At 33.0% G+C, this 72,089-nt stretch overlaps 3 protein-coding genes across 4 annotated transcripts; 1 reads left to right on the top strand and 2 right to left on the bottom strand.

The window, feature by feature from the left end:
• Positions 1-8,260: 8,260 nt before the first annotated feature.
• LOC134710521 (uncharacterized) lies at positions 8,261-8,923 on the bottom strand. Its single transcript, XM_063570892.1, has one exon. It carries the CDS (start codon positions 8,921-8,923, stop codon positions 8,261-8,263), a length of 663 nt encoding a protein of 220 aa, XP_063426962.1.
• A 1,756-nt stretch (positions 8,924-10,679) lies between these two features.
• Positions 10,680-11,213, bottom strand: LOC134710522 (craniofacial development protein 2-like). The gene has a single exon (XM_063570893.1). The coding sequence runs from the start codon at positions 11,211-11,213 to the stop codon at positions 10,680-10,682; it is 534 nt and encodes a 177-aa protein (XP_063426963.1).
• A 10,403-nt stretch (positions 11,214-21,616) lies between these two features.
• Positions 21,617-42,732, top strand: LOC134710334 (cyclic AMP-dependent transcription factor ATF-3-like). 2 transcript variants are annotated; one of them, XM_063570663.1, is made up of 5 exons: positions 21,617-21,778; positions 23,132-23,305; positions 25,146-25,423; positions 37,527-37,634; positions 41,684-42,732. In XM_063570663.1, exons 2-5 carry the CDS (start codon positions 23,134-23,136, stop codon positions 41,807-41,809), a joined length of 684 nt encoding a protein of 227 aa, XP_063426733.1. In that variant the 5' UTR covers positions 21,617-21,778; positions 23,132-23,133; the 3' UTR covers positions 41,810-42,732. The 2 variants fall into 2 exon arrangements, with proteins under 2 accessions (XP_063426733.1, XP_063426732.1); XM_063570662.1 differs by lacking the exon at positions 21,617-21,778 and adding an exon at positions 21,852-21,921.
• Positions 42,733-72,089: the final 29,357 nt, after the last annotated feature.

The following is a 72,089-nucleotide window of genomic DNA, read 5'->3' on the forward strand; positions in this document are numbered from 1 at the left end:
GGATGAAATAAACCATTTCTAGGGGTCATTTTAAACTAGCAGTGAGATGTGAGTTTTCAGTTCATGTTGTAGACCTCAATGTGAATTTTGTATGCATTTTAATATTTCCCACAATGATCCACAAGGGGGGCGGGGGAGGGGTAATGACAGATTTGAATAGATGTACCATAATATAGGGTAATTACTGAAAAACCACAATTCCTGAAAAACTAATTATATTCACTTCAGTACTATGATCATTTGCCAAAATTGGATTTTTTATATTTTGTAGATATATGATCAGGGTTTAAGAAAAATCATATGGCATTCAAATATTTTTCCCACTTTAGAAAATATACACTTTTAAAAATTTCACCTTTTTGGCTATTTCGTAAAACTTCGTATATAGACCTGGGGTGGTGTTCTCGAAGCTATCTTTGGATTAGGACGTGTCCTAAGTCTATCTTATGACAAGTCTTTGTCCTAAGTCGTGTTCTCGAAGCTCTCTTAACTTATGATATATCTCATTTTTCGTTCTAACTTTAGGACACCCAACAAGGTGTCTTAAGAGCATCCTATCTTCATCCTAGTGTAATAAAGTTTGGATTTCGCTTTTTGCTCATTATTTTACGTGAAAATGAACATGAAATGAAACGCACCATCGGTTATTAACTCGTACACAAAGAAAAGGTGCATGATTTTAAACTTTGAACTTCGTGTTTCACGATACGAATATACTAAAAATTTAATTCTCTTTTCAAAACAAATTGTTTTTATATATAATTACATTGGTAATTATGCAATTTATTCTGTACATGTTATTATAAAATTCGTAAACAATTTTATTAAATGTTTTCGTCATTAATAAATGTTTTATCAACAAATATCTTTAAAGATTTAAAATTTCGACTTAGGATATGTTTAGGACGTCCTAACATAAGATTCGTCTGAGATAGCTTCGAGACACAACTTAAGAGTGTCCTAAGTTGATCTTAAGGTTCCACTAAAGTCAAAATATAGGACACTTCATAAACATCTAAACTTTGCCTGTATTTTTCAACCTATAAGGAATAAAGTCATTAACTATGAGAACATATGTTCATTTAAATATACTTTACATATACACATTGTGTAAATTGTATATAAACTTGAAATTGTTATGTTGTGGCCAAACCGGTTCTTGGGGTGAAGACTAAATTTTCAAAAAAATCTGCAGGCCTGCAAGACGACTTAATTTGCTTAAAATTGGTATGGACGAATACTGTTACATGTAATGCAGGGCAAGCGGATGCTGATTTTTTATAAAATGTATTGATTTTCGAATTTCAGTTAATTTCATGTATCTAAGTGAACGAATATCGAAGGTACAATACAGAAATTGGACAAATATGCCATTAAAACATATGTATGTGACAAATCAGCATCCGCTTGCCCTGCATTACATGTAACAGTATTCGTCCATACCAATTTTAAGCAAATTAAGTCGTCTTGCAGGCCTGCAGATTTTTTTGAAAATTTAGTGTTCACCCCAAGAACCGGTTTGGCCACAATATAACAATTTCAAGTTTATTTACAATTTACACAATGTGTATATGTAAAGTATGTTTAAATGAACACATGTTCTCATAGTTTATGACTTTATTCATTATAGGTTGAAAAATACAGGCAAAGTTTAGATTTTTATGAAGTGTCCTATATTTTGACTTTAGTGAAACCTTAAGTCCGTCCTAAAATTGGTCTTATCTATGACTTAGGATGAATCTTAGGATACTTTCGAGAACACCACCCCAGGGGCCTGTTTATCGAAGCTCTCTTAGGATTAGGACGTGTCCTAAGACCAACTTAGGACACATCTTAGTCCTAAATGGGTTTATCAAACATGTCGCAACTTAGGAAAATCCTAGGAATTGTCCTAACTTTGGGATACCAATTTAGGTGTCTTAAGATGGTCTTAGGATGGTCCTTACTTTAGGATACATTCAAATTTAGTCTTTTGTTCATTCATTTTCACGCGTATTATTTTTAAAGCAGTAATAAAAATAGTTGAAATTCTCCGTAATGATATGAATAATGCACGAGATTTGCCTTTGAACTGTTAAATAATGTGACATTTCGAATTCAACTCACTCAAAAACATGTTATGATTTTTACGTACTATAGTATTATATATCTTGTTTACAGTTAGTTTGTTATTTTTTTATTTTTTGTGTCATGTTTTGTTTCACACAGTTTAAATGTACAATTATTTTACAAAAAATATTTATTACCTTTAATTTAAAACTACATGATATAAGTTATTAGATTCTAATTAACCATATTTGAAATAAAATTATTGATAAAATACATCTTTGACATCATAATTAGTTTTTTTTCATATTTCGTTTGTATTTTCTTTTCCGCTAATACTTAGGACATCAGTTAGGACGTCCTAGCTAAGATATTCCAAAGATAGCTTCGATGTGCATGCTGAGACGTGTCGTAAGTCGGTCCTAACTTTATCCTAACTTCAGTCCTAAGAAATTCTTAGGACCGATCTTAGGACAGTTTCGATAAACAGGCCCCTGGGGTGGTGTTCTCGAAGCTATCTTAGGATTAGGACGTGTCTTAAGTCTATCTTATGACAAGTCTTTGTCATAAGTCGTGTTCTCGAAGCTCTCTTAACTTATGATTTATCTCATTTTTCGTCCTAACTTTAGGACACCCAACAAGGTGTCCTAAGAGCATCCTATCTTCATCCTAGTGTAATTACGTTTGGATTTCGCTTTTTGCTCATTATTTTACGTGAAAATGAACATGAAATGAAACGCACCATCGGTTATTAAGGTTCATCATAACCTTTTGGCTAAAATGGCCGTATTTACACCCCAAATTTTACTCTGAGTACAGACTAACCTATACACCTGCAACAGTTTTAAGGGATGGCAGGAAATAGATATATAAATTTTAAATGCATTTTATGTTTCAGAAAATTATTAACTTTTCTAGATTTTGCTATCCATTTTTTTTCGTTTCTGCAGAAGGTGCAAAAAATTTCTATTAAAGTAGTGAAAACGATTGAGAAGCTCCCCTCATATAATCAATGTTTTGAGTAGTTTTGATTTAAATGGACAACAGACACCTGTAAACAATAGGTGATTTAACAGGTTTAAACTGTGTAACTGAGTGGACCGTATCAAATGAAACTCGAGTGTTTGTTTATTTTGCTATCTTCTGCAGACTGGAAAAAAAATGCACATCAAAATGCAGGTAAGTTTTTCTTATTCTGAAACGTAGACTTCATATAACTTTTATATATCTAGTTCCTGCCATGCCTTAAAACTTTCCTGAATGTACCAGTTTGTCTGTACTCATAGTAATTTTTGAGGTGTAAACACGGCCATATTTTTCAATTCCTTATGATGAACCTTAACTCGTATATAAAGAAAAGGTGCATGATTTTAATCTTTGAACTTCGTGTTTCACGATACGATTATACTAAAAATTTAATTCTCTTTTCAAAACAAATTGTTTTCCAGTTTAAATAACAATCTTTTTTTTTTTATATAATTACATTGGTAATTATGCAATTTGTTCTGTACATGTTATTATAAAATTCGTAAACAATTTTATTAAATATTTTTGGCTTTAATAAATGTTTTATCAACAAATATCTTAAACGATTTAAAATTTCGACTTAGGATATGTTTAGGACGTCCTAACATAAGATTCGTCTGAGATAGCTTCGAGACACAACTTAAGAGTGTCCTAAGTTGATCTTAAGTCCGTCCTAAAATTGGTCTTATTTATGACATAGGACGAATCTTAGGATACTTTCGAGAACACCACCCCAGAATTCGCAAATATAGGATTTTTTTTTACCTCAGGTATTAACATAGTTTGACAGTTTAAATACAGTATTACAACATTATCTTACCAATTAAACAGTTACATGATGATAAACACTGATATTTGTCAGCTAAAATTGCTGAAATTGACTAATTTTCTGCGTTATTTTGACCAAAAACGGTTATTTGTAGATGGCGCTTCATACAGAGACAACCATTAAATATTTTTTTTAAATATTTTGCACAAAGAGTAATTGTCATGAAGGTATCATGTATGCAAAATTTCAGGTCAACATGATAACATTTGCATTTGGAGCCTATTGCATGGTTTTCTGGTAGACTTGGCTCTATAAGTGTATAATATATCTTATTGAATTAATAATTAAGATATCTTATAAAGTATATAAGCTATCTTTTAAAGTTGATAAGATATCTTATAAGGAGTAGATTGTATAAAATATCTTGTATATTATATGAGATATCTTGTATATCATATTAGATATCTCATATATTATATATGAGAGAGAGATTTTATATATCATTTGAAATATCTGATATATTATATGAGCTATCTTGAAGTTAAAATAAATAGTAAAACGGCTTGCCATATATACTCATTGAATCTATTATCAGTAATAGACAGTACATCATCTATATATCGGAAAGCGATATTAAAAGAGTTAAAAAAAATCTTTTCTCCTGTCTGTACAAATCCATAAGAATACGAAAACAAATAGAATTGCCATTGCGAGCAAAGGCGGATGTCATACTGTTGTCAAGTTGCCAGACGACCTTGTCATTGCTAGGTTACCGTCAGCAATTTTGAAATAAAATGTATACTAAAAAAAACACAACTACCTACTGCTAAATACATGTAGTTCTGAGGATCATACAAATTGTTGACACCTTCTTTGTATATTGAATATCATGGTTGTATGCTCAGGAATACTAGAATTATATACAAAAAACATAAAAAAAAATACTGTTGACCAGTGTTTATAGTAAACGAGACCATCTTGGACCATCCCCTTATTAAAAAGCACAACTTTATATAATGGTTTACATTATGCCATAATTCCATAAAGATGAATTTGTCTATCCTTTTCCGAGAACTTGTCGGGACAATAAAAATATGGGGAAAAAGAAAAGAAAAAAAACCCCAATAACAGTATGCCCCCTCGCCCTTTGAAAGGGATAACATAGAACTCCCTATATCAGATGCAAGGTTATTAAACAATCGGGGATCCTATAGACAGACCCGGGGATCCTATTGAACGCACTATAGAATATGCGCGATTATTAAACAAAAGGGGATCATATAGACCGCCAAGGTATAAACAATAAGGGATTCTATAGACAGACCCGGGGATCCTATAGAACGCACTATAGAATATGCGCGATTTTAAACAAAAGAAGATCCTACAGACCGCCCAGGGGATCGTATAGAACAACCTGTTATAGATACATGATGAACAACCAACAGGGGATCCTATAGAGACAGCCCAGGGAATCGTATAGAACAACCTGTTTTAGATACATTATGAACAAACAACAGGGGATCCTATAGACAGTCCCGGGGATCCTTTAGAACGCCCTATAGCAGATACACAATTATTAAACCACAAGGGATCCCGAAGAACGCCTATGGGAGCATATATATAACGCCCTCTTATAAATACATGATGAACAACCAACAGGGGATCCTATAGACAGCCCAGGGGATCCTATAGAACAACCTGTTATATATTCATGATTAACAACCAACAGGTGATCCTATAGACCGCCCCGGGCAACCTATAGAACGCCCTATAGCAGATACACGATTATAACACAACAGGTGATCATATAGACCCAACATGGAATCCCATAGAACGCTCTTTAGTAGATAAATCTAGTGAATATATGATAACCAAACAATGGGATCCCATATACCGCCCAGGGAATCCTATAGAACGCCCTATACAGATACACAACTATTAAACCACAGGGTATCATATCGACCGCCCATGAGAGCATATATATAACGCCCTCTAATAGATACATGATGAAAAAACTACAGGGCTCCTATAGACCGAACCTGGGATTTTATGGAACACCCTCTAGAAGAAACATGATGAACAAACAACAGAGGATCCTATGGACCGACCCAGTGATCCCAAAGAATGCCTATAGCAGATGCGCGATTATTAAACAATACGAAGTACTATAGACCGCCCAGGGGATCCTATAGAACAAACTTTTATAGATTCATGATTAACAACCAACAGGGGATCCTATAGACCGCCCCGGGGAACCTATAGAACGCTCTATAGCAAATACATAATTATAACACAACAGGTGATCCTATAGACCCAACATGGGTCCCATAGAACGCTCTCTAGTAGATAAATCTAGTGAATACATGATAACCAAACAATGGGATCCTATAGAACGCATTATACAGATACACAACTATTAAACCACAGGGGATCATATCAACCGCCCATGGGAGCATATATATATATATAACGCCCTCTAATAGATACATGATAAACAAACAACAGGGCTCCTATATAGACCGACCCTGGGATTTTATAAAACACCCTCTGAAAGAAACATGTTAAACAAACAAAAGGGATCATATTCACCGACCTGGGGATCCTATAGAACAACCTGTTATAGATACATGATGCACAAACAACAGGGGATCCTATAGATCGCCCCAAGGATCCAATAGAACGCCATATATCAGATACACAATTATTAAACCACAAGGGATCTTATAGAACGCCCTCTAATAGATACACGATGAACAAACAACAGGGCTCCTATAGACCGACCCTGGGATTTTATGGAACACCTTCTAGAAGAAACATGTTGACGAAAAGAATTCTCTATAGCATATGCACGATTATTACACCGCAGGTGATCCTATAGACCCAACAAGGGTTTCCATAGAACGCTCTCTAGTAGATACATCTAGTAGATATATGATAATCAAACAACGGGATTGATTCTATATAGAACGCCCTATAGCAGATACACAACTGTTAAACCACAGGTGATCCTATAGACCACCCAGGGGATCATATATAACGCCCTCTAATAGATATATGATAAACATACAACAGGGCTCCTGAAGACCGACCCTTGGATGTTATAGAACACCCTCTCGAAGAAACATGTTGAACACACAACAGGGGATCCTATGGAACGACCCGGGGATCCCATTCATTCATTCATTCATATCTTTATTTCCTCTATTAAGAGATTCAATTAACAAAAGTTTTCAAAACATGATAATAACACAATATAATATTACAGTATGTACAATAACAAAATAAAGTTCTGTTCTTATATATATGATCTGATAATGAACCAGAATACTCAATTTTAGGCTTATTAATTAAATGCAATTGCAACATGTCTCATAGCACTAAAGAACTTGTCAAAAAAGCCCAAAAAGCTTTATTTGGGTTGAAAGCTTACACAAAGTCTTTGAATAATTTACCAGTCAAAGTTGCATGCCACCTCTTTGATTCCCTCATTAAACCAATAATGATATACAACTCCGAAGTTACATATTTAGACACATATGATATATCTCTTTTTAGAGTAAAAAACAGAGCTTTAAATTCTGGAAAAGCAGTAGATATTTTCAGTTTTGCAGAAAAAAGTCCAATTTGCAGTTTTGTAAATTAATTTTACTAGGAACTAGAAAGAATGCATCTAATCTTGCAACTAGAGCTGAATTGGGGAGACTTCCTATAGAATTTAATATTAAAACACAAACTTTATTACATTTAAAGCGATTTGAATGCTGTAAGTTAAATCCTCTTTTGAAAGAAGCTTTCATGCTTAGTAAAAACTTAGACTCAGAAGGAGTATACTCCTGGTTTACCTATGTTAAAAATATTTTAAGTGAACTTAATTTAGATATAGCACAAATTCAACAAAATACTAGTTCAGACAAAAAAATAAATAATTCATTTGAAGTTTATATAAAAAACAAGCTCTAAAAACTACTTTGACAATTTGATACATGATAAGATGCAAAACATCGATGAAAAAAGTAAAATTTATTTATATAAGAATCTTAAACAAAAATTATGTTTTGAAGACTATTTAAGAACATCAAACTTTAATCATAGAAAATTAATAACAAAACTAAGAATTATATATAGTGACCATAATTTAAATATAGAAAAAGGCAGACATACTATAACATTCCTAGAGAGCAGAGATTATGCCTTAAACGTAAAACATTAGAAAACGAAAAACATTTTATATTACATTGTAAATTAAATATGGAACTAAGAAATAACTTTTTTAACAATTTGTATTTTATTTTTTCTGTTAAAGATTTATCTGATCAAGAAAAGTTGATTTTTATACTCAATCCATCAACACCATCACAAGTAAATAAATTGACATCAAAAGGTCATTAGCACTGAGGACAGGACTTGACTTAACTTGACTTAATCCACTTCGTCCCAAGGGGGACATAGGGCGACTACAGTTTCTCTCCATTTCTTCCTGTCCATGGCTATTCGTTTTGTTTCTTTCCTGGTCATCCCAATTTTACTCAGCCGGGTTGTTAGTCCCCTGCGCCAGGTGTTTTTTGGCCTTCCCCTTTTTCGATGTCCTTGGGGGTTCCATTCTAGGGCTTGCTTGGTAATGTGCGTGTCTTTCTTTCTTAGGGTATGCCCGATCCACTTCCACTTTCTTGCTCTTATGGTCTGGGTTGTTGGCTGTTGTTTGGTTCTTCTCCATAGCTCATTGTTGGATATTTTGTTTGGCCATCTGATGTTGAGGATGTTTCTCAAACATTTATTGACAAAAGTCTGGATAGATTTGATGGATGCAGCTGTTTCTCTCCAGGTTTCTGATCCGTATAAGAGTACAGATTTGACATTGGTGGTAAATATCCTTAACTTAGTGCTAGTTCTTAAAGCATTACTCCTCCAAACAGGTTTAAGCATGGAAAATACCTGTTGTGCTTTCTTTTTTCTTGCCGATATGTCTTCGTCTGTGCCTCCTGTTGTACTGACAATACTTCCCAGATAGGTGAATTGTTGAACATCTTCAACAGTAGAGTCGCCGATCTTAAGACAATCTTGCTGGTTTGTATTTAGCCTCATTTATTTAGTTTTCTGTGCGTTGATGTATAGGCCTGTTTGTTTTGCTACTGTTTCAAGACTTTTGGTCTGATGTTGTGCATCTTGAAAGCGATGGGATAGTGCACAGATGTCATCAGCAAATTCGAGATCTTCAAGTCGTGTTGTGAGGGTCCATCCAATGCCTTTTGGATCTTTGTAGGCTGATTTACCAACCCAGTTAACTACTATTAGGAAAAAGAGAGGAGAGAGAAGACAACCTTGACGTACCCCAGTTGTAACAGGGAATGATTCGGTCATAGTTCCACCATGTATAACTCGACAGGAAAATTGGTCGTAAAGCAGTTTTATCATTTTGATGAACTTTTGCGGGATTCCATAGTGTGCCAGAATGTCCCATAAAACCTGATGGTCAATGCTATCAAAAGCTCTCTGGAAATCTACAAAATTTAGGTAAAGTGTCGTCTGCCATTCTATTGTCTGTTCGATACTAGTAATAATTCTCAATGTGGCTATTTGGTCTACACATGATCTTTCTTGTCTAAAGCCAGCTTGTTCATCTATAAGTATCTTGTCCACTTCATTTTTCATTCTGCTAAGGATGGTGCTGCAGAGCAGTTTACTAGGTACGGACAATAAAATGATACCTCTCCAGTTTTTGCAAAGTGACTTGTAACCTTTCTTAGGGATTTTTACCAAAAGTCCTTTACTCCAATCATCTGGTATTTCTTCTTCTTCCCATATCTTATTTAGAAGTTGTAACAGGCTAAGGACAGGTGTATCATCCAAGACTTTTATAGCTTCTGGTGGTATGTTATCAATGCCGCCTGCTTTTCCATTTTTTAGACTTTTGATAGCTTTGTTGATTTCAGTTTTTGTTATTTTGCTGGTTTTGATGTTTAATATTGGACCATTTTGTAATTCAGGTGGATCTGTAGGTGGGGGCCTGTTGAGAACCTGCTCGAAATGTTCTTTCCACCTTTCAAGTTTATCTTCCAGTTTAGTGAGGTATTTTTGTTTTTATCTTTGATAGGTGTATCTGAAGTTGGTGGTTTACCGCTTAATTGCTTTGTAATGTTGTATAGGGTTTTGGTGTCTCCCTTGCTACAGGCGGCTTCTGCTTCTTTGGCTAGTTGTTCTACAAAGTTCCTTTTATCTTGTTTGCAACTTTTCTTCACCTCTTTATCTTTATTGTTGTACTGTTCTTGTGTCTGCTTTTTCTGCTGTCTAGTTATAGCAGTTAGAACTTTTTCTTTCACTTGTCTTCTTTCGTTGACAATTTTCCAGGTATTTTCTGACATCCATTGCTTGCGGTTTTGTTGGAGATAGCCGACAGTTTCTTCACATGCTAGAACAATAGAATCTCTGGTCATTTCCCATGCTGTGTTGATGCTAGTTTCTTCATCATGTAGATTTTCAAGTACACCAAATTTGTTTTGCAGCAGAATGTGGTAGTCTTGAACAGCTTTAGGGTCTTTGAAAAGATCAACATTAAATTTCTTCCTCCTGGATTTTGCTTTTTTTGTTGAAAGTAGTTTTAGTTGTATCTTTGCAATGATTAGGTGGTGATCTGATGCTATATCTGCTCCTCTCTTGTTTCGTACATCTTGTAGAGATGACCTCCATCTTTGGGATATAGCAATATGGTCTATCTGATTTTCTGTCACTCCAATCGGCGAAACCCAAGTAACTTTGTGGCAGTTTTTATAGGGGAAGAGTGTACCACCTATTACTAGACTGTTTACAGCACAAAAATCAGCAAAGATTTCACCGTTCTCGTTCATTTCACCGATTCCATTTGGTCCCATTTCTCTATCTCTCCTTTCCTGTCCTTACCCACTTTTGCATTGAGGTCTCCTAGTAGCATGAGGATGTCTCGTTTAGGCACAGAATTTGCAGTGGTCTGCAGAGAGTTGTAAAAGTCATCTTTCTCTTCTTCGTCTGCATTATTTGTTGGTGAGTAAACCTGGATTATGGTTGTTTTCTGAAATTTTGTGTCAAACCTGGCAGTGATTATTCTAGAAGACACATGATTCCATTCTAAGAGAGACTGCTTTGCCTTTTTAGTAAGCATACATCCAACACCTTTGTCATGAGTGTCAGTGGCGTTTTTGTTACCAGAGTGGATGATGGTATGACCAGTGTTTAACGTTGTCATGCCAGATGTATTCCATCTTACTTCACTGAGTCCTAAAATTTCAATACTGTATCTGTCCATTTCTTTGGCTGTCTGCAAGCTCTTTCCACTTTGATACAGTGTTCGTACATTCCAAGTCCCAATTTTAGTTGGATACTTAGGTGATAACAACTTCATCGGCCTTCGCGTCATATGTTGTCCTCGTGGTTTTGATTTTGTGGTTACCTCTATCTCAAGCCGTTGACGAGTAAGAGGGTTTTCTTCTGTAGTCGTTTCTGTAACGTAATATTTTTTACAAGTTAGGGGTGTTGGCCCTAAGCTAAACTTTCTACGTGAAGGGGCAGGTTGTTCTGTAGGGGTTTTCCATCCCTTAGACGATTGCTGTTGCTAACGAGTTCCATCTACCCGGATTTTCTGTTTGGATTAACTTCCATAGCCTTCGACTATTCCCAAGTTACCCACAAGGCAGTGGGGCATTTAACCCATAGCTGGGGCAAGGTTGATGAGAGCCAGGGCGTGTCCACACGCCGGTGGGCCTGCACTCTGCATCTCTAAGGCCCTTGCTGCTCTGAGATCCCTTGCAAATTAGCCTGAGATACTGGACCCCAGTATCCGTGTATTACCGCGAGGAGAAATTGCAAGTCTTGATGGTGTAGAGGCTTTGTACCAGCAGGAGAGGCTGACGCACTCGGCTCTCTTTTCGTCCACAAAGTGGACTAGCTAATGGTGGATGTTAAGTCTATGACCACACCACACTAGACGCATATCACCATCCTATGTACAAACACACCAATACACTGAGGACAGGGACACTGGAATATTTACTGTAAATGAATGATTGTGTATATATGTGTGAAATATAGTTATATTGTTTATAATATTTTGTATGTCAAAAACTTAATGTTTAAAGTTTATATGACAATAAATATTTGAATTTGAATTTGAATTTATAATTTGTGTCTATTCGTGCAAATAATGGAACAGTAAATGGGGAAGAATAAAAAGAAAGAAATAGACTACAATATACTCCGCTTTGAGTGAAAGCCAATTTCTATTGATTTCCGCAAATCTTTTATTTCGAAAAGTGTCAAGCTATAAATATCCAGCAATTCTCATCCTGCAATTGCGTTATATATATATATAGATTCTTACATTGATACCAGTGGATTATTGGATTTATCCAATCGAGATAGTTAAATTATCAATTTTAAAGTTCGAGCCGCCTCGGCGAGTACTTTAAAATTTATAATTTAACTATCGAGATTGGATAAATCCGATAATCCACGAGTAACTATGTAAGAATCTGTTTCTCTAATGATTAAAAAGACATTTTCTTTTTTTGTTTACCGAAAATCCCCTTCGAGTGCCTTTCACATTGCACGAAGTTGTCAATTTCATTAACACCTGTTATCATATTTTGGTTCATCCAGTCAGCCAAAAAGGTCATGACCCTTAAAATCATCCAATGATCTACTGAGATCACCAGCAACCACACGTTGATTAAATTTTTTTATACAATGGGTTCGAAAAGGGATAAATTTCCATAGAATTAGAGAAATATATATATCTTTATTCTGACAAACCTTCGTAAATACAATGGTATACAGAAGTTACATGTTATAAATAACACAGTTATAAATTAGAGAAAACATAATATTTACACTATTTACAAATACATGTATAAGTTGAGTTTAGCCAGGAGAACACACACATGAATTAATATGCCTTATAAATGTACATAGCTTTTTTAAATATGATTGTTTTTTCATATTCATTATTTCCTTAAATTTAATTATATTTGGATAATCAATATACTTTTTAGCGATATACTTTTGTCTTTCTATAGCCATAAATTTACACTTCATTACATAGTGGAATTCATCTCCAAGATCTTTTAAGTCACATAGTTCGCATATTCTTTTATCTCTCTGAATTTTTTTCCATCTTCCACTTTCTATAGGTAATCTGTGGTTAATGAGTCTAAATTGACACAAAGTATAAATATCACGGGGTTCCAAAATGTCTAAATACTTTTCGAATCCGAAAAGTTCCTTAAAAGGGCGATAATTTAATGTTTTTGAGCTCGTTTGAATATCTGAGTACCATGTTTGTTTAAATTGATCTTGGAGAGATGTTCTTACAACAGTCTTTAACCAAATTTCATTTACACAAGTTTGAGATAACCATACATAAGATAAACCAGTTTCATTAAGGATAAATTCTATACATTTCATCCAATAAAGTTTAACATTATTTCCATGATATAAACTAAACATTAATTTGTATGCAATTGCTGATAATTTACTGGGTTTGCTAAAAATCAGTTTCGCCCAGTATGAAATCATGCGAACCTTGATATCTAAACTAATAGGATAACGTCCTAATTCTCCATATATAACACAATTCGGGGTAGAAGATTTAAGATGTAGTAGAAGTTTACAAAATTTCAAATGAACCCTTTCTAATATATCATTATTTCCAAATCCCCAAATTTCACAGCCAAAAAAAAAAAAAGTTCGAAAAAAATACTTGGATGACAATTTTATTTTTATTTAAAATCATGGTTTTTGAATTGTTTTGTTTAAAAAAATAGATAAAAATAAATATAAAGTTTTTTTATATCCAATTCGCATTTCTAACTTTAGTTTTCAAATTCCTATCTCATCTTCACAAATTTATAACTAGCATTTACAATTAGAAAAATCGTGAAGATTCACATAGAGTTATATATTTTAACAGTCTCAGATATGATTCGTATTTATGTATGTTTAACAATTTCTTGTGAAAGCTTTCTTAAAGGCCCAAAATTTCGTTCGAAACACGTAAAAAAACAGATTCTATAAAATAAACATTGGGGTACCCACTTTCCGACTCCGGCATTGTTTTTGTAATTTTTTATATTTTTTATTGCTAGGGATTAGAAACTCGGCTCTAATAGACGGGTACTGGATAACACTACAACGGGAGGGTACAGATTTTTTTGGGTAAGCGTTCTTATAGGCCGAACATTTCGGCCGAGACTAGGAATTAAAGCCAAATCGTCTCAGGGGACACTAACTTTCAAACCAATTGTCTATGTAGTTCTTTATGTCTAGGGATTTTAGACTTTTATTCAATGCTTTTATTATATATAGTAAGACATCGGGATAGTGAAGAATTTCTGGGGTAAATTATCATAAAGGCCCAAAATTTCGTTTAAAACACGGAAATAATGCTCTGAGGGATACGATTGCCATAGTTTTCATTGACACATGTATAGCAGTTCTGCCAAATTTTCATTAAGCAAATGCGGGAGATTTGGCCAAAATTGAAAAGATCAAAGAGGAAAAAAATAGATCCAAGGATACTGCCGCAAAAAAGCATGAACATGCATGAGTCTCAAGCATTTTTGGCAACCCTGGTACAGCTGGATAGTATTATTTTCAAAATTAATTCAACTGCACATGCAAAATGTAATAATCTGAATAGTCATTCAACTTTAAAAACAGCCAATCCCGGTTACAAGTGTATGAGCCATGTACTTATTGTGTTTTATCGGATTATAATTATCCCGTACCATAGTAAACTCGTACCACTAAAAAAAAACTTGTACCAATGCAAACTCGTACCACTGCTAACTCGTACCAACTTATTTAAATGCATTTAAATGGTGTTTAATGATGAATATATATGATATACGTTACTTTCACTCAATACCTCTTAAGTCTGTAAAATGTATATAATTTGAAAGTACAATGAACAATTTGTAGCTAATGTTCCTTGTCTATTGGATAAAAAATACTGTGGCAGATGTAGATTATTAAAGTATTAACTGAGTTTCACCCGAAGAAAATATTAATTTTTCATGAATAAATCTTAGCAGTTAGTCAAAATGATTGCCAAAATTATTTTTACTGTTTATAAATAACAATGAAATGTAACTGAATTTTCCCGCCAAAAAAGCACTTGGCTTTCAACAATTGTAAACATAGCATTCAATTTGTGATTATGGGCTTTTTATCTGCTCGTGTGAATAGAGAACTGAGGCAATAGCGCCGCTGACTGACCTAAGAGGGGCCGCTCCAGTCATGCTTCAATGATTCCCTTTATAAACAACCAAATTTTTCCGAAGAAAATGGGGGGGGGGGGGGGGGGGGGGGGCTGGATCCGCCTATGTTTTTAGTTTGAAAGATCAGTTAAAACAATAATGCTTAAAGAACATTCTTTATTTTTGTTTTCATTAACATCCAGTATAAAATTCAAGTAATTCAACTTTATTTTTATTAAGTTTACAAACAAAAACCCATAAAACATCATATTTTTTAATATAGTTTTAAAAGTTCGAGTTTACAGTTGTTCGAGTTAGTTCTGAATGGTACGACTTCCCAGTGGTACAAGTTCACTTTTTAGGTACAAGTTACCGTGGTACGAGTTAACTTGCTTCCGTATCTTATCACCGTCATTCAAGGAGGAACCCTAAACTGGACCACTGTTGTGTTCACTGACCTTCGGTGCGAAGCTATATATAGAACGGCGGACAAGTTTAGGAGGAACCCCATTTCTTACTCTTCCTTTGGGTCAGAGGGCATGACTCCTTTCGGAAGGGAGACAACTCGAAACGATAATATGGAAGACTCCATTTCGGCTGAAGGGGTGTTATATGTAACTTTTACGATATATGGAATTCATTCATTTTAATTTAAATTATGCATATTATTTAAAATTATGCAACAACGATAACCCTCAATAGCAAACAGACATTAAAAGAATCCAATGAGTTTCAAATTAATCAACGAAGCGGGAAATCCATAGCAACCACTCAATCTGTTACCCCTTGAAATCAGGAAAACTATACGCATGCGCATTAATACATAAACAAATAGCCTGGGGTCCTGGCTACTGATTAGCTCCGCTACATGTTATCGACGCAGTATGATTGGGCCAGGTTTTCCAGGCTAATAAACAAACCGCTACTTGCGATTTGGAACAAGAACGTTTATGAAATGATATGATGAATGGTTCTCCATTTCTATATGAGAGTACAGTATTAATTATCAGTTTCATAACGGTAAAATATAGAAATACTCCACTTCAGTTCTTATGACAGAAATAGAATTATCGATCGGAATTCAGAGGAACTCTCGCAAGTGTTCAAAACTGGGCAATTCCCTCTGACGTGTTTCTAAATTTATAAAAACACTGATTTAAATTATAAATACTGTTTAATTCTGATTTTCCGTGTTGTTGAAAACACGCATATGAGTCAAAGCAAATATCACACATGAAGATTATGAGAAGAACATTACAGGAAAGTTGTTTATGTTCAATCCTATTGCTTGCTTTTACCTTAAAAAGCAAGACAATCATAAGAATCTGAGATGTTGCTGAATGTTAAGAATAAAACGAATGACGTGAGGGAATGTATCATGAGTCAACGGTAAAAGTATACAGATTGCTTGAAAGCAATCGTATTCCCACTTTCCGACCCTTTTGTTTCGGTAGTTCTTTATGACTAAGGAGTATAGACTGTGCGCATATAAATAGCCATTGGATAGTACCAGGAGGGTAAAGAATTTCTAGGGTAAGCATTCTTAAAGGCCAACAATTTCGGCCGAAGCATGGTAGATCATGGTATTAAAGTCAAAATCTATAAAATACGCTCTGGGTCACCAACTTTCAAACCAGTCTGGAAAGTTCTTAGTGGCTAGAGAATAGAGAGTCTGCTTCACTGAATAGGTATTATATAGTACTATATCGGGAGTGTAAATTATTTCTGGGTAAGCTTTGTTAAAGGCAAAACATATCGTTCGAAACACGGAATTTAAGCCAAATTCGAAAAATACGCGCTAGAGTCACCCCTTTCCAGCCAATTGTCTTGGTAGTTCTTAATGGCTAGGTATTATGAATAGCTATTCTATATTAAAACCTCGTGTTGGTAAATTATTTCGTGGGTAAGTTTTTGTTAAAGACCCAAAATATCGTTCGAAACACGGAATTAAAGGCATATTCAATAAAATACGCTGTAGTGTCACCCACTTTCCAACCAATTTTCTAGATATTTCTTAATGACTAGTGTTATAGTATATTTTTCCGTGTTACGGACGACATTTTCGGCCTTTAAGAACGCTTACCCAAGAAATTCTTTACTGAGGGTAAAGAATTTCTGGGGTAAGCGTTCTTAAAGGCCGAAAATGTCGTCCGTAACATAGTGCTGTCCAATAGCTATTCAAAACAGTAGCGTCTATAATGCCTAGCCATAAAGAACTACCGAGACAACGGGTCGGAAAGTGGGCGCCCCCAATGCGTATTTTATCGAATTATGGCTTATTTCCATTTTTCGGACGCAATTTTCGTCCTCAAGGAATGCTTACCCCAGAAATTATTTGCCCCCTCGTACTACCCAATCTATACTATTAAACGAGAAGACCTCATTTTGGGTGTCGCTTCTTAGTTTAATCATTTCAAGGCGCTTCTCTTCTTTCCACAGTAAATTAATCATCATGCCTCTGTGTCCTAGGGGTACAGTGCATAATCGCATTTGTCATCCATTCATATGATTATTCGGATTGAGTTATTTTGGGTGAAAAACGAGAAAAAAGACGACCGGATATGTTTCTGTCATTGGACGAAATTTTAAGTCAGATTAGACTTCCGGATTGCGTTTTTCTGTATACTTTAAACATACATCAATACTACGAATACAGTGTATTTTCTGTCTTATATCCGTCATTGGACGAAATTTAAGTCAATTAGAACCTCGGTTTGCGTTTTTCTTTTTACTTTGAAACAAATACATATACTACGAATAAAGTGTATTTTTCTGTCTGATATAATTTTCAAGTTTACTATCCGCGGCAGTCACAGGGTTTATTTAATAGAGAGGGTCTGAATACTCAATCAATGATCGCTACATGTGGATCAATTATTAAACTGAGAATTGACTATAAAAAGAAAATACACTTTCGGGTCGTCTGGAACGGGTGTTTTTAAGATCGAAATTTCAGGATTGACCATTTCGGGATCCGGGATTTATTTTTTTGAATTTCGGGATGTCGAGATATTTAATTTGTATAATAAATTCAGAACCTCAGGATTTTATGTTTTTAAGCCCGGGATATTGGGATCAGGGTCCCTCCGCAGTGGCGGATCCAGAAATATTCATACGCAGGGGCCCGCTCCGGTCATGCTTCAGTGATTCCCTATAATTGTTTTCCAGAAAAGGGGGGCCTTAAATCCGCCCAGTCCCGACCCCCCTTTTAATGAAAGTTCATTATATACATTCTAAATTCTTTTTATATTATTATAATTCTTTAATGTATCAATATGGTTACTACTCGCTGTCGTTTTTCTTCAGGTGCAATAATTTAGTAAAAATAAGTACATGATATCAAACATGTTGTTTTAAAAATGAGTTATTAAATTTATTATTTTAGATAGCTGACTGGAGACCATTTAGTTTAATATGAGACCTCTAAATCAATGTTGGAGTTTATAAAACTTAATCTTTTTTTTTCATAGTATATTTTTTATTAATTTTTCTGAGTTTACATTTGAAGCATTTTGAAAATAGTCATACTTTTGATCTGAGCTAACTATTTGAAACATCATTCCAGTCAGCTAAGAGGTATTTTGAAAAATTAATTCTGTTTTGTCTTTATGTTTGTGCATGTGTTGCTTTGTTTGAATGTAATATATTGTACCTTGTTTTGTGGAGAGGGCTTACATAGGCTATGCCTGTTGCCCAATCTAATTCAATTTATTTGAATAAAATATTGTTTAAACTAAACTAATTATATACAGATAAGCGCTAAAATTATTCATGTGTCATTAAAATTAATAGAGAACAAACAAAAAAAAGGATTTTTTTGTGGAAAAAGGAGGAGCTAGGCTCGAAAAACAATTATCCTGTCCCAAATTACCTATGACTTTTGATACCTTTTCTGAAATTCTCAAGTCACTAAATGTTTTACAAAAAAAGAAGATGTGGTATGAATGCCAATGAGACAGCTCTCCACAAGAGACCAAAATGACACCGATATTAACATTTTAAGGTCACCCTACGGCCTTCAACAATAAGCAAAAGCCGAAACTGCATAGTCTGATATAAAAGGCCCCGAAATGACAATGTTAAACAATTCAAATGAGAAAACTAACAGCCTTTATATGTACAAAAAATGAACGAAAAACAAATATCACTGAACCACTGAATTACAGGATCCTGACTGGAATGTTCATAATACATGTACACTAAATGTATGCTAATAATGAAATTAATAGAAAACAAACTAGAGGCTCTAAAGAGCCTGTGTCGCTCACCTTGGTCTATGTGAATATTAAACAAAGGACGCAGATAGATTCATGACAAAATTGTGTTTTGGTGATGGTGATGTGTTTGTACATCTTACTCTACTGAACATTCTTGCTGCTTACAATTATCTCTATCTATAATGAACTGAGCCAAGTAGTTTCAGTGGAAAATGTCAGTAAAAACTTACAAATTTTATGAAAATTGTTTAAAATTGACTATAAAGGACAATAACTCCTTAGGGGTCAATTGACCATTTTGGTCATGTTGACTTATTTGTAAATCTTACTTTGCTGAACATTATTGCTGTTTACAGTTTATCTCTATCTATAATTATATTCAAGATAATAACCAAAAACAGCAAAATTTCCTTAAAAATACCAATTCAGGGGCAGCAACACAACAATAGGTTCTCTGATTCATCTGAATTTCAGGGCACATAGATCTTGACCTGGTGAACAATTTTATCCCTGTCAGATTTGCTCTAAATGCTTTGGTTTTTGAGTTATAAGCCAAAAGCTGCATTTTACCCCTATGTTCTATTTTTAGCCATGGCAGCCACCTTGGTTTGTTTGGCAGATCACGCCACACATTTTTTAAACAAGATACCCCAAAGATAATTGTGGCCAAGTTTGGAATAATTTGGCCCAGCAGTATCAGAGGAGAAGATTTTTGTAAAAGATATATAAATTTTACGAAAAATGGTTAAAAATAGACTTTAAAGGGCAATAACTCCTAAAGGGGTCAACTGACCATTTTGGTCATTTGACTTATTTGTTAATCTTACTTTGCTGAACATTATTGATTTTTACAGTTTATCTCTATCTGTAATAATATTCAAGATAATAACCAAAAACAGCAAAATTTCCCTAAAATTACCAATTCAGGGGCAGCAACCCAACAACAATTAAGTGGTCCGATTCATCTGAAAATTGCAGGACACATAGATATTGACCTGACAAACACTTTAACCCATGTCAGATTTGCTCTAAATGCTTTGGTTTTTGAGTTATAAGCCAAAAACTGCATTTTACCCCTATGTTCTATTTTTAGCCATGGCGGCCATCTTGGTTGGTTTGGCGGGTCACGCCACACATTTTATAAACTAGATACCCCAATGATGATTGTGGCCAAGTTTGATTTAATTTGACCCAGTAGTTTCAGAGGAGAAGATTTTTGTAAAAGTTAACGACGACTGACGACGACGACGGACGCCACGTGATGAGAAAAGCTCACTTGGCCCGAAGTTCGGGCCAGGTGAGCTAAAAATGGGATTTGGGAAATAAAGGAGGAGGGTTAAAAAAACATTTTCCTTCCCCAAATACCTTTTAGTACTTTTGATACTTTTCCTGAAATTCTCAAGTCATTAAATCTTTTACAAATTCTCACTTTACATCCTTTCAAATACGCTCTGAATGCCCGCGATTTCGCGGGTGTGTTCTAGTAGCTATTTATAAGAGCAGAGTCTATAATCCCTAGCCATACAGAACTGCCGTGCAATGGGTTTGAATCAGTGGGGTGACCCTGTTTTAAAAAGAAATTGTGTTGTGGGTACTTAGTCTAGTATATCATGACAAATTTAGTTTACATGAAAATTATATTTTTGGTCGTTAATATCAGGTTTGAAAATCGCAAATTTCTAACTCATATTTACGATTTTGTAATCTAGCCTCTTTCAATTGTAATTTTGTCCCCGAGGTAATGTCAAACATATTTCGCCGAGCGTAGCGATGCAAATTTTTTTTGAAGGGTTTTGGAACCGCTGAAGGTCCAAGAAGCTATAGACCTGCTGAGTTAGTTATTTTCAATACATTGCAAGTCAGGTAATTTATTTTCAAACTAACCAACGAACAAACCATTTATTTTTGTGATTATCAAGGCTGAGTTATTTATTTTCAAAATCCTCCTGCCCCCCCCCCCCCCCCCCCCCCAGAATATCAAATGGGCGTCCCCTAAGATGGTAAACGTATATAATTTACGGTTACCCCCCTTTTCTCTCCTCGACTCTTTCGTAATAACTAGGTAGATGAGTAACCAATCTGTATGACTCATATTAAAACAAGGTATCAATATTGTCAATATTAGCCACGTGGAATCATACATGCTATCTTTCTTTATAATGAGATGCGAATCGTTCTTCCGTTATTTGTTTATTATAAACTTGGTATTTTTTGGTATATAAATGAGCTCCTTTATAAACTGTTTAATCAAAATCAACTTAACAACAAAATCTAAATGGTTTTTCGACATGAATGAAGTTAACCTACTTTTGACGTCATTATGACACAGTCATGTGATAATGAAATTTAGATAAATATAGATCATAAGCTCAGGTTATAAATAAGACCGGTATACAGTATGTTGACAGAACTCAATGAATTGGCTGTTCACTACATAGCATTGGTATTTCACAACAGAAGTTAAATTCAATCTGTGAACTATGTGGATTCAGTAAAAGGTTTGGTTTATTATTACATACTTCTCTGGATAATTATCTTTATTAAATTATATGACATGTAGAGTGGGGCGCCCATATTCGCCATTTAATGATTTTGAGGTGTAAAAACTTAAAAGGATGGCTGATATGGAAGAAATGTACTGGTAAATGATATTATATAACTACTATGATTATTTTTTAAAACTGAGACAAAATTGCGGCACCTACTGAAAAGGACCGAAAAACGGACAAGAATTTTCGGCCAATTTCCTGAAGAAAAAACACGAGTTCAAAGAAGCTTATTTCTAAGTAATTATTTGACTGACTGCCCTAAATTTCAGTTCTTAACACATTTGAAATGTCTGCTATTCATCTATAATGAAATTGATTTGATCACTGTTGTTTAAAGCTGTGGTTATTTGGTTTTAAATAGATGTGTAAAAAACGGTGAATATGTGTCCCCATTGACAAAAAATCAGGAAATTTCGAACACCCTTTAATCTAACTTTTCAGATTCAAGCTTGAGAATATTTTGCATTTGAAGTTATCTTTACATTGAAATATAAGTATACTTCAAAAACATTTAGACCTGAACATACAGGCCCGTAGCCAGGAATTTCCAAAGGGGGGTTCGTTTGACTCACAAACTCGACTTTAACAGTCACAATTCGAACAGAACATCGACTTTAACAGTGCTTATTTGTTTTCAAGGGGGGGTTCGTCCGAACCCCCCGAACCCCCCCTGGCTACGGGTATGACATAAACTGAAGAAAACATGAAAAGATGTGGCGAAAATGAGCACCCCCCTCTAGAGACATTGAAGATCATTGAAGAAGAAAACAGAAACATAACGTTACATATTTTACACACACATAACACACATGCACACCACACTAAAGGAAGAGATTATCACTTGCGATGTCATTTACATTAAAGTTGGCAATAATTATATTACCTTTGTATATAGATTAAAAAAGAAAATCGGTCAATGAATTACATAAATTATTTCTTATATTTTAAAGACAACTTGCTTTATACTATTAATTTTTAACCTTGGTGCAGTTTGACCATGCTTTTAAGTAATTCATTAATTATACTATTGGGAACTTTCTTTTCCTGTATATCAGCTAGGAGCTTGCGTTTTTGACCCCCTACTGACGAAGTCGAAGGGGACTTTAGGTTAGGGTTGTGAATGAGCCATGCAACTTCTTTAATAAGGCTAATAACAAAGCGAGGGACCACCTTTATTAATTTTAACATTTTTATAACAGCAACAAAAAAAAATGTGTCAAAGCAATATTTGTGGGACAGAGCTTTGAGCTATAAAGCTATGTGTTATAGGAATCTTAGATAAGAATATGGTTATTTTTGTAGTTATGGTTCGACAAACAGACAGAGATATTTTAGACGTTTTTCTTGGAACTGACATAGATCTGAATAAGTTTATCTTGCAAGAAAGAGGATTTTCAACAATGAGAGTCTCAGATGATGAAGCATATTTTTTTGAAGTGAATGAGGACTTCTGCGAGGAAACAATAAAATTAGATGGTTAGTATTTTCTATTCTATATTTTAAAAACCTTTATCCATAATATATTCTATTTTTGTTGAACTAGTACCGTAGGCAATATTGTTTTAGGGCTACCATTTGATTATTATAGGGGAGGCTAGGATGAAATATTTTGTCCTTCATTTTTATGCCTTTTCAGGTTAAAGTTTTTGGTCAAGGTAGTTTTTGATGAAGCTGAAGTCCAATCAACTTGAAACTTAGTATACTTGTTGCTTATGATATGATCTTTCTAATTTTAAAGCCAAATTAGACTTTTGACCCCAATTTCACGGTCCACTGAACATAGAAAATGAAAGTGGGAATTTCAGGTTAAAGTTTTTGGTCATGGTAGTTTTTGATAAAATTGAAGTCCAATCAACTTGAAAGTTAGTACATATGTTCCCTATAGTATAATCTTTCTTATTTTAATGCCAAATTAGATTATTACCCAATTTCACGGTCCATGGAACATGGAAAAGGATAGTGCCAGTGGGGCATCCATGTACTTTGGACACATTCTTGTTTATAAGTTGTATTAAATGTCTGTGATGCCCTTTTATTATATTTTTTCTCTCCAAAGACAGCTGGTTTCCAGATAATAACTGTAGTATAAGTAAATAGAAATCAATAAAATTTTAACTCAATATTTAAAACTACAAAAGGAAGGTTGGAATGGAGGGTTATGGTTACAAAGGTTTAGGAATTCGGAACAAAAAAAGGGCCCAAATAAGCAATTTGTAGTTTTCAGACAATAACTTGTTTTTTGAAGTGTATAAATTTCTCTGAAATTATCCCACAAGTTTCCATGCTACAAAGGGATGGTTATGGGGGGGGGGGGGGGGAGGGGTATGGCTCAAATCATTTAGCAATAAGGGGCAAAACAAGGGTTTTTAATTCCCTCCCTTACACTGCTTGGAATTTTTAGAAGTTACTATTTTAACCATGACTGTATGTCATTTTATATTTTAATACTTTATGGTGTATTTAAATGATTAGTTATTGTTGCAAACTCCATTAGAAATTTGAATTGAGATTATTTTTGGAATAAGGGAAAGCGCATTGGCGGATCCAGGAGGGGGGGGGGGGGGTTCCAGGAGTTGGAACCCCCCTGTTTTTGGCCGATCAATGCATTTGATGGGAGCACATAGTTGGAACCCCCCCCTTTTTACTCTGGGTTGGGATCCCTCCTTTTTAAAATGGCTGGATACGCCCCTGAAGCGGGAGGTGAAAAAAATAGGGGGAGGGGAGTAAATAAGAATTTGTGGGGGGTACAATTTTTCAATTCAGATTTAAGAAATTAAAAAGAAAATTTCTTTTTAAAAATATTTTTTTGTAGGGGATTAATTTTCAACAGCATAGTGTCCATACTTGCCACAACTGTTCAGGGTTTGACCTCTGCAGAGCATTAAGTTAAAAGCTTTAAAATCCTGACTTTATTTATAGTCATCCTGCTTTTTTTTTTTTACGAAGTATCTTTTTCAAATAGTTCCTAGCACCCATACCTCATAAAAATCAAATGGTAGCTCCCTTAGGGGAATAGCTGAATCCTGCTTCTGGTGCGTAATTTTCTCGTTGTGTTGAAGAGCCATTCATGGTCTTGGAGTGTAATCTGCTTTTTAGTTGGGTTGTTGTCTCTTTGGCACATTTCCCAGTTCAATACTCAATTTTACTACTGGTCCAAATAAAAATGTCATTTTCTAAATACACGTACCGGTACATGTAACACAGATATTATGACTTTCAAATGACAAATATAAATGATACTGAGTTTTATGTATTATTTAAGTCAATTGTGTTAAATACTTATTATTATTAAAGTGAATATTATTTTTTCATCTAGGCACATCAGATTCTTTCTATGAAGAAGATGAATCTGCAAGCTGTTTGCTTGGTGGGGAATCTACTTGTAGCTCTACAGTTTTTCCATTTCCCCAAACAGTTTCTGAACAGGAAAACTTTGACCCTTCAGGTGTTTTCCTGAAAGAAATAGAAGGTGAAGATCAGTTACCTCTCACACCTTTCATAAAAGAAGAAGTAAAAATGAAGATTAAACTTCGAAGAATGGCAGAGGGCAAGGATGACATACATGTTGAATTTAAACATCCGCAACCTGAACAGGTATCTTAAGTGAAAAGACAATATAGTAATTTTTCGAGTAGCATAACATCAGAAGGAAGGACAAATCTGCATAGATCCTTCAATGCTTTGTAGTTTTATGTTTGCACTCCGTCTGTCTGTTTGTCTGTTAATCTACCAAATCAGTTTTCCACACATTTTATGCACCCGCCTAAGCAGAACAGGCATTTTTTATGCCCTACCTACGATAGTAGAGGGGCACTATGTTTTCTGGTCTGTGCCTTCCTTCGTTCGTCTGTCCATCTGTGCGTCCGTCCGTCTGTCCCGCTTCAGGTTAAAGTTTTTGGTCAAGGTAGTTTTTGATGAAGTTGAAGTCCAATCAACTTGAAACTTACGGTAGTATACATGTGCCCTATGATTTGATCTTTCTAATTTAAATGCCAAATTAGAGTTTTGACCCCAATTTTACGGTTCACTGAACATAGAAAATGATAGTGCAAATTTCAGGTTAAAGTTTTTGGTGAAGGTAGTTTTTGATAAAGAAGAAGTCCAATCAACTTGAAACTTAGTGTACATCGTTCCCTTTGATAACACTATTCTAATTTTAATGCCAAATTAGAGAATTTATTCCAATTTCACGGTCCACTAAACATAGAAAATGAAAGTGCGAGTGGGGCATCCGTGTACTGTGGACACATTCTTGTTTTTAAAAAGTTTTGCCCTTGTCCGTCTGTTGTTTTTGTTGGTTTCCGTTCGAATTCTCTAACTTTAGTTTGCCTCAACTAAATGTTATTAAACTTATATATATAATGCTTATTACCATAAAATACAGATCAAGTTTGAATTTAGGTGGTGTCATTACAACCGTTTTAGAGTTATGCCCTTTACAAAATGGAAAAATAGAAAGCTTGTATTTATTCTAAAAATAAGTAATTGTTAAAAGATATTTTTTTTAAATTGGAGTTATCTTCCTTTGTCCATAATTGTAGTTGAATCAACTAAAACCAATGCTTTATACAATGTTATGTTCACTGAAAAAATTAACAATCTTTACCCTTAGGTCCTTACAAGCACTTTGATTAATGTTCTTCAGTTTTGTCCCTGCTATATAACTTTATATGATATGCAAGCATGGGCATTATCTGTGTCCCACATTCCCCATTTATTTTCTTTGTGGTTTAAGATATCGATTTGAAATTTGGTATATAGTTTTCTGTTTTTAGATGGTGATGTTCCCTTGTCACCATCTTACGGTGTTTATATATCTTAACTTGTACGATTCGCTCGTGTATGTAACAATGTTTTAGATTTTAACGAGAAAAATTTATGTATTACTGAAAAATTATTACACCAGGGTTTTCGATATCACAAACTAGTCAAAACATTTACTAAATTTTATCATCGGTATAAAGACATCATTCGTAAATATAGCTCAACATGCAGACTTCTTATACGTTCAGGTATTTCACATCCAATTTTTTTATGGAAATATTCTTTATAAAGCACAAAGGTGTCAGTATTCACCTCATAAACTTACAAAACCTTTGAATATACTTATTAAGAAGGGATATAATTACGATACTGTTGTCAAGTCATTAAAGATTGCATATTTTGGCGTTAATATTGAGTCACTGATAAGGTCTTTGCGTTGGAACTAAACACATTTATTCTTAAAACAGTTGTTGGCATGACACGGGTTATGTTCTTCTCATATATGTTATGATGGTATGATACTAAACCCCCCTAACGGGAAGGATTGTGCCTGATGTTCATATGATGAAATCATAATCTTTCAGTCAGTTTAATTGAAGTCTGGAGCTGGCATGTCAGTTAACTGCTAGTAGTCTGTTGTTATTTATGTATTATTGTCATTTTGTTTATTTTCTTTGGTTACATCTTCTGACATCAGACTCGGACTTCTCTTGAACTGAATTTTAATGTGCGTATTGTTATGCTTTTACTTTTCTACATTGGTTAGAGGTATAGGGGGAGGGTTGAGATCTCACAAACATGTTTAACCCGCCACATTTTTGCGCCTGTCCCAAGTCAGGAGCCTCTGGCCTTTGTTAGTCCTGTATTATTTAAATTTTAGTTTCTTGTGTACAATTTGGAAATAAGTATGGCGTTCATTATCACTGAACTAGTATATATTTGTTTAGGGGCCAGCTGAAGGACGCCTCCTGGTGCCGGAATTTCTCGCTACATTGAAGACCTGTTGGTGACTTTCTGCTGTTGTTTTTTTATTTAGTCAGGTTGTTGTCTCTTTGAAACATTCCCCATTTCCATTCTCAATTTTATTATCATGACAAGTTACATTATCTAATTCGAATTTTATTCCTGTCTGATAGTTTTGCACAGAGTACTGGTGTCTGGTACTCTGGCCTTAGAAAATTCACTCAAATAATCAGTTTTCAACACTTTTTTTTGTCATGCTTAGATATTTACTTTATTTTTTGTTAAGGTGGCTCGTGGGTACAAAAATTAAAGCAAAAAATTAAACCTTTATATTTTCATTTCAAATTTATTTATTACACTAATAGTTATTACTTTATGATATGGTACAAAAATCAATCCAAAATAACAATTCGGTTTGGCCCCAGATGACTTTTAAAATGTTTATATCATCAAAAAAGCTCCAAATTATCTCCCTTTGGTGCAAAAATGCCATTTTTTGGCATTAAGGATGTGCTCATGTGAGGTTTTTGAATTTGTGTCAAATTTTCGGACTCCTTGTTGTTTTTCCATACAATACAATGTAAAATATTTTGCCCCATAACACCCAATTATTTTTTCATATAAGACTTAATAATAGCTCATGAAAGGTCATTTACCAAAATTTTAGAAGATTCTCAATTTTCTTTCTTTTGTTTTGAGACCTAATAATACCAATGCAATATAAGGTAAAAGTCCCAGTCAGCCTTTTCCCGCCATATTTTAAATCTCAAATATCTCGAAAAGGAGGTCCTATCAATATTTTTAGCTTATTTTTATCCTTAATTGATGCTCTACAAGCTTATAGTAATAGTTGTAACTTCCTAATTTATTAATTTTCACCTAACCTCACCTAAGTACATCCTTAAATTCAAAATATCTTTTTTAACTCATAGGTGATCTATATTTTTTATAGTTGTTTTCAAATAAGCTGTACATTAACTAAATAATTGTAAAATTTAAGCGATTTCTGTAATTAGGTTATTTTTTTATTTTGATATTACCTCTATTTCTCCTATTAGCTCAACAGAAAAAAAGGACATAAACAAAAAGGTATGCTTCCTCCGGAGGCAGATTGTGAGTTAACTGAACGGTGACCACATTTTTATACGACCACAAAATTTAAAATTTTTTTTGTCGTATATTGCTATCACGTTGGCGTCGTCGTCTGTGTCGTCGTCCGAATACTTTTAGTTTTCGCACTCTAACTTTAGTAGAAGTGAATAGAAATCTATGAAATTTTAACACAAGGTTTATGACCACAAAAGGAAGGTTGGTATTGATTTTGGGAGTTTTGGTCCCAACATTTTAGGAATTAGGGGCCAAAAAGGGCCCAAATAAGCATTTTCTTGGTTTTCGCACTATAACTTTAGTTTAAGTTAATAGAAATCTATGAAATTTTGACACAAGGTTTATGACCACAAAAGAAAGGTTGGGATTGATTTTGGGAGTTTTGGTTTCAACAGTTTAGGAATTTGGGGCCAAAAAAGGGCCGAAATAAGCATTATTCTTGGTTCTGCACTATAACTTTAGTTTAAGAAAATAGAAATCAATGAAATTTAAACACAATGTTTATGACCACAAAAGGAAGGTTGGTATTGATTTTGGGAGTTAAGGTCCCAACAGTTTAGGAATTAGGGGCCAAAAAGGGACTCAAATACGCATTTTTCTTGGTTTTCGCACCATAACGTTAGTATAAGTAAATAGAAATCTATGAAATTTAAACACAAGGTTTATGACCATAAAAGGAAGGTTGGTATTGATTTTGGGAGTTTTGGTCCCAACAGTTTATGAAAAAGGGGCCCAAAGGGTCCAAAATTAAACTTTGTTTGATTTCATCAAAATTGAATAATTGGGGTTCTTTGATATGCCGAATCTAACTGTGTATGTAGATTCTTAACTTTTGGTCCCGTTTTCCAATTGGTCTACATTAAGGTCCAAAGGGTCCAAAATGAAACTAAGATTGATTTTGACAAAAAATGAATCGGTTGGGATCTTTGATATGCTGAATCTAAAAATGATTAGATTCTTATGTACTTAGATTCTTGATTATTGGCCCAGTTTTCAAGTTGGTCCAAATCGGGGTCCAAAATTAAACTTTGTTTGATTTCATCAAAAATTGAATAAATGGGGTTCTTTGATATGCAAAATCTAACTGTGTATGTAGATTCTTGTTTTTTTTACGACCGCAAAATTTGAAATTTTTTTCGTCGTATATTGCTATCACGTTGGCGTCGTTGTCGTCCTTATACTTTTAGTTTTCGCACTCTAACTTTAGTAAAAATGAATAGATATCTATGAAATTTTATCACAAGGTTTATGACCACAAAAGGAAGGTTAGTATTGATTTTGGGAGTTTTGGTCCCAACATTTTAGGAATAAGGGGCCAAAAAGGGCCCAAATAAGCATTTTCTTGGTTTTCGCACTATAACTTTAGTTTAAGTTAATAGAAATCTATGAAATTTTGACACAAGGTTTATGACCACAAAAGAAAGGTTGGGATTGATTTTGGGAGTTTTGGTTTCAACAGTTCAGAAATTAGGGGCCAAAAAAGGGCCCAAATAAGCATTATTCTTGGTTTTCGCACAATAACTTTAGTTTAAGTAAATAGAAATCTATGAAATTTAAACACAAGGTTTATGACCATAAAAGGAAGGTTGGTATAGATTTTGGGAGTTTTGGTCCCAACAGAATAAGGGGCCCAAAGGGGCCAAAATTAAACTTTGTTTGATTTCATCAAAATTGAATAATTGGGGTTCTTTGATATGCCGAATCTAACTGTGTATGTAGATTCTTAACTTTTGGTCCCGTTTTCCAATTGGTCTACATTAAGGTCCAAAGGGTCCAAAATGAAACTAAGATTGATTTTGACAAAAAATGAATCGGTTGGGATCTTTGATATGCTGAATCTAAAAATGATTAGATTCTTATGTACTTAGATTCTTGATTATTGGCCCAGTTTTCAAGTTGGTCCAAATCGGGGTCCAAAATTAAACTTTGTTTGATTTCATCAAAAATTGAATAAATGGGGTTCTCTGATATGCCAAATCTAACTGTGTATGTAGATTCTTGATTTTTGGTCCTGTTTTCAAATTGGTCTACATTAAAGTCCAAAGGGTCCAAAATTAAACTTAGTTTGATTTTAACAAAAATTGAAATCTTGGGGTTCTTTGATATGCTGAAATCAAACATGTACTTAGATTTTTGATTAAGGTCCCAGTTTTCAAGTTGGTCCAAATCGGGATCTAAAGTTATTATATTAAGTATTGTACAATAGCAAGTCTTTTCAATTGCACAGTATTGCGCAATAGCAAGAAATATCTAATTGCACAATATTGTGAAATAGCAATTTTTTTTTTAATTAGAGTTATCTTTCTTTGTCCAGAATAGTAAGCAAGAAATATCTAATTGCACAATATTGTGCAATAGCAAGATTTTTTTTAAATTGGAGTTATCTTTCTTTGTCCAGAATCAACTTAAATCTTTGTTATATACAATATACAATGTATATTCACTTTTTACTACCAACTGATAAATTAAATTAATCTTTACCATTCAGTGATAACTAGCAGTTTTTTAGCTCACCTGGCCCGAAGGGCCAAGTGAGCTTTTCTCATCACTTTGCGTCTGGCGTCCGTCGTCGGCGTCCGTCGTCCTGCGTTAACTTTTACAAAAATCTTCTCCTCTGAAACAACTGGGCCAAATTTAACCAAACTTGGCCACAATCATCATTGGGGTATCTAGTTTAAAAATTGTGTCCAGTGACCCCGCCAACTAACCAAGATGGCCGCCATGGCTATAAATAGAACATAGGGGTAAAATGCAGTTTTTGGCTTATAACTCAAAAACCAAAGCATTTAGGGCAAATCTGACATGGGGTAAAATTGTTAATCAGGTGAAGATCTATCTGCTCCGAAATTTTCAGATGAATCTGACATTCTGTTGTTAGGTTGCTGCCCCTGAATTGGTAATTTTAAGGAAATTTTTTTGTTTTTGGTTATTATCTTAAATATTATTTCAGATAGAGATAAACTGTAAAAGGCAATAATGTTCAGCAAAGTAAGATCTACAAATAAGTCAACATGACCAAAATGATCAGTTGACCACTTTAGGAGTTATTGCCCTTTATAGTCAATTTTTAACCATTTTTCGTAAATCTTAGTAATCTTTTAGAAAAATCTTCTCCTCTGAAACTGCTGGGCCAAATTATTTGAAACTTGGCCACAATCATCATTGGGGTATCTAGTTTAAAAATTGTGTCCGGTGACCCCGCCAACTAACCAAGATGACCGCCATGGCTATAAATAGAACATAGGGGTAAAATGCAGTTTTTGGCTTATAACTCAAAAACCAAAGCATTTAGAGCAAATCTGACATTGGGTAAAATTGTTAATCAGGTGAAGATCTATCTGCCCTGAAATTTTCAGATGAATTGGACAACCTGTTTTGGGGTTGTGGCCCCTGAATTGGTAATTTGAAGGAAATTTTGCTGTTTTTGGTTATTATATTGTAACGTTTTCGCTAACCGGTGAGAGAACCTTTCTAACCAACCAAACCAAACCAACCAACAGACCAGACAGACACCAACAACAAACCAAAAGAAATAAACAGGAAATATGAATGCTCAGAATTACTACTGCTACCGCTACTGCATACTGCATATCACACAAATATAGTTTCTAGGTCGGCAAACGGTCTCCTTTTTATGTGTGTGTGTAAAACGATGGTATTTTTATATGTATTGTAATTAAGTATCAGATCAGTTTGATGTTCTGAATGTAAACACAAAGTCGCTTCAAATGTATAACAAGTTTTATTCACCAGACATAATATTAATAACAACAGGAACAAGAATGGACAGATATAAATCTCTTAAAGCAGCGATCAATAATTAACAATATTTCGTATAGATAAGACAAACAGAGAATTCTTTAAAACAGCTACACCAAAATCAGCATTCAACAAACACAGATACTATCAGCAACTCTCTATGTAAATACAAGTAAAATACTACGCAAATAAATAAGTCACAATGTTCCTAACCCCTTAACAACAACCCTGACTATTTAAAACAAACGGACACTATTGCCGACTTTACGCACCTTTCTCCTATTTAAAGTTAAAATTCATTATCAAACTTTATTCTCTTTAAAACTATTAAATTTCTGCCTCCGTTAAAAACTGGAAACTGGAACAATTAAATGAACTGCATAAATAATTATATTGCATAAATATTGCAATATTCTGGAACTTAAAGATATTAAAACTTCTGCTTTAGAAAGACAACTGTACCTTGAAATTTATGAGAAAGTAAATAAAGCTGCTAGCCGGCGGCAGGGACAAGCTGGAACTAACGTAAAATACTATAAATCTTACGCTAGTGTTGTTATTTCGCGTGAGAAATATTCCAAATATGGGGTGAAATCAATGACCTAATAAGGAGACTTCCTTATAAGGTACATATCTTTGCACTTAACGTCTGATCAAATGACGTCGATACAGCCCAATAACTACGAAAAGGTGCGCAACGTCGGTGCAAAAATAGTTCATAAGAACTTATTACAATAATCGAAATAAAGCTCTCTTCTGAATAAACTTTACATAAAATACTCTAACATGTGTCCCTAATTTGAAAAACATACAAAAATATAACTACAACATGTTCAGGACAGTCTACATATTATACGATTTCTAGGGTCACTATATTTATAATAATACACGTGACTTCCGGAAACAGAGAAAGTGAAAGTAACGTACAATTAATCAAAAGCTGCCGGTAAGAAAACAGACGTTTTCTATCGTTCTGGAACATACAATATTAAAACAATTAAACAATATATAGGTAATAATGAAATAGAATACACACATTTACTGCTTTAATAAAATAATACAAAGTACGGTTGGCAGAAATATAGAGAAAACTATGTAGACAATATCAATAAAAACCAAGGCACTGCTATCTGTCAAAAACGTCACATTATTGAATATTATTATAGATATAGGTAAACTGTAAACAGCAATAATGTTCAGCAAGGTCAGATTTACAAATAAGTCAACATGACCAAAATGGTCAGTTGACCTCTTTAGGAGTTATTGCCCTTTAAAGTCAATTTTTAACCATTTTTTCGTAAATTTTATATATCTTTTACTAAAATCTTCTTCTCTGAAACTGCTGTGCCAAATTGATCCAAACTTGGCCACAATCATCTTTGAGGTTTCTTGTTTAAAAAATGTGTGGCGTGACCTGGCCATCAAACCAAGATGGCCGCCACGGCTAAAAATAGAACATAGGGGTAAAATGCAGTTTTTGGCTTATAACTCAAAAACCAAATAATTTAGAGAAAATCTGACATGAAGTAAAATTGTTAATCAGGTCAAGATCTATCTGCCCTGAAATTTTCAGATGAATTGGACAACCTGTTTTTTGGGTTGCAGCCCCTGAATTGGTAATTTTAAGGAAATTTTGCTGTTTTTGGTTATTATATTGAATATTATTATAGATATAGGTAAACTGTAAACAGCAATAATGTTCAGCAAAGTAAGATCTACAAATAGGTCAACATGAACGAAATGGTCAATTGACCCCTGTAGGAGTTATTGACCTTTGTAGTCAATTTTCAATCTGCTTCCTTTGTTTAATATTCACATAGACCAAGGTGAGCGACACAGGCTCTTTAGAGCCTCTAGTTTTACATCTTAATATTTTATGATGTATTTAAATTAGAAGTTATTGTTGCAAACTCCATTAGAAATTTTGATTGAGATTAGTTTTGGAATAAGGGAAAGGGGGATGTGATTAAAAATTGGGTTCAATTTTTCTCATTTGAAATTTCATAAATAAAAAGAAAATTTCTTCAAACATTTTTTTGAGAGGATTAATATTCAACAGCATAGTGAATTGCTCTAAGAGAAAACAAAAATTTTAAGTTCATTAGAACACATTCATTCTGTGTCAGAAACCAATGCTGTGTCAACTATTTAATCACAATCCAAATTAAGAGCTGAATCCAGCTTGAATGTTGTGTCCATACTTGCCCCAACCGTTCAGGGTTCAACCTCTGCGGTCGAATAAAGCTACGCCCTGCGGAGCATCTGGTTGGTCCTGTTTTCAAATTGGTCTACATTAAAGTCCAAAGGGTCCAAAATTAAACTTAGTTTGATTTTAACAAAAAATGAAATCTTGGGGTTCTTTGATATGCTGAATCCAAACATGTACTTAGATTTTTGATTATGGGCCCAGTTTTCAAGTTGGTCCAAATCAGGATCTAAAATTATTATATTAAGTATTGTGCAATAGCAAGTCTTTTCAATTGCACAGTATTGCGAAATGGCAAGAAATATCTAATTGCACAATATTGTGAAATAGCAAATTTTTTTTTAATTAGAGTTATCTTTCTTTGTCCAGAATAGTAAGCAAGAAATATCTAATTGCAAAATATTGTGCAATAGCAAGATTTTTTTTTAATTGGAGTTATATTTCTTTGTCCAGAATCAACTTAAATCTTTGTTATATACAATATACAATGTATATTCACTTTTTACTACCAACTGATAAATTAAAATAATCTTTACCATTCAGTGATAACAAGCAGTTTTTTTACATCTTAATATTTTATGATGTATTTAAATGAGTAGTTATTGTTGCAAACTCCAGTAGAAATTTTAATTGAGATTAGTTTTAGGAATAAGGGAAAGGGGGATGTGATTGAAAAAATTGGGTTAAATTTTTCTCATTTGAAATTTCATAAATAAAAAGAAAATTGCTTCAAACATTTTTTTGAGAGGATTAATATTCAACAGCATAGTGAATTGCTCCAAGAGAAACAAAAATTTTTAAGTTCATTAGAACACATTCATTCTGTGTCAGAAACCTATGCTGTGTCAACTATTTAATCACAATCCAAATTTAGAGCTGAATCCAGCTTGAATGTTGTGTCCATACTTGCCCCAACCGTTCAGGGTTCAACCTCTGCGGTCGTATAAAGCTACGCCCTGCGGAGCATCTGGTTTTATTTCATTTTTCTTTTAAATATATGATAAAGTTTATTTATAAAAAATATAGCGAAATCCTATATTAGAATTTTTTTTTTAATTTATACCCAGGAGCCCCCTTAAATAAATTCATCATGACAAGTTACAACACTTTTTTCGTCATGCTTGAAGATATTAACTTTATATTTGTTATACATACAAGTTATAGCTCAAGTTAGAGTTTTTAAACGGTAGGAGACTGTGTATGGTCATTCAATTCTCTCAGAAAGCTTGTTTTTTTTTTTTTTAGCTGGTTACTACTAAGGGAAAAATCTTACTTCAACAGTGCTCGTTCCAAAATGGCATAAAAAATGTAAAGGTAGGCACCCAAAATAAGGTTAGGTAGGGTTAGCGGAAGCACATGTATTAAAGTAATTGTTTTACATGTGGACTATCCAGTATTTCTGAAAGAATATATTGATTCACTTTCAATTTTTCTTGTAAAAATACTTGACAAGGTATTAACGAATCTCTTTATAATCCAAAGAAGTTTGGTTTTCAGACGATCCCAGTCCATTCACCCTGATTCACATTCGCCAGCACCTGTTCGCTCTGATACATGTTCTACCAGGGTCCATTCGCCCTGATTTTTTATTTTTTCTAATTGCTGTCTAGTCGCATAAGGCCATAATAAATAATAGGTTTGTTTGCCCAAACCCTACCTACCCAGAAAAAGCTGCCTACTTAAATTCTTTTATTGTCCTGATTTGAAGAAGTTTTTTTTTGTAATCAAATAGGCATGAGGAGTAATAAACATCTGATACTTTAATTTCTTTTTTTCAAAAAAAAAAGAAACTGCCTACCTACCTACCCACTGTCTCAATTATTGGGTAGGGTTTGGGCAAACCAAAATATTTTTAAGTGTGGTCTAATGTTAAGTATTTGAACAAAATATGTTAAATTTTGTTGAAAAATTTACAGAATATTTATATTGCCGCAATCAATTTATCCTTTTCCCTTTGAGTAGAATACTGGAATACAATGTATTTATCTTTATTGATATTTGTTAACAAAATAATTGTATTCAGTCAATCACGAATGTATGTAGTATAACTGAGACTAGTCTCAGAGTAATATTGAATGAGCTCGTAAATCCGTTTCATGATTTACAGTTCGTACATCATTGTTTTTATTAATTTGACAATGACTTGAGTATAATGGTTTGGAGTTGTATAAAATTGTACCACAAGGTTCCATACCACAAAAAGAAGGTTGGGATTGATTTGAGGGGAAAGTGTGCCCTGTTAAGGAAATAGGGGCAAAAAAAGGTGGACAAAACAAGCATTTTTCTGGTTTTTTGGGACAATAACTTGTGTATAAGTTTATGGATCTCTATGAAATCGTATCACACGGTTCTGTACCTCAAAAGGAAGGTTGGGATTGATTTTGGGGTTATGGTCCTAGTTGTTTCCAAAAAAATTGGCCAAAAACAATACTTTTCTTAAATACTTTATATAAATTGCTTAACTCTTGACCAGTTTCAATAGTAATTTTATAAACTCTTAGTTCACATTCATTTTTATTTTAAAGTTACACTACTCAACATTCTCAAGGAGACGTACAGCGTACCATTTGACATTACCTACTACCTAAGTTAATCTCTGATCTCAACTATAGATTGACTTTTTATGTGACATGATCATTTTCTGACTCAACACTATTAATTTTGACAGAGGCTTTTGACTAAAAAGTGTTGTGTACTTCACCACAATACCATTAGAAAGGCTCTGATATAAAATGATTTCAAGGTTAACTTTCATTCTTGATATTAGTTTTCTTAACATGAACATATAATGCTTCATCCCTATATTCCCTGTTGATTATTAAATAAAAAAAACAAATAAATTGATAATAAGTTTTGTGTATTTTTCATATTAAAATTTATAAAGGTGTATTATTACAGCTGACACAGGATGAGGAGGAGAAAAGGAAAATCCGTAGATCTAAAAACAAAATGGCAGCTCAGAAATGTCGAAATAGGAAGAGAAAACTTACTGAATCTCTTGAAGACGTAAGTAGTTAATCATTCTGTGTCTTTGCTGAGTCATAATAATAATAATTTTCTTTAAATTTCATACCTATAATAATGGTAACAATGTCAGAATTATAAATCTGATTTAAATGTGCACCAAACTATCCAAAATCGAAAAGTTTAATTTATTTCGGAATGCTAGATAGCAGACTTGCATTTATTTGATGTAACTGAAGAAAAAAATATTTTAACACGTAGCTATCAGTCATGGTCATATTATCAACATGGCTCTCATAGTCCAGTCAAACTAAGATTTAACCTCAAACTAATTGCAACAGAAAATGTTTTAGTTCTAATCTATAGCATTATGCCCTTTATATACACAGAAAAAAGTCCCATAAAATCTAACTTGAGGAAAACTCAAAATCAACATTTTTTATTTCCTATGGAAATTAACATTGGAAGGGGAGATAACTCTTACAAAAATGAGGTTTTTTTGGTAAGTTTTTGGTTGTTTTTCTTGAAATTTAGGTAAAGTATGATACTTTGATGGGGTTGTAAGTTTGTATTTGACTAAATTATATAATCTTCTACTCATGAAATGTACAAAACCGAAATGTTATGGGTAGTTTCATTTTTTCATGCATTTTTTGTTAAAGAAATTGCAAATTTGAAGCTTTGTGACCATTTTGAAAAAAATAATGTGAAAATTTGGTGTTGTTTATACCTGCATATTATATCTTTTCAGCAACTTACCTATCATAAGAAACTTTAAACCACAAAAAGAAGAATACATGCATAATTATTTTGATTAAATTTGCGATTCTTTACCTTGACATGTTGAAAAATTCAATAAATGGTTAACTAATGAATTACGAAATCGAGATTAAAGCTTGGTAAAAGATATGAAAACACCTTTAGAGTTGTTTGTTATACTCTAAAGACCGCTAAAAAATCAAGAATAAATACATTCTGGTGAACAGAAGCGGTAAAAATATAATTTTGTGTCAATTTTAATTGATATTACTGCCTTTTTTGCAAGAGTTATCTCCCTTTTCAATGCAAATCTCCATAGGAATTTTAAATGGTGATTTTTTTAGTCTTCCTCAGGTTAGATTTTATGGGACTTTTTTCTGTGTATATTTGGGGTATAATGCTAAAGATTACAACTTTAAAATCTTCTGTTGCAATTACTTTCGGGTTAGGGTCAAATTTATGCTAGATTGACTGGACTATCAGTCACAGTAGAGCATAACATTTTGCATATTAATCTATTGTAATAAAAAATCATAATATCTAATAAAAATTGTAGATTTAGCTAACAAAGTCCTTATATTTGTATAATGTAACATTCGTTGAAAATTGTTTTAACATTTAGTAAGCTACACTTAAAAATTGCTTGCTAGTCCCTCTCTGTGATTACCATTAGATAACTCTGGTTGATTTCCCAATCAATCTATCATCAAGGGAGGATATGTATAATAGATTTGCATTCAGTCTTTTTCAAAAATGGTAAACAGTTCTTCATATTGGTATGTAATCATTTAAAGTGTTTCAAATTATATTATATTCGTACATCAATGTTTTTGATACACCAATAACAAAAACTGAAATATATTGAATTGATACATTTTGTAATTATTCAAAATCATATCAGAAACCTAAACTTAATTATAAAATAATGAACCTGTTAAGGTCAAGGAACAGTAAATAGGCTATGTCGCAGATTTTGCTAAAAATTTGCATACAACCTTGGCTCGTTGAACTACAACTGAAAATCGAAAAAATAATACATTTATCTGTTTTATTATCTGAAAAATTGCAGATTGATTTCTTTTAATATGGGTGAACATTTGTATAGAAAGCACATAAAATCGGCGAAAACTCTTCTAAAATTTGTCTTGAAATCGCCAAATCTCTAATTCTACTCCATAGATTTTTCTTAAAAAACTATAGATTGTTGACACATAAATTTCTGTTTTAATGATATAAAATAATCATAGGGTCACCGACTTCGTTTTTTGTCTAATAATCAATTTGATACCTTGTTGGTAGTGAAAAACGTCAAAAATCAACGTTTTACGGCCTTCAACGCGACAACGTTACGATTATTTCGACGTTTTGTTGGATTTTTTCACATAGAACGCAACTTTGAATGATGTATACCGTAAAAACGAAGTCGGTGACCCTATCTTTATTTTGCATCAATTTAACGGAAATTTATGTATCAACAACATACAGTTTTTTAAGAAAAATCTATGGAGTAGAATTAGAGATTTGGCGATTTTAAGACAAATTTTAGAAGGGTTTTCGCCGATTTTATGTGCTTTCTATACAAATGTTCACCCTTTTTGTGAGAATTCAAACAGTATTATTTTAAATAAAAATTGAGATACATACATTATTTTTTCGATTTTCTGTTGAAGTTCATCGAGCCACAGTTGTATGCCAAATTTTACTGAAATCTGTGACATAGCCCATTTACTGTTACTTGACCTTAAAGGGAGACAATACTCACAAAACTTTTTCGAATTGGCACACAATACAACAGAATGTCACTCTTGCATACAAATGGCACATCAATATAATTAAGTAATTGTGCAATCGTGATCCACCTTCAATGATGATTCTAAATTATAAATATAACTAAAAGTTGATAATCTATAGATAGTGAAGACTAATGAAAGCTAACCAACTGTAAAAATATTTCTTTGCAATTTTTTAAAACTTCCTCAGAAAAATGCTCTAGCCACTTGACTTTCAAAGCTCATAATTAACGTTTTTACACAATATTATATTTGAACAAAATAGTTAAAGATTATTCGCTTCTCAAAGTGTAAGACGCAATAAAAATCGTATGCTTGCACTGAGACTACTATAACAGTATTATTATAGTAGTCTCTGGCTTGCACCTTCTTACCGAAATACGGATTTAATTAAGTCCTGAACATTTCGACATTTCTCCGTTTATAACTTTATATGAACATCAGATATATAAAAAGAATAAGGCATGTTTTAACAAGGACGTATGATAATTATACGTCCTTGGTTCTAAAGAAGAAAAATGTTGCATATTTATTCAATATGAAAATAGGACAATGTGGTATGATTTTATGGAGACAACTATCCACCAATCGACACAAGCAATTATTACCTAATAAAGAGTATTTTACTGTTTTATTAATATTTCTATATTATTTGCTATTTTTCTGCCATTTTTTGTTCCATGGTCTTTTCAATGGAAATTATCGTTCTCATGTTTGCACTGGGGTGTGGTCTCTTGCACTGACCTGTAATGTCCTTTATTCTGAAATCTAATATAGTTGAAAGGTATTCATGTTGTCCAATCAAAATTAAACTGACTCAGTATGTATTAGGTAATAAAATAGTTATTGAATGTGTAACAGTTAAATAAATCAAAATATATTTCCTTCTGTATGAAGATCAGTTCATTGTTATATTGCCCTTAGCCATTGGCTATTGTATAGTTACATATTAAATATTTAACTGTTTACTATAGATATCTGTACGGTCTTGACAATGAGCAAATCCATAGAATGTAGTCGCCTATAATAGGCGATGGTGTGACAAACTGTGAAATAATTCAAACGAAAAGCGAATTAAAATGACAGAACAACTGAATTAATTAGTTCCTTGCTTGGAACAGACAGATAAGAGATGTGTTGGGTAATAAACGTTTGTAAACCTAACCTGGGACAGTCGTATGAATACAACGGTACAAACTGTAACAATGTAGTTGGGAGTGACTTGGCACTATGCAAAATAAAAACTACTTATAAGACAAAAGACAACACCTTGACTTATCTAAGACTACTCACAGTTACTGAAAGCTAGTTCAAGGATATTTACTTACAACTAATAAAAACATCATTTTCTCCCAGACAAATGTTTTCCAATCAGTACACATCAAAGGGATTTAGTTTAAAGGCGTATTAACAGTCTGAGGAAAATGCGACATTTGCAATGTCAAAATGTATAGGTGCATATTATCAACATTTTGCAGAAACATAAGTGTTCATAAGTATACATGAGCTAAATTCTTAAAGTACATTATTTGTTTATTTAAGGAGACAGAAAAATTGGAAAACAAACATGATGTGTTGACACAAGAAATCGAAAGACTGCAACAAGAAAAAGAACAATTAGAAGAAATAGTTAAAATTCATAGAACAGTGTGTCCTAAGTTGAGATAGCCATAGAAAAATCCATCTGGGGGAGGGGCATTATATGTTATGATTTGGTTAACTTCCGTCCATCTGTCATATACATTTATCAAAATTACTTTCTACTCCATAAAATAGAAATGGAGAAGAGGCAAAAAAGCCCTTATATGCTTATATGGCCCATATTTTACTGCAAACTCAAAAGTTATAATCTAGACTAAGGTACAAGCTATTTAGAAATTCACATAAACCAAGCTACCATGGCAATAAAATATGAGTGAATTTGCATTTTTGAATGTTGTTTCTTCATAGACAGAAAAATATTGTAGTTTTGATTGATTGTTTGTTTTTGTTTCACACCAAGCTGCAAATAAAACATTATTAAGGCGACGAGCAGTGAAATGAACATTCCAAATTATATAATTATTCTGTATTTTTTATGTGTTGCAGACTTGTGTTCCTTTGTGTAATTTGTATTTCAAAGGAGATGTGACGTATAAAATATCCTGGGATTTATTTATGCATATTTATTTAAAGATTTAATTTATTTCTTGAACATGGTTTTGTTGGGACAAAATAGAAAGTTTTCCATCTGTCTGTTAGGCCGTTCCATAGCAGGTTAGAGTTGTTGGTAAAAGTAGTTTACCTTGAAATTGTGGTCGCATTCATTTAAAAGTTTCACTTTGAACACATGTTTATATGAGAAGAACTTTTTGAAATTTTGAAATTTATGTCAAATCGTGACTTTAATTTTAAGGGTCACAGAACATAGACGCAGGGCATGGAAAAAATCTTGTTATTATTTGATTATAAAGTTGATCTTATGTCTTTATGACTTAGTTTTTAGGAATCAAGAAATGTGTATTAGTATGTAGTTGTATTGGTCCATTTTTATGAATATTTGTATATTTTTGTTATGTTTTAATTTACTAATAAACATATTTACACCAACATTTAACGATGTATTTAAGTTTTTGATAAGTTCAACTGGTGATAGGATATACATATATATATACTGGATGGTTAGTATTAACTTTGAGGGGTTATGGCTCAAAATGTTAGGGATTAGGGGCAAAAAAGGGTTTTTCTGGTTAATGGACAATTATGTTTATCTTAGCATAAAAACACATTTGCAAAGTTTTAAAATATTCCTTCTAATAACGAAGAAAATCTAATATGTGTATCTTTTTTGGTTTACCTTCTCAAGTGGGTTGTGACGTTTTAGCCCGATGTGTTGAAGTCTGGGAAACATAAATTTGTTTAACTCTTATAGCTTATCAACAAATTATATATTTATGTATGTGGCAAAAGAATTTTATTGTATGATAATTCTATTAATATAACCATAGAATTGTAACAGGTTTTATGGACACAAGTGTATTTAAATACGTTGGACTAAATTTGAAATTATCGAAAAGGGCGTAGACCATTCACATGTACACACGTAGTTTTTTAGACGACCGCTTCAATTTTGTGGTCGTATTTTGGTATCACTTTGGAGTCGTCAGCTGAAAACTTTTTGTTTTCGCACTCTAACTTTAGGAAAAGTGGATAGAAATCTATGAAATTTTAACACAAGGTTTATGACCATTAAAGGAAGGAAGGAATTGTTTTTTGGAGTTTTGGTCCCAACATTTTAGGAACTAGGGGCCAAAAAGGCCCAAATAAGCATTTTCTTGATTTTCGCACTATAACTTTAGTTTAAGTAGATAGAAATCTATGAGATTTGACACAAGGTTAATGACCACAAAAGGAAGGTTTGGATTGATTTTGGGAGCTTTTTTTCCAACAGTTTAGGAATAAGGGACCAAAAAAGGGCCCAAATAAGCATTATTCTTGGTTTTTGCACAATAACTTTAGTATAAGTAAATAGAAATTAATGAAATTTAAACACAAGGTTTATGACAACAAAAAGGAAGGTTGGGATTGATTTGGGAGTTGAGGTCTGAACAGTTTAGAAATTAGGCGCCAAAAAGAGGCCCAAATAAGCATTTTTCTTGGTTTTCCCACCATATCTTTAGTATAAGTAAATAGAAATCTATGAAATTTAAACACAAGGTTTATGACCATAAAAGGAAGGTTGATATTGATTTTGGGAGTTTTGGTCTCAACAGTTTAGGAATAAGGGGCCCAAAGGGTCCAACATTAAACTTTGATTGATTTCATCAAAAATTGGATAATTTGGGTTCTTTGATATGCCGAATCTTACTGTGTATGTAGATTCTTAATTTTTGGTCCCATTTTCAAATTGGTCTACATTAAGGTCCAAAGGGTTCAAAATTAAACTTAGTTTGATTTTAACAAAAAATCAATCTTAGAGGTTCTTTGATATGCTGAATCTAAAAATGTAATTTTTTATTATTGGCCCAGTTTTCAAGTTGGTCCAAAATTAAACTTTTTTGATTGATTTCATCAAACATTGAATAATTGGGGTTCTATGATATGTAGATTCTTAATTTTTGGTCCCATTTTCAAATTGGTCTACATTATAGTCCAAAGGGTCCAAAATTAAACTTAGTTTGATTTTAGCAAAAATTGAATCCATGTTTTTTTTTTATATGCTGAATCTATAAATGTACTTAGATATTTGATTAATGGCCCAGTTTTCAAGTTGGTCCAAATCGTAGTCCAAAATTAAACTTTGTTTGATTTCATTAAAAATTGAATTATTGAGGTTCTTTGATATGCCAAATCTATAATAAAGTCCAAAGGGTCCAAAATTAAACTAAGTTTGATTTTAACAAAAATTGAATTCTTGGGTTTCTTTGATATGCTGAATCTAAACATGTACCTAGAATTTTATACGACCGCAAAAATTTAAATTTTTTGATCGTATATTGGTATCATGTTGCGTCGTCGTCTCCGTCGTCTGAATACTGGTCCCAACAGTTAAGGAATAAGGGGCCAAGAAGGGCCCAAATAAGCATTTTCTTGGTTTTCGCACTATAACTTTAGTTAAGTAAATAGAAATCTATGAATTTATGACACAAGGTTTATGAACACAAAAGGCAGGTTTGGATTGATTTTTGGGAGTTTTGGTTCTGATTGTTTAGGAATTAGGGGCCAAAAAAGGGCCCAAATAAGCATTATTCTTTGTTTTTGCACAATAACTTTAGTATAAGTGAATAGAAATCAATGAAATTTAAACACAAGGTTTATGAACACAAAAGGAAGGTTGGGATTGATTTTGGGAGTTAAATCCCAACAGGTTAGGAATTGGGGACCATAAAGGGGCCAAATAAGCATTTTTAACCGGATTTTTGTGACAAATGTCGGTTATTGATTTGGGTATGTACGGCGGTCGGGCGACCGGGCGGCCGTCGGGCGGCAACCAAATGTTGTCCGTGCATTTACTCATGAACCGTTCAACCAAAGCTTTAAAAAAAATCAAAATATGTTGTTACTGACAACAAAATAAAGGTCAAGTTCAAGAATGACGATTTAGACTTTTACCGTTCAGGAGTTATGGTTCTTTGAAGATTGAAAAATGGCATTTCCAGTCGTGTCCGTCCATTTACGCATGAACTGTTCAACCAAAGCTTCCCAAATTTTAATATATTGTTACTGATGACAAATTGGAAGTTCAATAATGACGATTTTGACTTTTACCGTTCAGGAGTTATGGTTCTTGAAAGATTGAAAAATGACTATTCCAGTCGTGTCCGTGCATTTACTCATGAACTTTTCAACCAAAGCTTTTCAAATTTTAATATGTTGTTACTGATGACAAAATGGAGGTCAAGTTCAAAAATGTCGATTTTGACTTTTACTGTTCAGGAGTTATGGTTCTTGAAAGATCGAAAAAATGGCGTTTCCATTCATGTTGTTGCATTTACTCATGAACCATTCAATCTAAGCATTTCAAATATTAACATGTTGATACTGAATACAAAATTGAGGTCAAATTTGATTTTGACAATTTTCACTTTCACCGTTCATCAGTTATGGTTCTTGTGATATTGGCAGGACACAAATAAATGTTTATAAATCCGGTTTGCTGTCGCTGTGACAGCCTCTTGTTCTTGGTTTTTGCACCATAACTTTAGTATAAGTAAATAGAAATCTATGAAATTTTAACACAAGGTTTATGGCCATAACAGGAAGGTTGGGATTGATTTTGGAAGTTTTGGTCCCAACAGTTTGGGAAAAAGGGGCCCAAAGGGTCCAAAACAAAACTTTTTTGTTTGATTTCATAAAAAATTGAAAAATTGGGGTTCTTTGATATGCCGAACCTAACTGTGTATGTAGATTCTTAATTTTTGGTCTCGTTTTCAAATTGGTCTACAGTAAGGTCCAAAGGGTACTTAGTTTGATTTTGACAAAAATTGAATCCTTGGGGTTCTTTGATATCTTGAATCTAAAAATGAACATAGATTTTTGATTATTGGCCCAGTTTTCAAGTTGGTCCAAATTGAGGGTCCAAAATTAAACTTTGTTTGATTTCATCAAAAATTGAATAAATGGGGTTCTTTGATATGCCAAATCTAACTGTGTATGTAAATTCTTAATTTTTGGTCCAGTTTTCAAATTGGTCTACATTAAGGTCCAAAGGGTCTAAAATTAAACTAAGTTTGATTTTAACAAAAATTAAATGCTTGGGCTTCTTTGATATACTTTATCTAAACATGTACTTTGATTTTTGATTATGGGTCCAGTTTTCAAGTTGGTCCAAATCAGGATTCAAAATTATCATATTAAGTATTGTGCAATAGCAAGAAATTTTCAATTGCACAGTATTGCACAATAGCAAGAAATATCTAATTGCACAATATTGTGCAATAGCAATTAATTAATTTTCAATTGGAGTTATCTTTCTTTGTAAAGAATAGTAGTTGAATCAACTTTAATCATTGTTTTATACAATATACAATGTATTTTGATTTTTACTACCAACTGATAAATTAAAACAATCTTTACCATTCAGTGATAACAAGCACTTTTTATTACATTTTAATATTGTATGATGTATTTAAATGAGCAGTTATTGTTGCAAACTTCATTAGAAATTTGAATTGAAATCAGTACATTATAACTTTAGTATAAGTGAATAGAAATCTATGAAATTTAAACACAAGGTTTATGACCATAAAAGGAAGGTTGGTATTGATTTTGGGAGTTTTGGTCCCAACAGTTTAGGAATTTTGCGCCCAAAGGGTCCAAATTAAACTTTGTTTGATTTCATAAAAAAAATAATAATTGGGGTTCTTTGATAAGCCGAATCTAACTGTGTATGTAGAATCTTAATTTTTGGTCCCGTTTTCAAATTGGTCTACATTAAGGTCCAAAGGGTCCAAAATTAAACTTAGTTTTATTTTGACAAAAATTGAATCCTTGGGGTTCTTTGATATGCTGAATCTAAAAATGTACTTAGATTTTTAATTATTGGCCCAGTTTTCTAGTTGGTCCAAATCAGGGTCCCAAATTAAACTTTGTTTGATTTCATCAAAAATTGAAAAAATGGGGTTCTTTGATATGCCAAATCTAACTGTGTATGTAGATTCTTAATTTTTGGTCCAGTTTTCAAATTGGTCTACATTAAGGTCCAAAGTGTCCAAAATCATAATGTGACATAAACCTAAGTGAGAGGTTTAGCGCTTTAAAACCAGGTTTAATCCACCATTATCTGCATTTGAAAATGCCTGTACCAAGTCAGGAATATGACAGTTCTTGTCCATTCGTTTTTGATGTGTTTTGTCGTTTGACTTTCCATGTGATTATGGACTTTCCTATTGGATTCTCCTCTGAGTTCAGTATTTTTGTGATTTAACTTTTTGTATATACTTTATTTTTATGAAAAAAATGACAAAATCTTGATCACTATACAAAGCCTTTCTCATCCTTTTACAATACTCAAGGATTTGTATAGTAAATCCTTGCAATTCTAGAGTATGCTGTTTGGTATTTACATAGGAAAAGCATTATATCACATAGAATTTAAATCAATCATACGAATTGATGTGCAAAAAGTGGCAAACAGTTAGTAGCCTACATAGATATATACGATTTGCACATTGCCCTCACCAAGTTAGTCGTAGTCATGTTCTAAAGTTTTTAAAATCAAATTGTCCACGCTTCTGCTTTAAATATCATGCCGCTTAATTCTTCTCTGAAAATTCAGTTCAGCAGCCGTGAATTTTGTTTCATAATATTACAATTGAAAATAGTGTTACTCATTCAGTATGCTGTTTTACTATAGTAGAAAGCATAGAAAGACAGGCGAATAATACCAAAGGGTTATTCAAACTCAGATCTCGAAACAAACCGTCAAAGCCATGACTAAAAAAGAAAAAAAGGCCATAAAGACCAAAAGACAAACAGACAAACAAACGTACACACAACACAACATATAAACTAAAGTCTGAGCAACACAAACCCCACGAAAAACTTGCTCAGGAAGAGTAAATAGACCCAACTTTATATGTGACACTGTGATCCGTTAACATGCATTATTATTCATTCACACAAGAAGAATATTGAAATTTGAAAGTTACTTTTTAGCTCACCTGACCCGAAGGGCCAAGTGAGCTTATGCCATCACTTGGCGTCCGTCGTCGTCCGTCGTCTGTCGTCGTCTGTCGTCGTCGTGGTAAACTATTTCAAGAATCTTCTCCTCTGAAACTACTGGGCCAAATACTTCCAAACTTTAACTGAATGTTCCTTAGGGTATCTAGTTTATAAATTGTATCCGAAGTTTTGATCTATCAACAAACATGGTCGCCATTGCTAAAAATAGAACATAGGGGTCAAATTCAGTTTTTGGCTTATAACTCAAAAACCAAAGCATTTAGAGTAAATCTGACATGGGTAATATTGTTTATCAGGTCAAGATCTATCTTCCCTGAAATTTTCAGATGAATTAGACAACCCGTTGTTGGGTTGCTGCCCCTGAATTGGTAATTTTAAGGAAATTTTGCTGTTTTTGTTTATTATCTTGAATATTATTATAGATAGAGATAAACTGTAAACAGCAATAATGTTCAGCAAAGTAAGATTAACAAATAAGTCAACATGACCGAAATGGTCAGTTGACCCCTTTAGGAGTTATTGCCCTTTATAGTCATTTTTTAACCATTTTTCGTAAATCTTAGTAATCTTTTACAAAAATCTTCTCCTCTGAAACTACTGGGCCAAATATTTCCAAACTTTAACTGAATGTTCCTTAGGGTATCTAGTTTATAAATTGTATCCGAAGTTTTGATCTATCAACAAACATGGTCGCCATTGCTAAAAATAGAACATAGGGGTCAAATGCAGTTTTTGGCTTATAACTCAAAAACCAAACCATTTAGAGCAAATCTGACTTGGGGTATTATTGTTTATCAGGTCAAGATCTATGTGCCCTGAAATTTTCAGATGAATCAGACAACCCGTTGTTGGGTTGCTACCCCTGAATTGGTAATTTTAAGGAAATTTTGCTGTTTTTGTTTATTATCTTGAATATTATTATAGATAGATAAACTGTAAACAGCAATAATGTTCAGCAAAGTAAGATTTACAAATAAGTCAACATGACCGAAATGGTCAGTTGGCCCCTTAAGGAGTTATTGCCCTTTCCTCCATAGATTTGTTTTTCTGGCATACTTGATTCACATAGGATTTTTTTCAATAATTTTTTTTATCAGGTTTAAAGTTATAATGCATTGTGAAAAACGAAAATTTCATCAATGAAATTCAAATCAGATATTCTCATGAATAACCTTTTCATATTGGATACAAACTTTTTTTAAGTCTGATGCAGACAGTTTGTAGTCAAAGAGTTTCAACTGAGGTACTACACAGGCGTCAAAAGGCGTCATTATGGAGTAAAGGGGGTGGCGTCAAAAAGCGTCATTATGGAGGAAAGGGTTAAAGACTTTTTTCACAATTTGTTCATCATGTTGACTTACTTTAAACAATCTTCTCCTTTGAAAATGCTGTATCAATTTTAGCCAAACTTAGGCTAAATGAGTTTCAGAGTATCTAGTATAAATTTTATATTTTATTTCCTTGTATGTCAAGAAACATAGCTCCTATGGCTAAAAAAGAACATAGGAGAAATTGATTATTTTTTTTGGCTTTTGAAGAAAATAGGACGATCCAAAGAACATTTAAATATAGAAAAGCCAAAATAATCATTGATGAGAGATTTAACCAAAAGATGAGCGATTCAGGCTCTTGAGAGCCTCTTGTTTATATTGATCGTCTTTTAGGATTTTGGTGCTATATCAGGATAACTGACAAGTCATTCAGCCCTGTTCTTTTTTAATGACGGAAATGAAACTTTATTTTACACTATGCATCTGATCGTTTTGATGTTACTACTGACCAAACACCCGATTTTCCAAGATATCACTGCTATCATTTACTAAATAACACCTGACCCAGAACTGTTCCTTTAGATACCCCAGAATAAACGGCCTTTTGGACTTGTTTGATTTTAACAAACATACTACAGAATGTGGCGGAGTTTAACATGTTAGCGGGATCCCAACCCTCACCCCTAACCTGGGACAGTGGTATAACATTAACAACATAAGAACGAACTAAAAACAATGAGTTGAAAGAGCGTAAGTCAACAGATGGACACAAATACGACAAGTGGACGTGGCCGAATGCTTGTACATCCCAACAACAAAAAGTCACTAGAAGGTACAGATCTTAGAGTACTCGCAGTTAACTGACAGTATTAAAGTTCAAAGCCACTAACAACTAATAAAAAAAATCAGGCATCTAAGACGTACAGCATTGGTGATATAATAATCTAGTAAAGCATTATGCTGTAGCATACTACTAGTATCTGTTGCAGCATCTTGCAGAGAATGCATGTTTGAGATACTTAATTAGCAGAAATGCACAAGTGTCTCCTGTTGTCTATTCATCAGGTATCAAGCTAGTATTAATGATTGTTGAAAAATAGTGAATAATAAAATGATAGCTGCTAATTCATTTTATATTTTTTAGGTCAATTTTTAAAAAACTTGCTACGGCCTATTTCTTCTGGCCCTCATACCTTTTATGTATTGAATCCATATTCTTATTTTGTTCTAGTCCATACTTAAGTTATTATGTCTTTCCATTATGGATGTAACGGTTTGTTTATTGATACATATTTAGTAAGTGTCTACTTATTTGATACAATTATAGTGAACTGTTCATTCAATGTTTTGCTCTGTCATGGTCGTTTTCTGCTGGTAATTAGACCTGCGTTTGTCTTTTATGGAATACTTTGAGAGAGATTTTTTTAATATCTGACCTGGCTCTGCTAAGTGAGCATTGCTGGTCACTTGGCGTTCGTCGTCCGATTTCGTCTTTGTTAACTTTTACGAAATTTTTCAGTCTTTGAAAATACAGGGACAAATGTTATTGAACGTCTTTTAAGGATCGCTTGCTAGTTTTGGTTAAATTTTTCAAAAATTACCATTGGTGTATCTAGTTTAAAAACCGTGTTGGATAACCCTGCCTGTCAACCAAGATAGCCGACAAGGTTAAAATTAAAACATAGGGATAAAATGCGGTCTATTCAAAAACGTAACTTGATGAATAACGAAAACCTGATGTGAAAAAACATGTCTAATCTGACATTGGACTCCGACATCTTTTAAAATTAGTTTTACTGCGTGTATTGCTTCATATGTGTTTTTTTATTCTACGTTGGCTAAAGGTATAGGGGGAGGGTTGGGATCTCACAAAACATGTTTAACCCAGCCAAATTTTGGCGCCTCTTTCAAGTCAGGAACCTCTGGGCTTTGTTAGTCTTTTATCTTTTTTTTAAATTTAATCTCATTTATATTTGTTGGAGTTTAGTGTGAAGCCCATTTTCACTGAACCAGTACACACTTTTATTTAGAGGCCAGCTCCGGGTGCGGGATTTTCTCGCTGCGTTGAAGACCCATTGATGGCCTTCGAACATTGTCTGCTCTTTGGTAGGGTTGTTATTTCCCGTTTTCATCATCTCAATTGGTTTAGAATGTTGAGCTCTACCTTATGTCAATTCGCGTCAAAGCGGTCAAATGACTTCTTATAGGAGTTATCGACCGTAGTTATATGACGAATTTTCTCACTTGCATGTTCGCCTGTTATATTGAAATATATAATGAATAGATAGACACTTTTAATAGCAAAGATACCATCAATACAAGATCTTTTGATTTTCATATTTCTTTATTCCGTCTATATAAACATTTCTTTCCGTTTCCGTTTTTGTTTCCGCCGTTTAGCAACACCCAATTTTTAAGCCTGTCTTTAACAAAAATGTCTGTACGACCCTTTTCATATTCAAAATAAGATCCATAAACATCTTGTAAAGTGTCCGTATGAGCGCTGAAATACTTATGAAGTTCCCCTGGGAGCTCCAAATCCAGTCTTGGCGTCTTTTTTGCAGTCGGATGCCCAATGTCAAAATAATCCACACCTGAAACACATATCTCTTTCCCTGGACCTTTTGACTTGGTTTCCGTAACCAGGTCTGGTCCCGCGAAAGGGCGGCATGCTGACAGTCACTGGAATTGCATTATGAGCTGTCTGCGATGTAGAACCGGATGCTTCAGCTGGTCTTTTTCGTACGTTCTGATTCTTGTCTGCAGATTTTACGGACTTTAAACTTTTTCACCGCCCGGTAAATCTACGTTCAGATCATACTGGACCTGATGACCCTTGAATTTGAACAAATTTTCAGCCTTTTTAACCTTTTTCTCCAGAGTATGCGTGGTATCTGTGAAAGATGTTTCAACACCCGACATATCTAGTATCCATATATGTCTTGAGAAGCAGAGTAAGTCTGTATTAGACATTTCATGCGGATTTCTAGTAGACGTACCTTGCTCACTCGCTTAAGGTTTCATCCTCCATATCGGACATTGTCAACGTAAGTCTACGGCAATACAGGTTACACTTACAACCAGATGATCCGCAGGGTGGAGCTTTATACGACCGCAGAGGTTGAACACTGAACGGTTGGGGCAAGTATGGACACAACATTCAAGCTGGATTCAGCTCTAAATTTGGATTGTGATTAAATAGTTACACAGGCATAGGTTTCTGACACAGAATGAATGTGGTCTAATGAACTTAAAATTTTGTTTTGCCTTTGGGCAATTCACTCTGCTGTTGAATATTAATTCTCTCAGAAAAAATATTTTCACATCCCCCTTTCCCTTATTACAAAACTGATCTCAATTCAAATTTCTAATGGCCCCTAGAAATAACTACTCATTTCAAAACATCATAAAATATTCAAATGTAAAAACGTGCTTGCTATCACTGTATGGTAAAGATTGTTTTAATCTATCAGTTGGTAGTAAAAGCGAATATTCATTGTATATTGCATAAAACCATGATTTAAGTTGATTCAACTACTATTCTGGACAAAGAAAGATAACTCCAATTGAAAATGTCTTGCTATTGCGCAATATTGTGCAATTAGATATTTCTTGCTACTGCGTAATACTGTGCAATTGAAGATTTTTTGCTTTTGCGCAATACTGTGCAATTGAAAATTTCTTGCTATTGCACAATACTGTGCAATTGAAGATTTCTTGCTATTGCTGAATACTGTGCAATTGAAAATTTCTTGCTATTGTACAATACTTAATATAATAATTTTGGATCCTGATTTGGACCAACTTGAAAACTGGGCTCATAACTAACCAGATGCTCCGCAGGGTGGAGCTTTATACGACCGCAGAGGTTGAACACTGAACGGTTGGGGCAAGTATGGACACAACATTCAAGCTGGATTCAGCTCTAAATTTGGATTGTGATTAAATAGTTACAGGCATAGGTTTCTGACACAGAATGAATGTGGTCTAATGAACTTAAAATTTTGTTTTGCCTTTGGGCAATTCACTCTGCTGTTGAATATTAATTCTCTCAAAAAAATTATTTTCACATCCCCCTTAACTTATTCCGAAACTGATCTCAATTCAAATTTCTAATGGCCCCTAGAAATAACTACTCATTTCAATACATCATAAAATATTAAAATGTAAAAAAGTGCTTGCTATCACTGTATGGTAAAGATTGTTTTAATCTATCAGTTGGTAGTAAAAGCGAATATTCATTGTATATTGCATAAAACCATGATTTAAGTTGATTCAACTACTATTCTGGACAAAGAAAGATAACTCCAATTGAAAATTTCTTGCTATTGCGCAATATTGTGCAATTAGATATTTCTTGCTACTGCGTAATACTGTGCAATTGAAGATTTTTTGCTTTTGCGCAATACTGTGCAATTGAAAATTTCTTGCTATTGCACAATACTGTGCAATTGAAGATTTCTTGCTATTGCTGAATACTGTGCAATTGAAAATTTCTTGCTATTGTACAATACTTAATATAATAATTTTGGATCCTGATTTGGACCAACTTGAAAACTGGGCTCATAACTAACCAGATGCTCCGCAGGGTGGAGCTTTATACGACCGCAGAGGTTGAACACTGAACGGTTGGGGCAAGTATGGACACAACATTCAAGCTGGATTCAGCTCTAAATTTGGATTGTGATTAAATAGTTGAAACAGCATAGGTTTCTGACACAGAATGAATGTGGTCTAATGAACTTCAATTTTATGTTTTCTCTTTGAGCAATACACTATGCTGTTGAATATTAATATTTTTGTTTTCACATCCCCTTTCCCTTATTCCAAAACTGATCTCAATTCAAATTTCTAATGGCCCTAACAATAACTACTCATTTACATGCATCACAAAATATTAAAATGTGCTTGTTATCACTGAATGGTATAGATTGTTTTAATTTATCAGTTGGAAGTAAAAGTGAATATACATTGTACATTGTATAAAACAATGATTTAAGTTGATTCAACTACTATTCTGGACAAAGAAAGATAACTCAAATTTTCATAGAATATTGAAAATTTCTTGCTATTGCTATTTCTTGCTATTGCACAATATTGTGCAATACTGTGCAATTGAAAATACTTGCCATTACACAAAACTGTGCAATTGAAGATTTCTTGCTATTGCGCAATACTGTGCAATTGAAAATTTCTTGCTATTGCACAATACTGTACAATTGAAGATTTCTTGCTATTGCTAAATACTGTGCAATTGAAAATTTCTTGCTATTGCACAATACTTAATATTATAATTTTGAATCCTGATTAAGACCAACTTGAAAACTGGGCCCATAATCAAAAATCTTAGTACATGTTTAGATTTAGCATATCAAAGCAGCCCAAGAATTTATTTTTTGTTGAAATCAAACTTAGTTTAATTTTGGACCCTTTGGAATTTAATGTAGACCAATTTGAAAACGGGACCAAAAATTAAGGATCTACAAACATAGTTAGATTTTGCATATCATAGAACCCAAATTATTCAACGTTTGCTGAAATCAATCAAAGTTTAATTTTGGACCCCGATTTGGACCAACTTGAAAACTTGGCCAATAATAAAAAATTTCTGTACATTTTTAGATTCAGCATATCAAAAAACCCCAAGGATTCAATTTTTGTCAAAATCAAACTAAGTTTAATTTTGGACCCTTTGGACCTTACTGTTGACCAATTTAAAAACGAGACCAAAAATTAAGAATCTACATACACAGTTAGATTCGGCATATCAAAGAACCCCAATTATTCAATTTTTGATGAAATCAAACAAAAAAGTTTTTGTTTTGGACCCTTTGGGCCCCTTATTCCCAAACTGTTTGGACCAACACTTCCAAAATCAATCCCAACCTTCCTTTTATGGTCATAAACCTTGTGTTTAAATTTCATAGATTTCTATTTACTTATACTAAAGATATGGTGCGAAAACCAAGAAAAATGCTTATTTGGCCCCCTTTTTGGCGCCTAATTCCTAAACAGTTCTGATCAACACTTCCAAAATCAATCCCAACCTTCCTTTTGTGGTCATAAACCTTGTGTTTAAATTTCATTGATTTCTATTAACTTATACTTAAGTTATTGTGCGAAAACCAAGAATAATGCTTATTTGGGCCCCTTTTTTGGTCCCCTATTCCTACACTGTTTGAAAAAAAAGCTCCCAAATCAATCCTATCCTTCCTTTTGTGGTCATAAACCTTGTGTCAAAATTTCATAGATTTCTATCTACATGAACTAAAGTTATAGTGCGAAAATCAAGAAAATGCTTATTTGGGCCCTTTTTGGCCCCTAATTCCTAAAATGTTGGGATCAAAACTTCCAAAATCAATCCCAACCTTCCTTTTGTGGTCATAATAAAATTAACGGTACCAATAAACCTTGTGTTAAAATTTCATAGATGTCTATTCACTATTACTTAAGTTAGAGTGCGAAAACTAAAAGTATTCGGACGGCGACGACGACGACGCAGACGACGACGTCAACGTGATAGCAATATACGACGATTTTTTTTTCAAATTTTGCGGTCGTATAAAAAAGGTGCTCTCTGTCCGAATATCAACGCCAAACTTCATGTTATACTGCAATCAGCTATTTTACTATACAGTTAAAGCTATACGTATAAACGTTAGCTTTATACGTCAATGACCCCAACAAACCTATAAGCCCCGCCTCCTTATTGTATTTCATCAACAACGTCACGTCACGACCATGACAACGTAAAGTAACAATGGTCTAACTTTTATGAATTTAAACTTTTATATCTTCAAATGCAATTTGGTTATTTACATACCATGTTTATCAAATGTAATTAATTAAGTTCATTTTCTCTTTCTAATGTCCTTACTATGTCAATGTCTTACCGCCTGGACTACGCTCATAGGGAAATACCCCAAAATGGTACCCCAAGGGGAAATTCCAAACAATTTTTTTAACTATTTTTGTTACACATTTTTTTCATTTTTAAATATTTTTTTTCGATTTCAGTATAAAGACAATATACGTATAGTGTCTTGAAATATGAAATTATTTGTATTCGGCACGAAACGGGAAAATGCTCGGTAGAACCTCGCATTTTCCCGTTTCTAAGCCTCATACAAATACATTTCATATTTCAAGACACTATACGTATATTGTCTAAATGGAACGCCATGACTGCCTTATGTTAATGATCAGCATTATATTCAGTGCTCACAACATTATATGCAGTGCTCACAACATTATATGCAGTGCTCACAACATTATATGCAGTGCTCACAACATTATATTAAGTGCTCACAACATTATATTAAGTGCTCTCAACATTATATTAAGTGCTCTCAATATTATATTAAGTGCTCACAACATTGTATTAAGTGCTTACAACATTATATGCTGTACTCACAACATTATATGCAGTGCTCACAACATTATATTAAGTGCTCACAGCATTATATCAAGTGCTCACAACATTATATGCAGTGTCGCACCGTTATATGCAGTGCTCACAACATTATATTAAGTGCCCACAACATTATAATATGAGGCAGGCATTACCTGTAAATGGGGACGAAGTCTGTATGAATTATTTTTCTATAACTTAAATATTTGTTAAAAAAAGAAACAGAAATATTCCGATTTTGGTTCTGTTGTTAGGGAGTTTAGTTGTGCGTAAGTAATGACGTCATATGAAATGTTCCATAGTGCACGGCGAAACAGGTAGATATCCACTAGACATAAATGTAAAATTACGTATACTTAATTTTTGGGTAAAGCTACTTTAGAATGATTCTAAACTGTCTAGTATTATGTATAAGTTATTGTATGAAATGAATTGGTCAGGAAATATGCAATCAAAATGGTTATTAAATGTGAAATCTATACTGAATGATGTTGGCTTATGGTTTGTATGGGATAGCCAAGAAATTCTTAGTAAAAAAAGTATAAAATATTATGTTACAGCTTTTACATTAATGCTAGCAAGACAAATCTTTGTTTTGCTTGCTTGCTTTGCTTGTATCAATGTTTGCTCAAGCATGGCAATTAAGATAGGCGGGGCTTCAGCTTGGATACATCATACTTAAATTTATTGGGCGTTATTTTTTAGGTTAAGGACCCTAAATTTCAAAACATCACAGGATGACAAATATAAAGCGCAATCGTAGAAATGGAAGCCAAAATATTGTTTTTTTTGTTCGAAAATATATGCCTTTTCATCACCCAACTTAAAAGACTCGTTAAGTACTTAGTAAAACAAAATAGCTATTCGAACACACCTACTCTGATTTTGTGATTCATTACATCAGGTATTTCATTTGAACCATATATTTCATCTTTTAGTACTGTGATTTTTTTATGTTATAAAGTCAACCTGTAGCTTTGCTAGATAGAATGATAGAATCTAAAGCGAGATGATGTATCAAATGTTCTTGCTTTGTACGTTTTGAAGACAAAATATTCATCTCAAACACACCCTAACATAAGGTGCACTCGATTTTCTAATAAAAGGGATGAATTAAGTAGGGGGGAATTACCACAAGCGCTTGGGTCTATGATACAGATTTTTTTTTTTTTTTTTTTTATTAAAATATTTAATTTTCTGTAGTTATAATACATATCTATAACTTCTGTGCATGTCTCACCTAGTTTCGAGTGATTTAAACGACCCAGAGAAAATACCAAATTTTACTATCCATACTAAGAAACAAAAAGGCAACTAACTCGACGCCATTTTTCTGCTATCTTCTTCTTCTTCGGAAGTCCACCCTATTTGCAGGGTCACCGCATTAAAAATATCCTAGTTTTAGGTTAATTTTTTAAAATGCGTAGTTATTTATAAAATAAATAAAATTGTTAGGATTTAATATGTACTTAGTTTTAGTAAAACAAAATAATAAGGATAAAAGGTAAAAACTTGTATTTACACTGTACATAGCATACTGTCACAAGATTAAAACACTATTTAGATTTAAAATTTAAAAAAAATGGATAAAACCTAAAGTTAATAAGAATATAGGAGTCCACTTATTAAAAGATAAAAATATGTTTATGGTTTATCTATGGCAGTGATGATAAAAAGTTTATCAAACGAAGTTCCTCATTATATGTTTATATAAAATCTAAAAAAAACCATTAATTCATGTTGTAGATTTATTTTAACATGTATTATTATTTTGTTATACTTATAACGTTGAGGCTCATATTAGATTTAAAATTTTACATTATCGTCTAGCAACAGATTTAATTCTCTGTTTATTGAATTTTTATATGGTTGGAATGGAACAATCATATATGTCATTAATAACCATGACGATAAGTTAATATTTATACCCATTCTCATGACCGATACTAGCTAAATTTTAGATGATGTGATATTCATCAGTAGGGATTCGAGTACTATTGTTCATTATCCTTCACTGAATTCCAGAACTCTTACAGTTAATATGCAGAGTGTAATTGTTATGTATATTTCACAATAATTCAGCTCTCTTGGTGTGTAATGCAAATACCCAGTCTTTGCAGATTCTTTCTATATCTCCTAATTGTGCTTTTGGTATCCGAAGGTTAGTGGAACTGTCAATTAACAATTGGAGTAGATCGTCATCAGATTTAATGATGTTATTGTAGTTGATTTGATTTTCTATCAACAAATTTTTGAGTCTAATATGGTGAATTTTCCTGACTGAGTTAAGGCTTTTGCAGTTCATAAGAAAATGTTTATAGTCTTCTGTTTCTTCTGTACAAAGTTTGCACTGTGGAGATTTTGTTGAATCAAAGCGGTTGTTTATACTTTGAGTTTTATACGTTCCAGTGAGTATTCTGGATTTAATTATGCCTTTAGCAACATCTCTCTTGTTGTCTCTGACACTGCTCCAACACTTATTAGGATTTCGGAAATTCCATTTGCTTATTTCCATATGATTTAATGATGATTTTGTTTTAGCTATCTCAGACCATTTTGTTTTCCAGGTTGAGTCTATCATATCATGGGTCAATCTTTTCCAGTTTTTGTTTGGATTTAAGACTATCTCATGCGCAGAGGGCAATCCATATGCCTTGAGAATATGATCCACTTTGATATACCAGCTGTTGGAGTTATCATCTTTTGTTGCTAATTGTCTAATTCCTATTTTGTATTCAATGGAATTTGTATCTTTTGAAATTCTAAGGAATAGAGAAATCATTGCCTTGTGGATGAGTTGTTCAATGGCTTCTGCTCCAAGCAAAATATATATTGCAGCATCTGCAGTTCTTTGTGGCAGAGATAGCAGATGTTTAAATGTCTTTTTCTGGAAATTCTCTAATTTCAAAATATCAGCCTTATAAAAATTCAAAATTTCAAAACCATATAGCATTCTTGGTATGACAAATGTTCTCCACAGTTTATATGAAATCAACGGATTTACTCCATTTATTCCATGCAAGCCTGCTCCCATGAGAGAATACATGGTAGCTCTAGCGGTGGATATTCTGTTGACTACATTTGGGGAATTTCGGTCTTGTCTTTCAATACCCAGATGTTTTATGGTTAGTTTTTCGCTGATTTTCTCGTTGAAAAGTTCAAGGTTAAATTCTTTGCTCTTTTTGTTGATCAGTAAAATTTTCGTCTTTTTACTATTGATTTTTACTCTATCATTCTTTGTACAACTTTCAATTATACGGAGTTGAGTTGAAGCATCCTGTTCAGAAGTTGCACATAGCATAATATCGTCTGCACATGTTGGACAACCTAAGTAATTGGTTCCTATCTTAAATCCAATATTTGTAGCTCCAAGTGTATCTAGGATATTCTTGTTGTATGATTTATAAAAGTTGGCAGATAAAATACCTCCCTGCTTTACCCCTTGCTCGTTTGTGAAAGCCTGCGAGATACATCCTTGAGATTTTACTTGGGTAAATGTATTATTATACAACTCTCTGATCAGTAACCAGGTAGGGCCTGTAATTCCTTGGTGATAAAGTTTCCAGAAAAGATGTATGTGATCTACCACATCAAACGCTTTTTCTGCATCCAGAGTAATTAAAATTAGTTTTTCATTATTATCCTTTGCTTCATGTATTGCCTCGGTGATCAAAAGAGCAATGTTAATTGAGGAAGCGCCTTTTGTGAAACCTTTCTGTAGTCTATTTTGTTGCTTATTTAAGGTACCTTCGATTCTAACTCTTAAACAGAGTTCTTAAACTTTGCATATGATAGAGATTACAGTTATTCCTCTATAATTCGATGGAATTGTTGGATCCTTGTCTTTTTTGTGGACTAGAGTTAAAAGTCCCTTTTTTATGGCGGCAGGTACATGTTTTGTATAGAAAATGTTATTGATCAGGGTTGTCAAATAGTCAATTAGAGCTATACCTCCGTATATAAGATGTTTCGAAGTAAGACCGTCTACATCTCCAGACTTCCGCTTTTTTAATTGTGAAATAAGTTTTGAAATTTCAGAAGGGTAACCGGTTGAACAGTTATGTCATCATTTTCGCATAAATTTACAATTGTTTCTGCGTCTAGTTTGACCAGGTTGTCATATTCTTTATCAAAGAACGGATTGTCTTTTGTGTTAGCTAAATTTGCAAAATGTTCTTTAAAGAGTTCATTTATATCATCCGGCGTAGAAGCTTCTTTATCTGGAGTTTGCAGCGTATGAGTGAATTGGGAGGAAGATGATCTTTGGGTTTTTATTAACCTAAAGAATAGTTCATTGTCTCTATCGGAAGCTTTCATAATTTCTTCATGTAGCTGATTTCTTTTGTCAGCACTTTGTTGTCTTTGTATTGATCTTACTAACCGTTTAGAATCAAGCCTGTGTATACTATAGATGTTATCTTTTGAAGGGGGAGATCCTGCTTTTTTCCAGAGGAAAAATGCCTTTTTGGATTTACTGACGGCATTGGCAAGTTTTGGTGACCAACTTATCTTTTTCCTTCTATTAAATTTTGATTTTCTACGAGGGTAGCATGCATCCAAAGCGTTATTTAATCCGGTAAGTAATTGATTTGTAGCTTGGTCAATTCCATATGGTGTTCTAATGTTAAGGTATTTTCTATCTTTTAGTACTTCCTGAACTTTAAGAGCATAGTTATCCTTATTAACTTTTCCCCAATTAATTTTTGTATGGACAACTTCTTTTTGCTGTTTAATCTATAAATAAATAGATTGACCTACCTGGATTCCCCCACGATTTCTCTGGGAAAACGTGCCTTTCTTGCCGTCAGATCGCACACATCGTTGATATTTATCAAATTGGTATTGTTCGTAACATTTTTAGTCCATCTTCAGCATATAATAAAAAGATTTTAACTATTTTGACTAATTTCAAATTTACGTGCGCGGAAGTTGACTGTTTTCCCGAACTTTTGTTAAAGGGAAGTAATATTTTCCCGGACTTTCTCGGAACATCTCTCCAAGTACGTAGGAAAATAATAAAGTGATACGATGATTTCAGAACTTTTACCAAAAAGGCGCAAATTTCCAATTGCCGGAAAAGATTCTTCATATTCAGTCTGAAATGATGACAATTCAACCAAAGGAAGTTACTCATAAAAACGTTGATTCATGATAATTTATGGATATACAAATACTCACACATAATTGACCTATGAGAGGAATTAAAAAAAATTAAGCCATTGACCATTTGATCTGATATTTTTATTTATTTGGTGGAAAATGGAGGGAGGGGGGGCACCTCGTGCTGAGCCATTAAAGTCGAGCGCACCCTAAAAGGTGTACTTGATTTTGACCATATCTATATTTGTTTTAACCAATAACTACATTGCGATAAAGGCTGTGGATTTTCTATAAAAATCTTAATTTATTTGCCACAAAGTCCTCTTTTTCTATCAAATGCAATGAAACAGTAAAAAATAATGCTTTGCATCAAGTTTCCCCTTGGAATATGTACTAAATGGCCTATCTCTATTATTCATTATATCTGTAGTTTTGATACAATTGAGGTTTGAAAAATTAGTACAAAAATGGCTACAGAAGGGTTCATAAACCTAAATTCATCCCTTTTATTTATTATGTCCATTGTTATTGAATATTGCGCACTTTGGATTCATTTTTGCTTGTAAACCTTCAAACTGATTATTCTTTGTTTATAGAGAAGGGGTTAAATGCTTTCTGTAATGTTTACTATAGTCACAAAGTTTTTAAAAGTTAATAGAAACATATAAAATAACAATTTTCTTCTCAAATATTATACGAAGTGTTTTATTGTAAAAAACAAACATTTGCATAAGTTTTCAATTTATCTATTTCATAGTTAAGCAAAACAGTTAGATATCAAGTCGACAACATGGCTATCTATCAAGTTGGATGAAGAAAATGCATGACCTCTGATTTTTTTTTAATCACCACAGACGGAGTACATATCAGTCTAAGTTCAGTTATTTCCGTGTCTGTCCTTCCATTATGTGACACAAGAACAAAAAATCAAAAAATTAGTAACAATTGTATCAAAAAGAGAAAATCGAGTCAACCTTCTTATGTTAGGGTGTGTTTGAGATGAATATTTTGTCTTGAAAACGTACAAAGCAAGAACATTTGATACATCATCTCGCTTCAGATTCTATCATTTTTATATATATTTAGCAAAGCTACAGGTTGACTTTATAACAAACAATCACAGTATTAAAAGATGAAATATATGGGTCAAATTAAATACCTATGTAATAAATCACAAAATCGGAGTAGGTGTGTTCGAATGGCTATTTTTTTTACTAAAAGTACTTGACGACAGCCTTTTAAGTTGAATGATGAAAAAGCATATCTGCGAAAAAATATATATATATTTTTGGCTTCCATTTCTACGATTGCGCTTTATATTTCAAAATTTAGTGTCCTTAACCTCAAATATACTTTTTTTGAATGCCCAATAAAATTTAAGTATGATGTATTCAAGCTGAAGCCCCGCCTATCTTAATTGCCATGCTTGAGCAAACATTGCTACAAACAAAGCAATCAAGCCAAACAAAGATTTGTCTTGCTAACATTGATCAGCATTAATGTAAAAGCTGTAAACAAATCTTACAAGGAAGTACACCACTAATTCATGGTCCCATTGCTTTCTATGTTAAATTCCTCCGTTTCAAGCAGGCACACCTCTTTTATTTTAAGTTCAAATAAAGTGGCAATCATTGCATTTCAAAGCAACACTTTATGGTGTCTTGTACTGAAAAAATCAACATACCTTACATGGCATATAAGAAAGAACTGGTTCCCGGAACTTCAGATGTACCAAAACAGGTACTTCAGATCTGACAAACAGACAAAATGTACTCTCTTTTTAAAATTTGGTCCTTCAGCTTTCATTTGATACCAAAAATACCTAAATATTCTACATATTTTGAAAGTTACACTCATGCGTAGGAACTATTTTGTGTTAAATATGTACTACTTTCTGGTATGTGCTTTCTGGCCGGGCCTGAATTAGTGGTGTTACACAACAAGACCAATTTGTACAAAAATGGCACAGTATAGCTGAAAATGCCTCGAGAGGGGAACTTTATTTATCATTTAAAATGGATTTTGTCTTGAAGGCTACTTGGTGAAACTAAATAAACAAAGCAGAGTACAGTTGAGTAAACTGCGATGTTCAAATTTAAAATTTCCTATAGAAGCCGGTAGATGGTTGAATATACCTCGTGAGGACAGAATATGCACATTATGTGACATGGGGGTGATAGGAAATGAATTTAATTATCTGCTAGTATGTTGTAACCCTAATATTGAAAGAATTAGAAAAAATACATTTACCAAGATATTATTTTTTTAATCCAACAGAGGACAAGCTAATTGGTTTGCTATACTATTGTAATATAAAAGTGCTCAATAATGTCGCATTGTAACATAAATTGGATTTTTTCCTTTGATGTTTTTATTAAATAATTTGCTTAAAAAGTGTGGTGAGGGAAAACCATGGTATATTATATGCAAATTTATGTTGTACCATACTTTGCTAATTAAATATGCAACTCAACTAGAATCCAAAGGAAAAAAGGAGGAGCTTCAGCCATGGTATAACATATTCATTTTCATGTTATTCCATGACTGAAGCTCCACCTTTTTTATTAAATGTATCCGCCTCTAAAATATTAAGGAAACTGGAAAACGTACTAAAAGGTCAAGATCTTCATTTGTTTTCATTTTATAAGAAAAAGCAATAAATTATGTGTACCACATTTTAAGAAACCTTTTTCAAACTATATAGCATTGTTACGAACTCCATTAATTTTGGAAACAATTAGTAAATGTCCTTCTTTCAGTTTTGAAAAATATAAAATGTAAAGCTATCATTTCCTTTACGAAAATTAAATTAAATTTTGATTTAAAAAGCGGGTATCTATACAAAAAGTAATTAATACCGGCTACAAATATCTGTGACAAAAACATGAATTGTTTTTTGCGATCTATTAGGGGGAGGTACACTATCTGAATCCGCCACTGTTTAAAAACATTGTGTTTTATCATTAAAATTGTGGTTTGATAAATAATTAAATAATCGAATTAATAAAATAACGGAAGAAAAGCATTTTTCAATTAGATGAAAATTCTGTAAAATATGATTAATTTGTATGATAGAAATTGAGAACAAAGAAAAGAAACCAATTCTTACCGTCATTAGAATAATTGTTTAATCCTTGTCACTGGAATCCGACATTTTTGTTTACCTCAGTCTGATGACATTATGAAATTCCTGTGCATACAATCATACACGGGGCGCAAAAATAAAAAAAATAATTTCCTTTACTTTCTGCAAATTCAGTGATTCATACATGCAATACACAGACGATCATATATGTAGCGCAAAAGTGACTTGCGCGAGCTTCCATTTCATTGGATAAAACTGTAACGTGATCAATTTCCAATATAAGTTGAAGGTCTTGAAGCTGTCAATCATTTTATTTATATTACAAATTTTATATACCATGTGTCTTACTCATTAACATATTTAAACAAACTCATCCTTCGGATTCGTTTGTTTAAATATGTTAACTCGTAAAAACCATGGTATATATAGTACTTAATTTTGCAAAAAGTTATGAAGTATTTTTGATAAAAGAAACTGTTTAGTACTTACCTAATTCAAGTTGTGTGTTATAATCTAATTGATCATATTATATATATTTAAATAATTACATTAGATGTATGTTTCATTAAAATACTTTATTCTGATTGGCTTACTGCACATCAAGTGTTATTCCGTAAGCAATTGTATCAGTCAATAAAACTTTGCATTCATGATCACACGTGGTCCCATAATAAAGTGCATAGGTGAATTAAATAAAAACAATATAAAATTCGTGTTTTCATGATCATAGCTAAAAAATGTAATTATAAGTATTGAATGCTTCTCTTTGTAACTTCATAGGGTTGTAAAAGCGCACATTTTTAGCGCTTCATACAAAATGTACTTCAACCCCAATGAATTTACAAAAAGAAGCATTCAATTCTTAAATATATGTATGTCATGATATGTGTATTTGTTTGGATCGTCTAAATCACGTGTCAAACAGCCGTATGTTACGGTGTGTTTGATGACTTATATTAAATTGACCTGTATATATGTTTATTTCGATTTTGTTCTGTTATTATACGATTCTTATACCACTCCTATCAAGCTGTATATTATGTATATCTGCCTCTTGTAACAGTGTAAACTGTCAGCGTATACAATAAAATCTTGAAAATCTTGAATCTTGGTAAGGATTTTGGTAAATGGCTTACACATTTATATGGTTTGGCTTACTTGCCAACTGACATGATTAAAGCATGCTTTGTTGAATTGATAGCCGATTCTCCATCTGACGAGAAATGCATGAAGTTTGCCGATTATACGTTGGAATTTAATTTAGATAGCAATTCGAGTTTTCCACCAACCATTTGGGCATCACCTCTTGATCCCGACCAAAAGAGAACAACGAATGGGGCCGAGTCTGTTCGTGCCTACCTGAACGAGCAGGGTGACGCTAGCCTTCCTAACCTTTTTGTCTGTGTCGATGTGTTATTGAAACTGCAAACAACATTTTACACATGTTACATAAACATGAGAATTCTAACTGTAAAAGCACCCGTTCGGAAATATGCAAAGGAGAAGATGGACTTCCTTCTTGAACAAAATACAAAACTTGTAAACGGTGAAATGCCCGGATGTGCAATGGCGTAGCTGCTTGAAAACTGCTCCGCAAAAAAGTGTGCATTTAACCTGTTATGATCGGAATTCTTCGGAAAAAAAAAGGTAGAATATATTCATTTAAATTCGAAGAGGCTTTTGGCGAGAAATATATATCTTAAACTGTGCCAATTTAATAATTTTACTTTGAAACGATATTGCTGTTCAAAATGATTTGAAGCGTTTCCAACGAGTAACGTCATAATAACAACCCTGATTATTCTGTAACGTTTTCCTATTGTGTGTGTTACGTTCTGCAATTGTTGAAGAAAATGGCGTCTAGCAACAAAAAACAATAAAAGTGAAACATGAAAAAAATTCAAAGCGCAGATCATACCAAAACTGTTCAACATCAAAATATATCAAGAGACTACACTTTAAATAAATCAAAGGCCTTGATAAAGAAATTAGATGCAACAAGATCAGAACATTTAAGTTTTAAATTGACCGGTGGTGGCCTTAGACTGTTTTTTAGCACGTCTAGTTTTGAAGTGTTTAAACGTGCATGCACATACTATTATGAACATCTGAATGCAAATGGAGAAGATAACAGAGAAATCGAATTTATTCCAATAACCGATAAGAATAATAAAAATGCCGTTGAAGAACAAATTAAAGTTTCCGAAAAAGGTTTGGATTCGTTGGGAAGATCTATCAAGCGTAAATTGTATTGTATCAATATATATTTTACAACATCTTCTGTACTTATTAACGGAAAAGGACTGAACATATTTTGTGAAACAGATCTTCCAGTGATTGTAGTTAAAATGAAGGAATGTCAAATAAACGGAAAAGATGTAAATTTAAATGAACTAAACAAAATTTTCGAAGAGGTCATTTTAATGGAGAAACAAGGAAAAGAAGATTGCAATAACAACTCTGTAATAGATGTTAAAAAATCAGAAGAAGTAAATCCCGGTACCATTCAAATATCAAATCCTAATAACAACACAATAAAAGATGATGTATCGGCAAATACAAATAGGGAATCGTCAACTTCGTCAGTAGTTATACCTACAATATATACTCCAGATGATATACAAGCACAAGTTAAAGATATAAATCCGACTCATTTAGAGGATAGAAGCACATGTTTAGATAAAATTGGTAACAAATTACCACAGTTAAATATTCAAGACTTCATTACAGCACTTGATAAACTAACCACTGTTGTTACAAATTTGAAAGACAAAATGGACGAATTGGAAATATCTATACAAGCAAATAACTTGTCAAATGCGAGTAGCATTCAAATATTAAATGACCGCATGACAGCTTTGTCAAAGGTGCGCATGCAACATGACCAACAATCAATGGATAAGATGCAAGACATTGAAGCAGAAATTCAGAATGTTAATAAAAATTTGGAAAAAAAAGTTAACATGTTACAAGGAAAAACACAAAGCATCAGTGATAAAATAAAACTTTATGACCTGGAAACATCTAAATTACAAAAAAGCTTTATTGAGGAGGAAAATCTCTGTAACCAAATTACCCAAATGTTAGATGAAGATCAAACAATTCCAAAAACAACATGTGAAACAATATTACAGGAACATACACATGAACTAGAACAGCCAATAAATGCTGATATAAATGAAGAACCTCAAAATCCTGAGTATGATACCCAACCAAACTTTCCATTATCGGGAAGTAGAGTTTTAATTGCAGGAAGTTCAGTCCTAAAAGGAATTGACCCATCTAAATTAAAAGATTATATAGATGTTCATGTTCACAGAGGTGCAAATGTACTAGATTTATACGAAGACATAAGAAGTATGGATATGAGTTCATACAATACAATGATAATCCATGTAGGTGGCAACGATGCAAGTAGCAAAATGAATGTACAACAGTTTGTGGACATTTTCCAAGAAATCATTAATCATGTAAGATGTCAAAATTGTCGACCAATTGGTTCTGGAATTTTGCCAAGGATACGATGTGATGTCACCGAATATGACACAATCCTAAAAGAAATGTGTCATTATAATGATGTCAAATTCATATCAAATTATGAATCTTTTGTTTACAAAGATAATCATATAGCTAAATCATTTTACACCACAGATGGCATTCATCTGAATAGATATGGAACCATAAAGTTGTTGGCAAATGTTAATAAAGTAATTAAAGTATTCAAAGGAAAACCAATACAGCATCATTTCAACCAACAAAACAGAAATAGATATCAAAGTTCCAGTCACCAATATTACACAAACAACTTCAAAAGGAGCCCTACAAAACCAAGATATCAATCTCGGAGTAACTTGAATACAACAGATAGAAGAAATTTCAACCATCCAGGAATCAACCCAAGAAACGTAAAGGACAGTAATGATCTCTATATGAACTCTCGTGACTCGTGGGGAAACATTAACGAGCCAAACAGAGCACCATTTTTTAACTATCATTCACCAAACTCTGTACGTAAGTCAGATTATGTTCATAGGTAGCATTTAGCTTGTTCTAGTTTTTCAAACAGATATAATATTTTAAATCTGTTATGTGATAAATGTAGTAGTATACAATGCTCATGTTGTATAAAAGACATTGATAATATAAACAACAGTAATAATAATAAATGGAGAAAATCCCAAAAGAGGCATACAAAGGGTAAAAATAAAACACCTAGTTCTGTGAATAAAAGTACAAATAATGAGGCAAGTTGGTTATTTAAAAAAGGGTTTAAACTAGGTTGTTTAAATATTCAACATTTACAACCAAAAATTGAAGAAATAAAATTTCTATTAAAATATGAACAATTATTTGATATATTTGGTATGGTAGAAACATTTTTAAATGATGAAATTGGTACCGAAACATTACAAATTGAAGGTTACAAAATAGAAAGAAAAGATAGAAACGCTATTAATTATGGCGGAGGTGTAATTGCGTACATACGAAATAGTGTATGTCATCAGAGAAGAGTCGATTTAGAAATAAGTAGTATTGAATCTTTATGGATTGAAATTAAATTTCCAAACACAAACTCTATTTTAATAGGCATTTTTTATCGTCCACCAAGCTCATTTCAATCTTGGATTGATTCAGCTGAAAAAGAAATAGATAAAGCTTCTGCAGAAAATAAAGAAATTATACTCTTTATTAATAGGAGATTTTAATATAAACTATTCACAAATAAATCATACAGTTGTCGGAAATCAAAAATGGAAGGACTGTATTAATTTGTATGGTTTACAACAAATTGTACATAAACCGACAAGAGTAACAAATAAATGTGAAACTACCATAGACCATATATATACAACCGATGTAGACCATATTATAGAAGTAAATGTGCCTAGTTATGCTGTCAGTGATCATTATCCTGTTTGTGTAACAAGAAAACTTAACCCAAAAATATCAAAAATGGAGCACTTGTCCATAGAATATAGATCATTTAAACAATTTGATAAAAATAAATTTATTGAAAATTTAACAAATACTCCTTTTCATCTCATTGAATCGATTGGAGATGTTGATGAAGCAGCTAACTATTGGTACAATCTATTTCTACGCACTCTAGAGAAACAGGCTCCTAAGAAAATTAAAAGGGTAAAAAATATCCAACAACCAGAGTGGTGGACTTCTGATATAAATAGCGCTAGACACCAAAGAGATCATTTTCACAGAATTAATGATATATATAATTATAAGATTTGGCGTAATAAGGTTACATTTTTAGTAAAACAGGCAAAGAAAAAATATTTTCAAAATGCTATTTCAAATTGTAAAGATAGTAAAACTATTTGGAAGTATGTCAAAAGTCTTAATCCTAAAAAAATACATAATAATATCACGCATTTAGAATATAAAAATAATGTAATTCAAAATGATGTTGATATAGCAAATACATTTAATTTGCATTTCACAAATATTGCTGAAGGTTTAGTTGATAACAAATTATGTAATAGTGATGATGGTGCCAATTTTGATGCACTCAATAAATTTGTAAAATCAAAGTTACAAAGGGGTAGTGAAAAATTCATTATACCAGAAATGAGTATTTTAGATGTAAATATGTATTTAAAAAAACTTGACAAGTCGAAAGCAACTGGTTTAGATGATGTCGGACCAAATATTTTGAGTATGTGCTGCGATGTCATAGCACCAGCTTTGACATATATATTTAATCTAAGTATCAAATGTGGTAAATTTCCAAGTATTTTTAAAACTGCAAGAGTATGCCCAATTTTTAAAAGTGGCGATGCCTGTAATCCTGATAATTATAGACCAATAGCAGTTTTGCCTTGTCTCTCTAAAATCATAGAACGACATATAGCTAATAGTTTGTATATATTTTTAAATAGCAATGACCTTCTTAATACTACACAGTCAGGTTTCAGACCTAAGCATTCGTGTACTACTGCACTTACTAAATTAGTAGATGAATGGTTAGCAAATATAGATAATGGAGAGATAAACGGAGTTATATTTTTAGATTTAAAGAAAGCCTTTGATCTGGTTAATCATATAATTTTATTGAAAAAACTTGAATATTATAATGTTTCAAATAGTACACTAGACTGGTTTAAGTCATACTTGTTTGAACGAAGTCAACAAGTTAAGGTCAATAACGTCATGTCTAATACTAAATGCATAAAAACTGGTGTACCACAAGGTTCTATCCTGGGCCCTCTGTTATTTATTTTATATATCAATGATTTACCACTTAATATAAAACATTCATTTATAGATTTATATGCAGATGATTCTACATTACATTGTAGAGGTAATGATGTAATTCAGATAGCTTCTAACCTTCAAAATGATATTCATGTTATTGAAAACTGGTGTTTGCAAAATTGTATGAAATTAACTGCCAAAAAGTGTAAATCAATGATTATTGGTTCAAAACAAAGGCTTTGTTTAACTGGAAACAGTTTAGATATAAATATTTCAAATGAACAAATAGAAAATGTAGATTGTGAAAAACTACTTGGTTTATATATTGACAAAAACTTAAATTGGAATCAGCAAATAGATAAAATGTCAATTACTATATCAAATAGAATCAACTTATTACAAAAGATAAGAAAATATTTACCTATGCATATACGTATTATCTATTTTAATGCTTATATTCTGCCATTATTTGATTATTGTTGCAATATATGGGGAAGTTGTTGTGAAAATGAAATAAATAAACTTAATAAATTATTAAAGAAATCTGCTAGGGTTATAGTAGAAGCTGACATAATGACATCATCCAGTTTATTGTTTAAAAGTTTACACTGGTTAAATGTGGAAAAACGAATTCAATACCAAAAGGCAATACTTGTATTTAAATCAGTTAATGGCATGGTTCCTAACTATTTAGAAGAAAATTTTCAT

Source organism: Mytilus trossulus, chromosome 3, assembly GCF_036588685.1.
Source record: "Mytilus trossulus isolate FHL-02 chromosome 3, PNRI_Mtr1.1.1.hap1, whole genome shotgun sequence".
Classification (NCBI taxonomy): Eukaryota; Metazoa; Mollusca; class Bivalvia; order Mytilida; family Mytilidae; genus Mytilus; species Mytilus trossulus.

What these genes read in the sequence shown, in the direction of transcription:
- LOC134710521 (XM_063570892.1), bottom strand. Translation starts at nt 8,923, where the DNA reads ATGAGGCTAAATACAAACCAGCAAGATTGTCTTAAGATCGGCGACTCT.
- LOC134710522 (XM_063570893.1), bottom strand. Translation starts at nt 11,213, where the DNA reads ATGAAGTTGTTATCACCTAAGTATCCAACTAAAATTGGGACTTGGAAT.
- LOC134710334 (XM_063570662.1), top strand. Translation starts at nt 21,867, where the DNA reads ATGATTTTGAGGTGTAAAAACTTAAAAGGATGGCTGATATGGAAGAAA. An exon ending in GATATGGAAGAAATGTACTG is followed by an intron (nt 21,922 to 23,131) that starts GTAAATGATATT and finishes TTATTTTTGTAG; the next exon opens with TTATGGTTCGACAAACAGAC. An exon ending in GGAAACAATAAAATTAGATG is followed by an intron (nt 23,306 to 25,145) that starts GTTAGTATTTTC and finishes TTTTTCATCTAG; the next exon opens with GCACATCAGATTCTTTCTAT.